Here is a 72,089-nt window from a genome sequence, read left to right as displayed (position 1 = left end):
AGCTAGCAACAGCTGCACACGATTAGAACACAGCCAGCAAATGGCATGCAGCAGGGCTATCAGGGGAGGTGTCTAGGGATTTTCACAGCTGCTGGTCATGTTACAATAGGTAGTGGGACAAGGAGCCCATCTCTGGGCCTTCTCCTTTGAGCTCCCAATAACTGAATATAGTGACCAACCAAGAACCAGGGTTCTTGGCCATGGGCCAGGTGAGGCAAAGTTGTCTGGAACTCATCCCTGTTCACTAGGACCTCATGCAGTCTCTAGTCAAGGGGAATAAGGAATACAGCACATGCACCGCATCATTCAGGACACATATCCTAACTTAAATAATAATTATAATAATAATAAGAGAACCATCTTCCTATTTGTGCGCTACTCTCCTTCCTCTACTGAAAAGGAAACCAGCCTTCCCAGACCCTTCCACTGAGAACCAGCAAGAATCCACCTGTCCCCTGTTCATGAGGTAGTATAAATGGAACAGGAGCAAATTCTTCATCTCCACAGTAACACAAAGTGCAGAGGACAGGCCATGAGCTAGCAGACAAGAGGAAGTGGGTCTGAAGACCTGAGTTTCCACAAAAGGGCAAACAATTCAGAACAACTCAGGAAACCCAGGCCCTGTGTAGCCTGAACTTCCCCATCTGCCCCCACCCCTATTAAATCAAAGCCAACAGCTACATGAACTGACAGAGAAGCCATCTCTGGGGAGGGAGCTGAGGGGCTCTGGGCTGTGGCAGTTACAGTAGCCCCCAGCCTCGCCCACCCAGAGGCTGTCACTACATGCTCTGTCACAGCCAACCCACCCAACAGTTTCCTGGCTGAGACCACTTCTCCCCACTCCTTCCTAAGATCTAGAAAACTCCAGTCCAAATCCCTCTGAACACTATGGAAGGGCACCTTCCAGGTGCCTGAAGACACAGCACAGGGTTCAGGCTTGCTGTCATCCTCCTGGGGCCACCAGCACAACACCATCCCACCACTCCCTACAAACACACAGTGATGTGACCTGTCTCCTTCTAGAAAGGAGCAACCCATCCACTCTGTCCTTTCCCCTACACGGTGTATTCCCCCAGGCATCTTGGTCCACCTCTAAGGAGCCGTCCTCCCTAAACACAGACTCAGGGTGCCATGGCCATCCCCAGGTGTGATGTCCTTGGGGACATCCAGTTGCTCCCTCCCTCCTCAACATCAGCCCTATCAACTGTCCCCAGGGGCAGTGTCAAATTTGAATTCCCAAGGAGTTGAGGCATGGCAGACTCGGATAATGCCCCATCCCTACGGGCTCACCTCCATTTGAAGCCATCCCCTCAGGCTGGGCACTGACAACCGCTGTCTGGCAGTTTCCGCAATGAGAAAAGTCAAGGGTAAGACCCAGAGAGTGACCTGGCTCAGCAGATGCTCCTGAGTCCAACTGGAGCAGGTAAAATTTGAAAGTAAACAGATTTGGAACATAGGACCCCAGACATTCTGCAGAGGGGGAGGGGCAGTGGGCAGCTGGTAGGGGTGGGGGACATTCTGTGAAGGGCTTCGGCCATTAGGCAAGAACCTGAGTTTCCTTTCCAACTGGAAGGCAGCAACAGAGATGGTGTGTGCCTCTTTAGGCAACTTTTAAATTGTCCTTCTGACTCACAGCAAAAGCTTCTACCTGATGTCCCCTTTACTTCCATTCTTTATCGACAGACCTACTTTTGTGCCAATCAACCCATGCTCCTTCCCATTTTGGCTCTTTCCCATTCTTGATGAATTTCAACAGGGGCTGCACTTCGTGAACAAAATTCAAAACATGTTTTCAGTCTGAGAAATACAGGGGTTCTTAGGAAGGCAAGGGGACTGGGTGTTTGAAATCAGGATGGTCTCAGCCGATCCAGGCTATTAGGTGGCTGTGTGCTCATCATTGTTTAGGAAGCAATCCTTGTGCCCCCAGGTCATGTGTGTTGCTGGAATCTCTGTCCACACCAGCAGGCCAGCCTTACTTCCCAGCCCCTTTGCTGGAAAGCCTCAGTCCAGGAAAGAGTGGCTACACGACCTACAGCACTGAGACCAGAAATCCTTTCATTTTGTTTCCCAGCATATTGTGATGGTGTTAAATGTTTATTTTTTATCTTTTGAATGATTTTAATTTAACCAAGCAATACTTTTCATGGCTCCAAATTCAAATGTGCACAGTGGAATAGGCAATGACCAGCCTTCCTCCCATCTCTTTTCCCTGGCCACCACATTTTCTTTCCTGGAGGAAACAGGTGTTATCTGATTGTTTCTCATCTTCACTGAAACACACCCTGGCTGGCCTCTCTCAGCTCACTGTTGGCCTCATCTTCACCATACATTCTTGCTGTTTGGAATCCAGTGTCATCGTATGTGGTTCTCTGCGTGGGAATTATTGTAGCCTGTCTTTAAAAAAAACTTCATTCTCATTTCCACACTGAGAATCACTGTCCGTTTATTAGTGTCAAAATGACAGGAAAGAGCACTCATGTTCTCTGTTGCGAACATGGGGAGTGTTAGGAAACTGGTCAAAGGAGATAAGGAGTGAGTACGCAGAGCACAGCAGCAAAATCTTCTGAGACACACACGTCACTCCCTGCTGGGCAGGGTAATTTTGCATGATGGGAGGGTGTCGGGGAAGGGAAGAGGCCTTCAGCCAGACCGGTGCACACTGCGAACATTCACTGAAGCACATCCTGTTGGCACTTACAAAGCATTTGCCCCTTTCGAAGACATTTGGACTCAAGAAGGCAGAGTTGCAGGAAAATGTAACAGGGGCCACACTGCAGGGGTAGGTGGCGGATTGCAAGTCTCAAGCCCAGGGTTCTCCCCTCCTTGCCCCAGTTGTGTGAGAAAGTCATTTCCTAACTCCCGTCCAATATCCTCATGAGTTCTCGGTTTTGTCCCAACTCTAAACCTGAATGGTCCAGCAAGCATTTCTATGAAATGTCTCCACAGTGGCCACTGGGAGGGGAGTGACCTCCACGCAGTGCCTGCCTGTCTGGGTGCTCTCAGGCCTTTTGTCCTCTGAGACAGAACTGCCTTCTTACATGCAGCCCTCTTCTGCTGTGCAACTCTACCTCAATCGTAGCTGAGAAGATCAACAGAGAGCAATTCAAGCAAAATCATGGTAAACTTACCAAAACAAAACAAAACCAAACAAACTGTAAACGCTTTGGAGATCTTTCTGAGGACTTGATCTTTTATCACGGGGCAAACTTAAATGATTTTCAATCACTAACTTCATCTAAGAGGGATGTTGAAGCAAAATGTCATACTCAGATACTGAAGAAGAGCAGAATTATTGGTTGCTTCCTCCCTTGTCAAGTCAGTCAACCGATGCTTTCTCAAGATTCTCACACATGGCTTTGATACAGGATTTGAATGAGTCTTTTTCTGAGCCAGTGATACAAAAAATATACTGTGGAACATTGTCTTGTCTTAATTCTGCAATCGCATCTGTGCATGTTTGAAGTCCTAGACCCCAGGAGGAGAGACAATCAAATTAGCCAAAGGTAATTTGTGAAGACTGGCCATGGGAGGTGGTGGCTAAAAGTCCTCCGGCCCCTGCTCTCTGAGCATCCCCACAGAAAGTCCTGGGCCGCACTGACTGCTGAGAAAGAACATCTCAGGGCTTGGATCCCCTGTTCAGAGGACACATGCTCTTCCACCCAGCAGAGGAATGGCGGCTCCATGCTGTGTCCTGCAGAGCTCTCAGTCTCTGCACTTGAGGCCCTGGGCCTGCACATACGTGAAGGCTCTTCAGTGTTATCACGTGGAGATAGATGATAGGAATCCTGCAAATGAGCAGAAAGGATGTGACAATTAAAGTTTTTTCTGAAGCTATTACAAACTCAAGTCAGTGAGTTGCTTCTCTACTAGTTTTTTATTGCCAACTGGAATTCTGCACTGTGTTGAAGAGTCAGGGGTGGGGGAGCCTGGAATTGTTCCCTTACTATCTGCTGCTTTATCAACTGAAATTGATGAAGGCTACAACAAAAACATTTCTAGAAATCATTTGAATGCGGTAGCAAAAACTCTGGGAATGGAGTCAGAAGAAAGTATATTTTGGAGTGTGTTTTCGGGTCTAAAATTCTTTGCCAGAAATATTCTTTAATGGACTCTCCAGACTGAGTAGGAAAACAGGGCATACTATTTTTTGAAAGGCATGAGCAGGAATGAAATAAATGCCGTCCAAAGGGAATGCAAGACATGCAATTCGAGGATACTTTGCTTTAGGATAAACCCTCCAAAGGTAAACCTTTCAGCAAGGGTGTTACCTAAGTGCATGGACTGCAGGTTTGTATTACCGAAAATTAGGAGAGGTCGTTGGGGACGCGCTGGTTTCTCAGAGGCACGGTCATGGAGTTTCCAATGAGGAGGCGTTGTCTGGCCCCAGGAAGCGCCCAGGTGCCGCCTCCCTCCATTTCCCCATCTCCACCTGGGCCCTCCCAGGGCGGGCTCCTGGCCTGCCCCGTGCGCCTGCGCGCGAGCCTTGAGGCGGGTGGGGTTCCAGCGCGAGGCCGGCGGCATTCAACCGCTCCCAGCACGGTTGCCGGCGGTTCATGGCAGGGAGACGCGCAGCGCGAGAGCAAAGGGCGGTTACCCAACGGCCTTCGCCTCATGGCGTCCTACTTCGTGTTACCTAAAGCCAAGGGCGATTAGAAGGTAATCGCCTCCTGGTCATGCTCCCACTGGTCACCAGTGTCCGCGGGGCGACCCCACATTGTGACCAGAGCAGGCCTGTGGCTGAGCTCAAGGCGGGAGCGTTCATAGCTTTCCTAGCGGGGGCCCTGCGGGACGCCCAGGCCGCGCTCCTTTCCCTTGCTCACCTGGCCCTGAAGTGAAGGGGGAGGTGTAACAATGCAGTGGGAACCCCAAAGTGTGTCTTGGCCGTGCCTTTCACATTCCAAACAATGCAAAAGCTTGAGGAAAACCTCAGCAGTTGAAACCGTGATGCAGTTCAGCAAAGAAGTAGCTCCTGTCCTCGTAAAATCAGTGAAGTTCTCACGGATGACCTCATTGAGTAAGTTGTGAAGCTTGTTGACTTGATCAGAATGATCAGCCAGCATGCATGTTTTAATACTCTCATTTGTCAATAATATGAGCAGCTGCAAAGTGGAAGAACAGGCCTTTAGTCATAGTTTGTTCACGGTAGCACAAGTTGGTTGTGGTTCCAAGAGTGTGGCCAAAGTCAAGAAAAGCTTCCATGAGAATCACTTACTTATGTGGAATTTACAAATTAAAAGTAGTGGTATATTATTTGTAAATTGTAGGCTACATATGTATCTAAAATTTACTGCACACACGTATGTATCTTGGGTGGTTGGGTTAGTGTGTACTTGAGAATGTCAGGAAGATTTATTTTGGATTTTGGAGGGTGTGAGATTTGTGGGGGTGGTTTTGTGTATGTGAAAATATGCTTATATGAATTCTTAGTTTGGAATTTGATATGTATTTAATTGGTGAGAATCTAATATGTATTCACATGTGTGGGTTGGTGGTGTCTGTGTGGAGATTGCAGATTAAAGAAGGTCGTAACTGGGCCAGGCACGGTGGCTCACACCTATAATCCCAGCACTTTGGGCGGCTGAGGTGGGCGGATCACCTGAGGTCAGGAGTTTGAGACCAGCCTGGCCAACATGGTGAAACCCTGTCTCTACTAAAAATACAAAAATTAGCTGGGTGTGGTGGTGCATGCCTGTAGTCCCAGCTACTCGGGAGGCTGAGGCAGAAGAATCACTTGAACCCAAGAGGCGGAGGTTGCAATGAGCCCAGATCGTGCCACTGAACTCCAGCTTGGGTGACAGAGTGAGACTCCGTTCCCCGCCTCCTAAAAAAGAAGGTCATAACTGTTTTTGTGAGAGTGTGTAGGAGTGAGAGTTTATATTTGGAGGATATGAGATGTAAGATATGTATACCAGAAGAATTGGGGTTATATATTTGTGATTTGGGTTGTGAAGATGTATTTTCCATGTGTTTTCTCAGATGAATGTTGGGGATTTGTATTTGTCTAATGTTTGGCAGATTTGGAAGAATTATCTTATGCACATGGGCAGTAACAGAGAAAGTGCTTGTGTCTATTTTTGTGGATGTACACTCTGTTTGGTTTACGTATTTGGGAAATGTAGGAAGACCATTTGTGTACTCAGGGCATGTTGCATGGTGATGCGTGTTTCTTTTCATGATTTTCAGGGGGTGTGTATGGCTATTTCAATGTGTGAGGGCAGATCCATGTCTATTGGGGGACTGGTAGGATGAATGTGTGCAGTTGTGAGGTGGAGTTTGTATGATTCTGTGTCTTGGAAGATGGAGGAGTTATTTCTCTGTGAGCATTTGGAAGTGTGATTACATATGTGCAGGTATTGTGGAATTGTATGTGTATTTGGGGATATGAGGTGGCATGTTTGCATATTTGTGGCATGTTAGTTAATCGCGGGTATATTTAGGGCATGTAGAGAACTACATGAGTATTGAGTTTGTGTGTGTGTTCAAGGGCATGGCGGTTTAGATGAATGTTTTGTGGAGCTATGTGCTTGTATTTTTCAGTAAGTGGTTATTAGGGTTATATATTCTGGGAATTTAGTATGTGTGTGTCTGATAGAGAGATGGGTTCTCTTTTTATACAGGAGAGTGAGAGAGTTGAATTTCTATGTATTAGAGGTATGTGATATGGTTATTGGTTAGTACTTGGCAATGTGGGAGCTGGTTCATGCTAGACTGGGATAATTTGGGATTGGGAAGTGTTTTCATGGGTATTTATAAATGATATGCTGGAGATATTTCCATGCATCTTGGATGTGTATACTGGTTTGTGTGTATATTTATCAGCAGATAGATGAATTATCTAAGTCTATTTATAGAATATGGGATTGTTAGTATTTAAAGTGTATTTCTTTGGAGAATGCTAGGATGTTCATACATGTGTTTGGGCATGTTTAGGGGATGAGGTGAGGAGGTTATATTCCAGAGATGTAGCATATTGATTGGATAGTGTTTCAGGGGATTTATACACTCAGAGATTGGGGATATTTGCGTGAGTGTGTATGTGCCCATAGGTATATGAAAGTTGTGTGCGTATATTAGAGTATTATTGGTGTTTTTGTGTTTTTTTTTTGTATTGTATGGGTTTTATCTGGGAGGGTGGGGTGTATATTCATGGGTAGTTTGTGAGTGTGTATATGAGGGGTTTTGGGTATATTAAGACTTAGTGGTCCTCTGTGTCTGTCGTGAAATGTAATACTCACAGAATTTGGTGTTGCCACTTGTATGTGTGTTCCCAGAGTTTGTGAGGTGGACTTATATGTATTTGATAAAAATAGTTTGTGGTTTTGTGTGTATTTGAGTTTATGTGGTTTCTGTATTTTGTATTCTGGGAGATGTGGGAGGTTCAGTGCATGTATTTGGAAACAGAGAGGCTGTGTAGGTTGTGTTTGCATTCAAGAATCATGGATTCCTGTAGTTTAGAGCTGTGGGATTGTATGTGATTCTTTTCTGGGTGATGTATGACACAAGTGTCGTATACCTTGTGATTTTTTTTTTTGAGCCTATGCCTATAGGATTCTCATTATGTACTGTTAACAAATCTACTGAAAAGGATTTTCTTAAAAAAACAACAAAAGAAAGAAATAGAAATTTGATTCCAGTGAGCTGTTTGCAAATCAAGGAGTCCCAGCCTTCAGTGCAAAACAAAGGTACACTCTGAAAGAACAAAGAGAGGTATTATCTTTTATAGAGAAAGTTCGTTCTCAGATTCCCAATCTGGTTCACTCTGCAAATGAGGGACACAAGCTTGTTTATTTCTGATTGGCTGATGAAAGTCACAGTCTATTTCTTAAGTCCATATGACAAAATGGTACCCCTTGATTCAGGTGACATAAACAGGAACAGACAGCTGTGAAAGTCCCAAAGTGACACAAGTACGTGGTTTTTGCAGGAAGCAGGGTACATGTGTGAGACTTGCAGTCAGCAAATGGCTGCTTGGCTCCATTTTGAGTTTAGGCCCAGTCAGCCACTCATGATCCGTCTGGAAGGATTAGCCCTTTCAAGGTTCACAGTATATATGGGTACTGTGTTCATTGTACATGTTTGTATTTGGGCACATATATATGTACATATATGGTTTTAGCAGTGATATGAGCATTTGGGGCGGGTAGACTTTTGTCTGCAAATTTAAGTAATAATTGGGCAGGCCATCTGTGTATTTAGGGTACAGGTAGCAGTTGTGTTGCTGGTGGGCTGGTTCAGGTTCTTGACTTTGCTGCACAAAAGAAGTCTTACTTTGAGAGTGAGTCCAACGTAAAAGTAAGCAAGAGAGGTTATTGCAAAGCGAATGTACACTCTGACAGCTGATCAGAGTGGGCTGCTCAAAGGTGAGACAGCATTGACTGATACTGGGGAAACCTCCTTTATGGAAGACTTATATGACTGTTCATGAAGGGGTGGGAAGGGGTGTCACTATTAAGCACTCTCTGGGCTGTTCTCTGGATGCGCATGCACTATTGCTGCACATGCTAGTGCCTATATCAGGTGAATCATTAATATCTTCAATCTCTACCCAAGGGTGTGTTTTTCACTGTTATAATGAGCACTGGTCAACCCAGGGACACTAATCATTCTTATTAAGCATCCAACCTCTCTTAGGTTTAGTGCGTCTTCTTTCGTTTCAAGATTGTTTTTATTGACAGGAAATACAAGTTCAAAATGCCAGAGATCTGTATTCTTTGTTGTTGACTGCCAGCAGCAAGTGTATCCTTTCTTTGATTTTCTTGTATCATATGACTTTTAAAAGTATCCCCACCCTGATTTTTGCTGCCCTTGACATGTGTACACAATATTTCATTTATTCAACAAACATTTATTAAATTCCTTTATAACAGGGACTTCATTAGGAGTTTAAGACATAAAAACACATTATCTTCTCTTATGGAGATCGCAATCTAGTGGAGGAGACACCCCAATGGATCTCTGTCAGTGGAAATAATAGCATCTCTATAGACTACAGAAGATGTCCCCAAATCCAAGTTGCGCCCTCCCAGGAAGATGAGTTCTGGGATGCTAATTTGAGGCTTTCTCCTTGCTAACATCATTCTTATCATACCATGTCAGTCTTCTGTATTTGCCCTGGGTTCTATGACTTTTTTCAGTCTTTGCTTCATGTCCTCTTGCAAAAATCCAAGTTTACCATTGCAGTCTTTGCGCAGTTACATTGCTTTCTTTGGGAAACTAATCCTTCTCTCACCCATCAGAATTATTTTCAATTGTACAATCAGAATCACATTTGTGATAACAGTCTCATCATTTAGAAGCCACATGACCCATTCTGATTCATAATTCTTGTGTTTGTTTTGTTGACCAAAAAAAAAAAAAAATCAGAAAACGCGTACTCTCTCTTCCTTCTAACTGCCCTATTCCTTTCTATAATGTGTTCCTGTGTAATAATAGTAAGCATCACCCTCAGATAAGTGGTACATTGGCATATAATGAGTGAACAGACGAGGAGAGTATGTTGGCAAGGAATTAGGAAGCAACTAACCACAAAATTGTTATCAAGAATGTACTATTTTTCCCAATGTGAAAAGAAAATATAAAGAGTGAAAAATAATTCATGATTTCTCATCAATGTCTTCAAGTATTGATCACCATTGGTCAAGGATCTAATAATCTAGTAATATGTTAAGATTTGCATTGACTTATTTTTATCCATTTAAACCTTGAGTAATATGACTTCGTCTTTTCTTCACATAACACATTTGCAGCTCAAGCTTCCAGACAAGTACATAGCCTTCTGTATCCTGTGGCTCTGGCTATGCCATCTGACATCTCTTTAATATGGAAGGGTCTATTATGCTATATTTGATGAAGAAAAAACCTCCACTAGAAGTCTTACCATCATCTTCTTTTATATGTCACAACAATTTAAGTTTCAGAGAAAAATGTAGCTTTTCATTCAGATAATAATAGCGTATAGCAATCTGGCTCCATCTACTTACTGTCTTCCAAATAACTAAAAGAGCTTTCATGAATATCATCTCATCTCAAAGATATGGAAGCATAGCTTTTAGGGTTACCATTTTTTTCTCTTGAAATGTTCCTTTAACATTCCTATTCTCATTGTTTCTAAACTAGGCAACTGTCTTATCTACCACAACCAGAAATGACATAATATTTTGCTTTTATCTTTTTCCTTTCCAAGCATGTTGTTATCCAATATCATCATCTTCCTTTTACAATAGTCCTCAGACTATATCATCGTCACCATTTTGTCAAAATCCTTTTACAGGAATAAATCTCCTTTAAAGAATCAGCTTTCAGCACTCTGCATTCTATATTTTTCCCATTAGCTATTTCAAGCTGTATAATCTTATAAAAGTCACTGAATGATATAAAACAATTTGCTTATTGTATGTTGACTACATAAGATAGTTTTCTATATTTTTTTAAAAAATTAAAAAACATAATCAGGTTTGTTTTTTCATACTGCAGAAAAAACACAAAATCAAATTTATTTTATTTGGTTCAATCCCTCATGACAGCATATCCTTACTCTTAAATGTGTTAAGCATACATGTGATACCTGGGAAAGGGTAAATTTCTATCCACCTTCCTACCTTAACGGAACCTAGCTAAGGTGTGCAGGCTTCCATTTCTAAGTAAATTGTGGGTCAGTTGTCAAGTAACCCAGAAAAAGAAGTTATCTTCTGAGTCTAAAAGCTTATAACTTTTCCAAATCTCAATAGAATGTATTCGGTTTGTGAGCCGGCAAAGAATGGGTGAATGATGACAAAATAAGCTCCAAAAAGGAAGACACTAAGCAAGCAATCTGCTGTCATTAATGTGAGAGCTGTCAGGAATGTAGCTTATAATAACAGGAACAGATAGCGCTTTTTTCAAAGCCTGAACTTAAAGCTTCAACCGTAAGCAGGGAAATGACATTTACCTTGAGATGTAAATTGCAGCCAATGACACTGTTCATTTATGTAAGATGGGTCTATTTTGGTTTTCAGAAATACAAATTGAAACCCTGTGTTTTCTCTTAGAAAGTCTGACTGCATAGAAAGTAAAACTTCAGCCTATTCCTGACATGTCAGGAAAATGTAAAGGCCATTTCACTGCCTAAATATGAATATTAATACAGTGCAAAGGTAAGCCTGTTTAACAGGATTATTTCTAAGTTCCCTGAAAAAGGGCATTGCTTTAGGGGCAATGGAAAGTCTATAGGACAGGAAAGCCTTCCACACAGAAATAGGCAGACACTCCCCTCTTATCCCTGAACATTAGATACACAGTTTCAGGATCACATACCCTAGGGGCAAGTGATGCATTTCATAAAACTAAAACACTGAAAGAGCATCTGGGATGTCATTTTATTTTATTTTATTTCTCTTGGAACAAATAGATTATGGTTTCATCTTTTTCATACAAGCTCCTAGAGTAGACGATTCTTCAATCCCTGTGGTATTACTTGAAAGTAGTCACTGTCATTATCATAAAGAAGTTTGAAAGACCAACCCCTTAAGCATAAATCCTTCTATCCATTTAGTACATTGACAAGAAACTTTCCTCAGTGGAAACTCAAAGCAGAGATCAATCACCACACACTCTACATTTGGATTTGCTCCTTTAATACGCTGTCTAATACTCTCTTAGCTCCAATGATATTGGACAAAAGTTATTCCTTGTCTCTCTCACCCACTGGATGGGGCACTCTTTGATGGCAGATGGGGTGTCCTCCCAGTGCCTATATCAATATCTGGAACACAACAGACATTCAATAAAGCTCAAATTGTTGTGTTAAATGTGTTATGTTATGTACACTATATTTAATATAAATACTTTCAAGTATTTCAGATATCAAGAGAAGTTATTTCAAACTCTTTCTGGAATTCAGCAGCATGCTTTGCCAACAGGACCCAAATAAATGTTTTGTGATTATACTAATAATGTGAAATACAGTTGGTGAGTTGCTGCGCCGTTCTTTTCAACACCCGTCAAGTTGTCATGTTATATTCTGCACATACAACAGTCTTTGTGACTGACTAAAATACAGGCTATGATTGGGATAATTTTAAGGGGAATTAAGTGTACATACTATACAATACAAACTATACAGTACAAACCACAGTATTTTTGTGAACCAATCCCCATCTCCAATTATAAGCCCCAGATATCTTAGGATAAAAGTGATCAAGGCAACTTTATTTAACATTAAGAGAATGCAAATTTAGTAACAGCAGTAGTTAAAGAAATCCTTCTTTAAAGTAGTAAGAAAGTCTTCTTTAAAAAGCTTTTACTAATGTTAAAGTTGTCTCCAGAAAGTGTCTTCTGGCTTTAAAGACTGCAGCAATTCTCCCTTTATAGCTGATCAGACCACCTCCATCACCTGTCCCACTTTGGCTCTCTGAGTGGCTTGGACACGTCTCACTCTTGCCTTAAGCATGAAACTCTCCCAGCTGTAGCTCTACCATGCTCAAAATGGTTAGTTCATCCATTCAACTAATATTTTTTGAGATTTTTTTCTTGTATCAGACGTATTTATAGACATTGAACAATGAATTAAAAAGACAGATTATTTTCTGTGGAGCTTACATATGGCAAAGACAGACAATAAATGCATCTGCAATAAATATACAGTATATCAGATGGTGACAAGTATTATGGAGGGAAAATACACAGGGTAATATAGGGTGACCATAAAAATTATTGTGTAAAATGGGAGACTTTTGAACATAAGAGAAAAAAGGAGTGTTTAACACCATACAATGAAGTTATAACATGGAGTAATAACACCTTGACAGTAAGCAAGAACCAGAACTGTCCCAGGTAAATATGAACATAATATAGTCACGGCAGATGAGGGAGATGAGAAAAGTACTGGAATGCAAGGAAATGCCTTAATTTCTGGGGTCTACAGACCTGAATATTAGGTAGCCAGCCAACAGATATTGCACAGCAGGGTCTATTTAGAGGATATTGTCCATAGTAACTCATTTAATACTTATCACAACATTTTGAAGTAGGTGCTGGAAACATATGCAGAGACTTGGAAGCAGGGTTTTTCTAGGAATCCTCTCTTGCTTCCCGTGGTTCTCTTGCCTCCTCTGGATCCATTTCTCTATTAGCCTGAAGTGCTCATGCCATCCTTCCCTCTCAAGGAGGCCTCTTCATGTGACTCAATAAGGAACCATGCTTGGTATGTTAAGTTAAAATAAGTATGTTGAATTCTGACCATAATTATTGTGCTTGTGTATTGTGGGAGAATACCATTTTAATGGATCTTCCTTTGTGATTAAAGTCTTTGGAAGAAACCTCTGGTGCTTTGGCCACAAAACTATGTTTATATTTTCCCAATATCCCTCTGTATTGAGATTCTGCATTATACTCAATATTGTATACATAATTTTTTTCATATTTACATATTTTTTAAAAAGAAATATAGTGAGTTGCCAGATAGGTTTATTTACATAATCAAGTCTGTACCTTTTTCTAGAGCTATTTGCAAGCAGCAATGTTCCCTAGACTATTTCTTCTAAATATAAATGATTTGGGAAAGTTATTTCCCTAAGTAGATAAGAATAAGAATATAATTTACTTATATGAGTCAGTGGATATTTGCTTATGTACTATAATTAAATCAATAAAAACACAATATGCCAATAATTAAATATTGAATTATTTATAATATGTTTAAGTAATAAATATTTTGATAATATCCAGTGTTGCAATACTATTTTCACATGGGTACAGGAATATTCTGTTAGTGTCAGTATAACTAGTTATATTTATTTTAGAAAGCAATTTGATGATACTTTTCAGAGATAGAAAAAAGTAAAGAGTTTATAATCCTAGTATAAGCAGCTAAACACAGAGAAATTATCTGGAGGAAAATAAACAAATGATAGCTAATTGTATTGGCATAAATAAGCAAAAGCTGCAACAAATTAAATGTTCCAAACAAAAAGATCAATTAATTCACTGAGTACACAAACTCTATGGTATATTATGGTATATTTTGTGAAAATAAAAAATGATATTTTAGAAGGCTATGTGCCATCAAAGAAAGGAAGCCTGACATGGAAATATTACATTTAAAAAGAAGAAAATACAAAGTTTTATTTGTTATATAAGTATCTTATGTAAACCATAAGAATTAGTGGAAATTGGAAGAAAACATGGCAAAATGAAAATGCAGTAGATTTATTAGAATCAGGGGCTTATGCATTATTTTAAATGAATTATTATTATTAGAAGATTGTGCAATGAATAGCTTTTTTAAAGAAGAAGTCATCGAGTACAAGACTTGTTCATGCGTTCTCAGGATCACCAGAAAGGTGATTTATGCTCCTTAATTTTCTAGGGGCCATGTAAATGAAACGATTCTCTTTATATTATACTTGGATTGGTATATGGTCTTGTTTTGTAGTTAACCACTTCAAACTTACACAGAATGAATTGGAGAAAGGGAACAAAATTGAGTAGAAAGATTCGTTATAGACCTTGGAAGAAATTTGTAACAAGTGTAGATGCTGATAAAGTGGTTTAATGAAAACATTTTTCAAGTAGAATTCTATGAATTGACATCCAGTCCATTTGTGTATTTTGAGGGATGTCTGAAAAATCTGTTGGTGCCCTGATGAGAGATAGATCCATGACATTGAAATAAATGCCTGTGATAGTTCTTTACTGATAAAATTTGAAGGTTATTTGTGCCCTACAGCTCTGTTCTAAGTTAATCATACTAAAGCTATGATACCCTTTACTATAATTCTTCAAGTTGAAACTATATAAATATGTGTGTGTATAAAATTGCCAATTCTTTGCAATGAAAAGATTTTTTTATAAAAAGCAAGATTAACTAGAGAATTTAAGTAAGGAAGTTAATAAATTTTAAATGTATTATCTTTTTATAAAGACTATATTTTGTCATTCAATATGTAGAAAAAATCAACACTTTGGCTTTGATGTTGGAAAAATTCACTGTATGCATATATTCTTTTAAGAAATGCTGCCTTATTAATATTGTGCAGGAAGCTGAAAAGATACTCTTTGCATTTATTCAAAGGTAATAGATAAATAGATAAAGATAGATGTTAACCTGTGAGTAGAAAGTTTACTTCAAGATGTAAGTATGTATGTATGTAGGTGTTTTGAGAAAAATATATTGGATATGTTTATATGTAGATATTTATTATTTCTTTCAAAATGTTTGTTAAATTTTAACAAATTTCATAGGCCTTGTGATATAGCCTTTAGAGTGTCTTATTTTCCAAAGGTTACCAAAGTGTCAACTTCAGCAAAGCCTCAGCAAGATTGGTAATGATTAAGCACTCATCTGCTCCAGTCTTTGAGACTTTATGAAGGTAGGAGACAGAGGGAATGAACCGTTTCTATGTTGTTAAAGTCTTGAGTGAAACAGACAAGTCTAACTCAATCGGTTCTTATTCATCTGGCCATGAACCTAAAGAGAAGTTATCTAAGGGGACTTCTTCATTAAGATAATCTCAGTTATCTTGAAGCAAATCTCAGTTAATTTGAAGCGAATTTGTAATTAACGACTCTCTCCTTCTATTAAGAAACCTAATCTAGTCAAGCTTTGGTTCTGAAAAGATTATTAATACCATGTGTGCATTTGTTGCTGATCCCTTAATCAATGTTTTATATGTCCAGACTTGGGGTTGGAAAATTGGCAAGGTTGGGGGAATTGGTTAAATGAGTTCCATTTTTATGTTTTCATTTTTTGCATGCAGCCTTTTTTCAATAGTTAGTAGTAGTAGTTCAATCAGGACAATGTTACAATGCTTAGCACCCGATCATCTCAAAAACAATAATCATATGTTTAGCATTCCTACTAGAGTGAAGATCATCATGACAATAATCATGAGAATTAACTCTGTAGAAACTGGTTAGAGTGCCATTATATGCCACTGGATGTATGTGTATCAGGAAATGACTTAATACATGTATCACTGTGTTATAAGACATTTTGCTATAAAATTAACAGCAATGTTTATGTACAATTTGAGAAAAATAAGTAGTAAGCAAGCACAATCAGAAGTTCAAAGTCAATCAATACTTTTGATGTAATAGGAATAACAGCTTTCCAATACGTTTAACATACGCATATAAGCTTTACTAACAAGAACATTTACTTAGTCTTTTCCATTAGGTTTTATTGCTACATTCATTGTAAAACAATAATAAAACCTTGTTGAGACTTTATGACCAAATAAAATGTACTGACAAATGAACACCTAACAATAACACATGATGGGTGATGGCAATCACATTTTAAGGATCTCAGCAAATATATCTGATCGATAAATAGACAGCTGTTTCCTAAACACTACGTTAGGTACAATGGCATCATAAAAGGTATAACTATATTAAACACAATCTAACATATCGAGGGCATACTATAAAAATACACGTAATATCTCAAAGATTATGTTGTAAGTGACATATGATATTATAGATAATAAATTACAAAGGAGTTCATAATACTTGAGTAGTAAAACATGTTTAATAAGAAAGAATGTTTTGGGTTAGGCATTAGTGAATGATGAAAATTTGGAGAGGTAAAAGGGGGAAAAAAGGGCATGTAGTGGGGTGCAGTGACTCACACCTGTAATCCCAGCACTTTGGGAGGCCAAAGAGGGCAGATCACCTGAGGTCAGGAGTTTGAGAACAGCCTGGCCAACATGGTGAAACACAGTCTCTACTAAAATTACAAAAATTAGCTGGGCGTGGTGGCGCATGCCTGTAATCCCAGTTACTCCAGAGGCTGAGCGGGGAGAATCACTTGAATTCGGGAGGTGGGGTTTGCAGTGAGCCTAGATGGCATCACTGCACTCCAGCCTGGGTGACAGTGCAAGACTGGGTCTCAAAAAAAAAGGGGGGGGAGGGGGGCATTAAGGTGTACTATGGGCAAAGTCCACAGACAGTTGACAGACTGGGAGGAGATTTTTGCAGTAGAAAACCCAAAAAAACCTGAGCATGTGTTCCTCATATTAGTTTTCTGAGTAAAGCCGGAAGGGGCACTTGAAATGCATAAGGTTAGGAATCATACAGAAAATCTTAGAGCTTAAGTTAGAATAGTGTTTCTAACACAGTACACATTTATATAACCAGACTCTTAGAAGGTTAAGACATTCAGTAAAGAGCCTGAAATTGGAATAAATGTTTAGATCAAAGTGAAAAGTAACAGGCTTAGAATTAATCATGCTTCTACTATATTTTCTCAAAAGTGAAATAAAGATGAATTCACTAGAGCTTGGGAGACTAATAATTCCTCTCTTCCTCCAAATTCCTTGCAAAAGACAATTATGATTCTCAGTACATATAAAGCCTAATAAATACAGATGACTTACTGGAATAACCATAATGTTTCTCTCTAGGAAGATCTTGTCAGCTTCTGGAGTTGTTGGCCCATTGGCACCTTCAGCAACGATCTGCAAGAGAGTCAGGAACATAGAGAAATGCCACCACCACCATCAAATCCCCTCCACTGAGGGCAAGAGATGTGCATATATGAACAGGGGGCTGTGGGGAGAAGCACAGTTTCAGTTAAAATTAAATTAACAGAGGTTATTTTGCTCTGCAAAGTGTATAAAACTACCTTTCACTTTTCTATTTATCTAGGTTTTTGTTTTGTTTTGTTTTTACAGGAGTGTCAGGCAGATGTGTTTGCTTTGGTAGTGGTTGCACAACTCTGTGCAGGTAGCTAAAAGCTGTTAAATTATTTACTTTAAATGGGGGAACTGTATGGTATGTGCAATATGTGCCAATAAAGCTGCTAAAAAGAAAGAGAAAACTCAATCAGACTCTTCTATGACCCCCCTAACGTCATTCACATTGATAATGTTGGTTCCGGTTTCTATAATGTTGTCACCTTGGCTTTGACTCTGGGTGCGTCGGATTTGGTCAACTGCTTCTCACTGGCAGCTGGGATCAGTATGTCACAGTCGGCCTCCAAGATGCTTCCTTCATAGGGCTTTGCCTTGGGAAGCCCAGAATGGACCCATGTTGCTGCCGTTGATTGAAAATCACAATTAATAGCTGCACCAGAGTTTAAATGTTTATATTTAGTGTCTATGCCATAAAAATGTATTAATACCAATTTGAAGTCTTCCAGTTCCTTTGGGTCAATACCATCTGGATTCCATATACTCCCATCAGACTCACCAACAGCAATACATTTAGCACCAAAACGATGTAAATATCTCATAGAGTGTAGGCCCACATTACCAAATCCCTGTGAAGAACAATTACCCATAACACAAAAATTAAAGTCCTGGTATAGACAGCAAGAGTCATATTCTGACCAATGTAAATCCACATTCTGTTCATTTAGAAACAATTCTCAAAGTTCTTTTACCAAAAGAAACAATGTGCTAAGTGGTTTCTCTTCAACAATAAAATTCTCTGTTTAAGAATGTGATGACCAGATATGGTGGCTCGCGCTTGTAATTCCAGCACTTTGGGAAGCTGAGGCAGGTGGATCACTTGAGGTCAGCAGTTCGAGACCAGCCATGGCCAACATGGTGAAACCCTGTCTCTACTGAAAATACAAAAATTAGTCAGGCATGGTGTCCCATGCCTGTAATCCCAGCTACTTGGGAGGATGAGGCAGGAGAATCGCTTGAACCTGGGAGGTGGAGGCTGCAGTAAGCCGAGATCACATCACTGCATGCCAGCCTGGGCAATAGAGTGAGACTCCATCTCAATCAATCAATCAATCAATAAACAGACAAATGGCAGTGGTGTTAAGTACACCACCAGGTCCTAAGTCCTTGATGATCAGATGTCCTATGTTGTAAAAAGGGATGTCACTAATTTGGAAAAATACAACTTTTTTTTTTTTTTTTTTTTTTTTTGGAGATTGAGTCTCACTCTGTTGCCGAGGCTGGAGTGCAATGGCACAATCTTGGCTCACTGCAGCCTCCGCCTCCCGGGTTCAAGTGATTCTCCTGCCTTAGCCTCCCGAGTAAGTTGGGATTACAGGTGCTGCCATCATGCCGGGCTAATTTTTCTACTTTTAGTAGAGATGGCGTTTCACCATGTTGGCCAGGCTGGTCTCGAACTCCTGGCCTCAAGTGATCCACCTGCCTTGACCTACCAAAATGCTGGGATTACAAACCTGAGACACCATGCCCAGCTACAACTTCTGTTTTAAAGTTATTTCAACTTAATTAAGATTCTCCTAAGTAAAATACATGTTAACACATCAAACAAATTTGGGTCAATGTGTAAACCTTTCTATATACTTACAAAACTTAGAAAATTATGTTAAGAGACTTGCCCTTCTAGCTACAATTTCAAGTTTTAATACTGACCAGTATTTTGGTTGAATTTGGTGATAGTTGGTAATAGTTTCACATGTACTTGAGAGATGCTTAAATCAGTTCTAGTGACATGAATCATACCAAGGTTCAAAAAAGAAAAGATCTATTACTCTGAAAACCACCACTCTAAAATTTAAGAGATTTAAGATAACTGAATTTCAAAATTACAATTCTAAAAACATTAAAAAATTTAATGTCTATCAGTTATTAAGGAAACTTTTTTTTTTTTTTTTACCTGACAACAAATGTTTTATCTCCAAACCCTGGTGTCATTCCTAAAATGCTCATGTAAGAAGCTTCATTGATGAAGTTTTCAATCCCATGGAAGACACCACAGCTAGTAGCAGAGATGCGTCCATGGATGCCCCCTTGGCCGATGGGTTTACCAGTAACACAGGCGTGTGCATTAATATCCTGTAAGAGGGGGTAATTGAAAGAATGAAATGTCAAGTCCAATTTCTCTGTTGAACAAATATAATGAATTAAAGTCAAAGCACATTCTCATTTAATGCTAATTAGGAGTGTGTGTGTATGAATGTATTTAAGGTACACTTTCACCAATAGAGACGAGACTCACTTTTTCAGCTTTCTGTTCCTAGAAAATACAATAAAGTGGACTATATTTTCTTTTTTTCTTTTTCGAGACGGAGTTTCGCTCTTGTTGCCCACGCTGGAGTGCAATGGCGCGATCTCGGCTCACCGCAACATCCGCCTCCCGGGTTCAAGCAATTCTCCTGCCTCAGCCTCCCGAGTAGCTGGGATTGCAGGCATGTGCCACCACGCCTGGCTAATTTTGTAGTTTTAGTATGGACAGGGTTTCTCCATGTTGCTCAGGCTGGTCTCGAACTTCCGACCTCAGGTGATCCACCCACCTCGGCCTCCCAAAGTGCTGGGATTACAGGCATGAGCTACCACGCCCAGCAAATTAGACTATATTTTCTGACGGAAAAAACAGAGTGTAGGGATTGAACATCAAGTAAGTACAAATAACATCACAAAAGTGGAGCTAGCTCAGCCTAAAGCTATCATTCCTTCAAGTATTTAAGCACTACTAAATCAAGGTACATACGCATCCCATTCACGAGTGTCTTAAAATCTACTATAAGACTTGAATATGTCACCAAAACAGAGCCTGAGACAGGAAGAGGCTTTACAGTTTTCTTGGATGGGAAGACTCAATGTTGTATTGTGCCACTTTTTAAAAAGGAAGTTTTTAATATAACTTGATACTTAATATAACATGATATTCAAGTTCATCTAAGAGTAGACTAACGAAAGTATTTAATGAAGTATTTTAAAAATGGTATATTTGGTTGAGAGTCCTGTGCTTCTCTGTGAGCAGAGTATCTTTGGTAGCAGTGGTTAGGTCTGCAAAGTGGAGATGGGGGTTAGCAGTCTTCACCACCCATCTTTCTGTCCTCTTTCAACTGAAGATGTGCATATATTCTTGTTCAGAAACAGGTGTAATTAGAAAAAAAGAAGAATGGGCCTCAGGAGGGCTTCCCTTCCAAGACATCAACTATACTATAAACACGGCCACGAGAACACTGCAGAATAAACTCACCGGTAGACCAGGAGTAACTAGAGACAGTCTTATTTTGTATAGACACCGCCGGAAACGGAAATTCACAGTGGCGCCGACTCGCCGGAGGGAAACAAAAAGGCAGAAAAAAAGAGACTGGCAAAATTTTCATTTCAATATAAAATGAAAATCTATATAAAATTTTAAGTCAGTGGCAAAAGTATGAAATATTCAATAAACTTGTTGAAGCAATTTGCTATCCATGTAAACAAAATAAAATGCCTTACTTTACACCAAACCCCTAACTCCCAACATATCCCTAACGTTCCAGCTGGCTGAATTAAAAAGTGATCTGTTCTTTATCTGTATTGTTTAAATATTTTTACAGACAGAACTTAGAATTATATTATTTGTATAAGTACCAAGAAAAAGGATGAAAGCAAGGAAGAAAACGGTCTAGTAAAGGTGATTTAAAGAATTAGTTTTCCCACAGTTTGCTTTCATGAATAATTAACACTTATGAATACAGAAATGCAAACCGAGTGCCAAAGGCTTTTAAACAGTGAGAATTCAAATGCTGGAGCTGAAGGAAATACTGTCTGGAGTCAGGCCTGGCGCCAACTGCCAGGCTCCCCAGCATACGTAATGGTCCTGAAAGCAGAGAGAAGAATACATTCTCCCACCAACACTGCACTTCTAGGTGGGGCTAGGACAAAGAGGGCGGCACGTTCCAGCTGACATCTAGAAATGAGTAACAAAAACAATTGCGTCCCACCCTAAGGCCTTGATTTGAGATTTGTTATCACTTAAAGGAAAATTGCGCACCAGTATAGTTCAAGGGGCTGTGCTTCACAAGACTTTCTCTTGCTGTTAGCACTGAGAATGAGCTACAAATAACAACATAATGCCCACTGGTTTGCACTATTCAATGTAGCGTCTTGCTTAAAAAGAACAAGAGACCAGCTGGGCAGGGTGACTCACGCCTGTAATCCCAGCGCTTTGGGAGGCCGAGGCGGGTGGATCACCTGAGACCAGCCTGGCCAACATGGTGAAACCCCATCTCTACTAAAAATACAAAAAAATTAGCCGGGATAATGGCAGGCGCCTGTATTCCCAGCTACTTGGGAGTCTGAGGCAGGAGAATCTCTTGAACTCGGGAGGCAGAGGTTGTGGTGAGCCGAAATTGCGCCACTGCACTCCAGCCTGGGTGACCGAGTGAGACTCCGTCTCAAAAAGAAAAAAGAGACCACACCCAGAGCTCATTGCCAAAAGAGTCTGGTTCTGGCTTTTTGCACCGCACCAAGTAACCCGCGCCAGGCCGCGCAGCTGCCCTAGCTTTCCGCGAGGACTCGGGCGAGCTTGGTGTACGGGGCTCGGGAGTCCCACCGCGAGAGTTGAGACAACGGATTCCGAGGGCGGGTGTGGCGCGGAATCGGGAGGGACGCCGACGCGGTGGAACGCACGGCGCACAGGCGCCGGCGCCCGCTCTGAGCTTTCCCCTGAAAGTTCTCCAGGCGGCGGTCTCTTTTTTCTGCCTTTTTGTTTCCCTCTGGCGAGTCGGCGCCACTGTGAATTTCCGTTTCCGGCGGTGTCCAAGCGGACCTGAGAACTCGCAGTTGTGAGCAGGTTCGGTGGTGCAGCGGGCTGGGGTAGGCGGCGGTGGGGTCCCTGGCTCTGGGGCACTGGGAAGATCGTGAGTCGTGCGCGTGGGAAGGTCCTCCCCCGGTCCTCTTGTTCATCTTTGCTCCCGAGGAGCAGCATATTTCGCATCTGCCTGAGGTGTGCCCCGGGGGTCGTTGGGAGAGTGACGGGATGAATCCCTGCAGAGAGCCCGGACGGGGAGGGAAGGTGTCGGGGAGACGTCGTTTCCTGGAGACGTGGTCCCGGCCGGCGACTTAGACCTGAGCCGAATCTGTTGACCCTTAATTCTGCCTTTCCCACCAAGAGCAAAAGGAAGAGAAACTTAGTACAAGTTCGGAACTAAAATATAGTAGAGAAGCAACATAATCTCTGAAATCACACAGCTACTCAGTTTCAAAGCGTTCCTAGTGCCCAGCTCTCCTAACTCCCGGCCGGTGTTCCTTGACATTATGGTGATATATAAAGACTTTCTGTTTCCGCTCCTGTGTGTGTCTGTGGGAAGCCTCTGACTCAACTCTGTGCTCCGGTAGCACCCTGTGCAGCCTTGCAATGTAGCCCTTATTGCATGGCACGAAAGATACTAGTTTGGATTCTCTGCAAGTGAGATCATAGGTATATCCATTTACTGGCACAGCGGCTAGCACATCATAGACAGACACAAACATTTATTAAACGGAATTAATACAGGACCTTAATTGAATGAAATGGCACCCTGCCCCGCTTTTTTTCAATCAAGCTGTCAGATTTTATGCAGCACGATATCCTAAAAAGACTCACTAATTCAGTGATTACCAGTTTATTGGCACAGATTCCCAGGTACCTCAGAAATCACTGGAAGGCTCTCTGTAAGTCCATGGGGTCTCCAGGCATCATTTAGAACCAGTCGTATCTCACACATACAAATATTGCTATTTTTCAAATGTATGTAGATGAGTTGTAATTTAGGAGTTTTACAGAGTCAACAGGTACTAAAAGTAATACTGCGATTCTATTGGAAGTTTATAAAAGCGTTTTAAATTTTTTATTACAATTTTTTAGTTTAAGTTAGGAAACCACTTCATTAGTCCCGTTGATATCTAGGTCTGAGCTGTCCAGTATGGTAGCCACATGTGACTATTTAGAGTTAGAAGGAAATTAATTAAAAATTCATTTTTTCAGTTTCTCTAAGTACATTTTAAGTAACCACATGTGGCTAAAGGCTAAATGGCCGAAAAGTACAGATATAGAATATTTCCATCCTTGCAGAAGTAGATACTGGTGATGTTGACACTTAAGATGAATAAAAAGTAACTTAACCATAAAATGTACCCTTTGCAGAGGTAACTCATCTAATTTATAGCATAACAGAGAGAAATGAAATTGGGAATGGTTAAGCAGTTTCTACCCTTGTTCAGTGAGCAAATATATCATCATCTCTTCATAAATAAATGAAATTTAATGTTTTTCCCTGGGTATTGCCTGGATTGTAAAATGCTTCTCCCATCTCCTTACCCCAACCTTCTTCCTTGTAGGTTAGAGTTACTCGTTATTGGTAAATAGCCAACTATGGAGACTAAGGACCAGAAGAAACACAGAAAGAAAAACAGTGGACCCAAAGATGAAAAGAAAAAGAGGTGGCATCTGCAGGATCTTCAGCTAGGAGATGAAGAAGATGCCCAGAAGAGAAATCCCAACGCTTTTGCAGTTCAGTCTGCTGTGTGGATGGCTCGATCCTTTCACAGGTATGTTTAACTACAGTCTGATGCTTCTTCCGTTGATTCTTTTTAAATAGTAGGAGCCTCTCACAGGTGACATTTGGATTCACAAGTCTAGTCCAGCTCCAAAGGACATGGAGATGCATGCTGTGTGGCTTTTACCAAAACGTGAGAAGCTTTACCATAGAGTCTGCCTTGCCTCCAGCATCTGCACACTGGTTGGTGTTTCTTGCCCAAGATACAAGAATTTATAGAATTTGTTTCTTCCTAAACTTTAAACTGTTTCTGTGGTGATAAGTGTGCTTCTTCCCTCTGGATACGTTTTATGAAGTTGTAATATAAAATACAAAAATTACAATATTTAATACTAACATAGCTTTATTTAGTGAGTCCTTATGATATTCTTAGCAGTGTACTTTAAACATTATTCAACTAAATGCTTCCAGCAGCCTTACCAGAGTAGGAATCATTCTTGCCCTCTTTTTATGGACAAGAAAACTGAGGTCAAGAAAACAGGTTCCCTCCAATCATATAACCAGTAAGTAGGAGAGCCAAATTTAACTCCAGAGCCTCTGCTCTTATCCATTATGATGCACTGCCTCGGTATTTACCTTTTGGTTTTTAAAAAACTATTAAAATCACCCATAAAACAGTCAGATTTAAGGAGTGTTTAATTTTCAACTCTCTATACTATTGAAGTCATCTTGTTACATCTTTATTGAACAGCAGTTATTTGGATGGGGGCCAGAAGTTAATAATTGACAAGTTAATTATATTTATATATTGTCTGTTGTACTCTCTATAAAATATACTAAAGTACTCACATCTGTAAGTATACTAAAAAAGTCTACTTATAAGGTTGATACCTTTTACTCTATTTGAAAGCGTGTTTCCTTTTTTTTTTTTTAATGAATAGAACTCAGGATTTGAAGACCAAAAAAGCATCATATTCCCGTGGTTGAACGAACTCCACTAGAGCCCCCACCAATAGTGGTAGTGGTGATGGGGCCTCCAAAGTTGGAAAGAGCACTTTGATATAATGCCTCATTCGGAACTTCACCTGGCAGAAGTTGACCGAGATCAGAGGCCCTGTGACAATCGTGTCAGGTAGGAGATGCTACTGCAGACACAGAGTTGGCGTGGCTGTTGTCATCTGAGGGACATGCATATGTTTGTTGTTTTCTTGAGTGGAACATGTTAAATATTGTCATATCATGTTACTTCTGTTATACTTTTACTAAGTTAGCTTTAACTTCAGAAAAGGGTAAGTTCCCAGAGATAAGGATGTGATACATATCTTATCCTGAGTGCTCTATGGCTTTGCCAAGCATGTTCCTTGGAAGGGCCTAGCAGGCCTGGTCACTGTGAACACATCATTTAACAGACAGCACGTACCTCCTATGTGCCAGGTGCACGTGCTTGCCCTTGTGAAGCCACATGCTGGTGGAAGTGCGCGTTTTCTCTTTTTCCTAGGAGAATTTGTCTACTTTGGGAGATGGCGACCTTTCCAAGTTTGAGGGAAGATGAAACAAACTTCCAGTGGTAGAATGGCAATGTACACTCTGAAATCTCTTGCTATTGCAATAATATAGTTGGATTGAGGTTTTTCTTTATATTTGGAGCATCCATATTTTCTTTTCCTTTTGTTGAGACAGAGTCTTACTCTGTGGCACAGGCTGGAAAGCAGGGGTGTGATTACTGCTCACTGCAGCCTCAACCTCTCAGGCTCAAGCAATCCTCCTACCTTAGCCTCCTGAGTAATGTATGCCACCATGGCTAATTTTTCTTTTTTTTTCTTTCTTTTTTGGTTTTGTAGAGATGGGATTTCCCCATGTGGCCCAGGCTGGTCTCAAAACTCCTGAGCTCAAGGGATCCACCTAACGGCCTCCCAGGGTGCTGGGACTACAGGTGTGAGCCACTGTGCCCAGCCCATATTTTCTTGACCGTTTTCTTACTACCTTAATTTAGACATAATTATCGTTATGAATATTCTGTTGCATTATGTTTGAGGATGTTTTTAGCGATAGTGGGAACATGGGAAGTTTTGATAGAGGCAAAGACATTGACCTGCAGCCGAACAGCAGGATCATGGTTATCATGGAGCCTGTCCAGTCAGAATTTTCCCTGTTTGAGCACTTGTATTCATCTGGGTAGACTTTTGATATTATTTAAATTTAGAACACAGCAAGAAAAGCAGGATGGAATTTATTTTATTTTACCAGTTTTTGCCTATAAAAATGAACTTCTGGTACACTCCGTAAATGTATATGGTGTTTTACTGGATGCAATTAAAAAATGAAAATTAGAGTTGATGCTTAGAGTTTTTTCAGGGTCTTTTTAAAGTAAAATTTTTATCTTTTCACTTATAGGTGAAAAGCGCAGACTCACCATTATTGAATGCGGATGTGACATTAACATGATGATCTATCTGGCTAAAGTAGCAGATCTGGTAAGTCAGCAGGGGCAGCCTGGGCTGCTGGTGGAGACTTACAGCATTGTGATAGGTTATTTACCCCGTGATGAAGGGAATAGAGTTTTATGATTATTAAAGAAATCATGGTCTTCATCAGAGATACAGTAGATGTGACTGAATTGATGATGACAATAATAATAGTAATAAATGTTGTTATATTAATAATACAAATGGAATGTGCACAATGAAATGTATTCCAAAATCTAAAAGCAAATCACAGGATGGAGAAAACCTTTAATGAACACAGCTAATAAGAGCTCATTAACATGCATACATATATACGTATAAATATATCATAGTAAGTACCATTTCTTCTTGGACCCTTTCTGGCACTGTGCTAACTGCTTTCTACAAATTTAGCTTACATAAACCCTTGATACACCCTTGAGGTGAGTAGGTATTATCTGTAGTTTACATAAGATGAAATAGAGCCTCCCAGCAGTTAAGTAACTTGTGTGAAGATGGGACCCTTGTTCCTGATGGTTCTAGAACCTTCATCCTTAATGATAATGCTAAAATAAGTACATGAATTGCCTGAAGAAGTGGTCAGAATTTATCAATAGAAAATGTAGCAGTACTCAGTGTATGGAAAATGTACACGCTCTTGCATTTATGGAAATGATAACGTTCACTATTTCTGATATTCTATTAACTATCTTTTAAATTAGCAAAAACAAAATACAAAAAAAAAAAAAAAAAAGCCAGACACAGTGGCTCATGCCTGTAATCTCAACACTTTGGGAGACTGAAGTGGGCGGATCACCTGGGGTCGGGAGTTCGAGACCAGCCCGACCAACATGCAGAAACCCCATCTCTACTAAAAATACAAAATTAGCCAGGTGAGGTGGTACATCCCTATAATCCTAGTTACTTAGGAGGCTGAGGCAGGAGAATCACTTCAACCTGGTAGGCAGAGGTTGTGGTGAGCCAAGATTGTGCCATTGCACTCCATCCTGGGCAACAAGAGCGAAATTCCATCTCAAAAAAAAAAGAAAAAATTAGCAAAAAAATAAGCCGTATTGATTAGGAAGTGTGGGGTGACAGATAACTTGGTTTTTTCATTTTTACTTAGTTTTTTCTAGAGCTACAAGTTTTATAGTTTGGCCCAGGAAGACTCCTAAAATATGAAAGAAAAAGTAATACAGATTTTAAAGTTGTGCCATTGTAATGTCATAAAACTAAATAACATTCAAATTTTGATCATGTAATGCTACTACTAGTAAAAATAAGTATAATCAATATAAAGTTGTGTAAAGATTACTGAATCTTTTATACTTAAAATAATTCAAATAGTTCATAGAAGTCATTTGTTTCTCTTTTATTTAAAATGTAGCAAGTTTCTAATTTTAAAGACATACATATTAAGAGATGCTTTTACATTTTTTTTTAGTTATTATGGATACATAATAGTTGTACATATTTATGGAGTGCATGTAGTATTTTGATAGAAGCATACAATGTGTAATGATCAAATCAGGGTAATTCAGATATCTGTCACTTCAAACATTTATATTTTATTTGTGTTAGGAACATTTTAATTTCATTCTTTTGGTTATTCTGAATTATATAATAAATTATAGTTACCCTATTGTGCTATTGGACACTAGAATTTATTCTATCTAACTGTATTTTTGTACCTGTTAACCTTTCCCTCTTTGTCCCTCCCTCCCTGCTCCCCTTCCCAGCCTCTTAACCATCATTGAGAGATGCCTGTGTAAATCTTTTTAAGAGTTTCAAAATTAGCACATTTGGTAAAGCACTCTAACTGTAATGCAGGGTACACACAACGCACATTTTCTCTTTCCTTGCTGTAACCGCTGGTCTCTCAGGTCTCTGCAGAGCAGTATCCTTCCAGATACATATAAACACACATGCCACCCTTTAAAAACACAAACAGTAGCTTATTTTATACACTGTTCTAGGCTTTGCTTTTCTCATGTAATATATCTTGGAGGTGTATAATCAGTACTGTAGCCCTGCCTCCTCCTTTTTAATATAATATTCCATTCTGTAGATGCACCATAATTTATTTAGCCTAGCTTATGTTGATTGCTCTGTTCTGGGTTGTCAAAGCCTCCTGAGTACGGCAGAGGCACACACAATACATGGATTTGGGTGTGTACATGCGTGTGTGGATTAGGGGAGTAACACTGGCTTAGATGACAAAGATTGGCAGCTGAGGGACTGTTTGCTCCCTGTTTTTCCTGACCCTACAACCAGCTGCTTGCCCCTTGGCACTCTGTGGCATCAGATGTGGTGTGAGGATATTCCACCTGTTCTTTGAGCTGGTCCAGTGTTGCTGGAAAGCTCTGCTTGCCGCCTTGGTCCGCAGTGGCAGCTGTGCTTTCCTACAAGCCCACCTTCATATATTCTGTGGTTTTGGGTTTTGAATGTTTCCTGGTTTAATCAAAGATGGGCATTTCTGTTTCCATTTTTTGTTAGTTTTAGTTATCCATGGAAAGATAAAAACAGGACTATCTTTAATATTGAAACTACAAGTTTCCAGGAATCAGTTCTGAAATTATTTTGCATCTTTGAAGTGTCTTAAATTTTAAAAATTGATCTTGGCCAGGTGCGGTGGCTCACGCCTGTAATCCCAGCACTTTCGGAGGCCGAGGCGGGCGGATCACAGGAGATCGAGACCATCCTGGTGAACACTGTGAAACCCCGTCTCTACTAAAAACATGGAAGAAAACTAGCCGGGCGTGGTGGTGGGCGCCAGTAGTCCCAGCTACTCTGGAGGCTGAGGCAGAAGAATGGCATGAATCCGGGGGGCAGAGCTTGCACTGAGCCGAGATTGTGCCACTGTACTCCAGCCTGGGCAACAGAGCGAGACTCCGTCTCAAAAAAAAAAAAAAAATTGGTCTTATCTGCTTATATTTTCTTATAGACTACCATTCATCATAATCTTACTGTTTTTTTTTTTTACTTAATTCTAAACGGGTAGCTATTTAAAAAAATTTCTGAGCAATTGAGTTATACAAATTTACATACAAGATAGAGGTTTCCATTGCATACTTCCCAGCAAAAAAACAGATTTTTTTTTTCTGTGAGGAGATTGAAAAAAGAGGTTGGTTTTCTGTAACTATTTAATATATTTCATTGATTATCACTTTGTTCCCATTCTTTGGACGTCAGAGACCTGTTATTTGGCTTAAAAATACGTTACAGAAAACTTCATTTCTTTAAATAAAGATTTCTTAGGTAAGGGCCAGGTTAGACCCAGCCTTTTCTGAGTTACTTCTCATGCATTAGAATTCTTAAAATGGAAGTTTATATCCGAGTGGGCATTGTCTTATGGTTGCCTTTTAGAGCAAGTCAGACAGTGGTGGTTTCTCTGTCTGGGTGATGCCTGTGTAGTCATTTGATTTAGTCTGCAGTGGTACTTTTCTGTCAAGGGCCAGGTGAATATTTTTGGCTTTGTGGATCATATCTTCTGCAGCTACTTAGCTCTGCAGTTGTAGTGCACAGGCAGCCATAGACGATACGTAAATGAATTAATGTGGCTATGTTCCAATAAAACTTTAGTCACAAACACAGGTGATGGGCTGGATTTGGCCTGTGGGCCAGTTGCCAACCCCTAGTGTAGGTGGTCTGTTTTGGTAGTTTCTTTGAGAAATAATGTGTTCTGCTTGTAGGTACTGATGCTTATAGATGTCAGCTTTGGGTTTGAAATGGAAACGTTTGAGTTTCTAAACATCTGTGAAGTACATGGCTTTCCTAAAATTATGGGAGTTCTCACCCACCTCGACTCCTTCAAGCATAATAAGCAACTGAAGAAGACAAAGAAGCGATTAAAACACAGGTTCTGCACAGAAGTTTACCAGGTAGGAAGAGAAATAATTGTTAGAAACTAACAGTATAATCCTTTTAAAGTAGACTGAAGAGGCTGGGCACAGTGGCTCATGCCTGTGATCCCAGCACTTTGGGAGGCAGAGTCAGGCAGATCGCTTGAGGCCAGGAGTTTCGCACTCAGGGCAATATGGCCAAACCCTGTCTCTACTAAAAAGGCAAAAATTAGTCGGGTGTGGTGGTGTGCACCTGTAATCCCAGCTACTAGGGAGGCTGAGACGTTGAGAATTGCTCAAAGCTGGGAGGCAGAGGGTGGAGTGAGCTGAGAGTGCACCACTGTACTCCAGCCTGGGTGACAGAGTGAGACAGTCTCAAACAAACAAACAAACAAAAAGACTGAAGAGATGTTACTAAACGTCTCTCTAGGAATTGCCTCCTGAATTCCCTTTGTGTATGTGTTCCCAGTCTCTGGAAGGTTTCCCTCAAGAGAGTGGTTATTCTGGGCCTCTTGGTGTATCTCATTTGTCTCCGTACCTGCTGCACCAGGCAGTGTCTGGGTGTTTTGGGGTCAGGACTTAATAGAGTATATCAGAAGTTTCTCCCAGGTACAGGACCAGGCACTGCCCCTTCCTTTCCATACTGCTCTGGTCCATCGGCCACAGAACCGTTTCTGTGCTGATATGTCTCACCTCCCTCTCCTCACCATACTTAGACGGATGCCCTGGCTCAGCTGCAGAGCAGTCTGCCTCTGTGAGGTTCTAATAAGTCCTGAAGGAATCCAGCAAGGCTCTGGAAGCCTCAGGACAGTAGCTTTGCTGGAAGTCTCCCTTCTTAGGATTGCTTCTTGTTTAGAACTTTTATTTTGTTGCAGTATTGACGAGAATTTAATTGAAATTTAATTTTTAATATTCCTTTAATGTTTAGGTTGCGAAGCTGTTCTACCTTTCTGGAATGGTGCATGGAGAATATCAAAACCAAGAAATCCACAATCTGGGCCATTTTATTACAGCTATGAAGTTTAGGCCTCTCACATGGCAAACTTCTCACCCTTATATCCTGGCAGACAGGTAAAAAGTGATTGTAAACTTTTTCTTCCTGGGCCATATATTTCAAAGCTAAAAAGGCTAGAAAAAGAACAGTGGTAGGATTTATTTTGTGCCTATTTGAATAGTGCAGGTAGAAGTGTAGTTGATGGAAAATGTCTACTTATATCATTGCTCAAAGATGCTGTGCCTTTGGGAGTAAATAAATTATGAGATGTTTAGGAAAATGGGAGGACTTGGAAGCGTTTAAGGCTACAGGATGTGGCCCCATCCTACGTTCAGCCTCAGTTTTCAGTGATGCTGCCTTCGTGCTTGGGTGCTTGAGTCCTTCGTGTGTGCCTTGAGTTTCCTTCCTTTGTGCCCTTCTTTGTGCTGTGGTTTTCTCAGCCTGGAATACCCTTTTTCCACCTACCAGAATCCAAGCCACAGTAAAAATCCCAGAGCACAGGCTCACCCTCTTCCAGAAACGGATTTTCTGAATATGTTCTTCACTCATCCCTGACCCCAGGTGGACGTCATCTCCCTGTCTGGTGTCTTACAGAATGAATGTCACTTTCAGCCTAGAGACACAGTTGTGTGCCTGCCCCTTTTCCTCTGCTGGATGGTGAACGGTGTTTCCTTACTTCTGCATTTTCTAGTTTCTAAATGATGTGCTTAGTGGACAAGAGTGTGATGAGTCATTGACACATGAAAGGAGGTATAGGAACTTTTGGCATTCATTTCTGCTGTATGATTGAGTTTATTTTTCTAGGATGGAAGATTTGACAAACCCGGAGGATATCTGAACATGCATCAAATGTGACCGGCAGGTGTCACTTTATGGTTAAGAGGAGCGCACTTGAAAAATAAAAGCCAAATTCACATGCCAGGTATTCTCTTGTTTTAGAACATACTAGAATTATACATAGGATTCTTGGGATGGCTTCATTTCTCAGGAAAGCTGAAAAATGACCAAACAAGGGAAGATGGCCTTGCTGGAGGTTTTAAAAGTAAGCCAGCTATGTGTAGGCCTGCAATGGTGTTAGCGAATCCCTCTTCTCTGACCTCTTGTCTTGTAGCTAGAGGGCCACTGTTCCAGTGTGGCACAATGCCCTTCTTTAGGGTCATGGGTTAAGCCCTTGGACTGTGGATCGTTTTTAACCCCCTAGTCAACAGTAGATAGTTACTGACTTCTTGTCAGTTGAAGCTGGCTTTTTGGGTCCTGTCTTCCAGGGGTAGAAGATTTTGCCATGAGTGACGTCAGTTTCCTCCCAGACCCTTGTGTTCTTCCTGAACAACAGAAGAAGTGCTGTTTAAATAAGGAGCAGCTGGTTTATGCGCCTCTTTCTGGAGTGGGGGTGTGCTGTATGACAAAGACGCTGTCTGTGTTGACCTTGGTGGCAGCCACGGTTTTCAGGCATCAGTGAGGCAGGAGTCAATGCCCTGAACTCTCATTATTCTTTTCGAATCTATTTTTTAATCCAAAAAAGTAATGTAGTCAGCTTTTATATATTGAAGATTTTTCTCTTGTACTTATAATAAAGGCCCAAATGCATATTGTCAATATGTAGAATAAAAAGAATACCTTTTTTTCATTGTACCAAGCAGAAGAGTCCTGTCCTCCATGCCTCCTTGATTCGTGGCCCCAGCATGGGCACTGCTGCCAGTGTGGCACCTGCACGGCTTATTTCTGTTTCTACAAAATCAGTGTGCTTTCCAGCGCTCGTTTGTCTTTTTCTTTTTCTCATTCACAGTGGTCTCCTCCTTATTTTAAAGTGGATTTCCAATATTTATTTCTTAGTTCTGTAGTTGAATTTGATTGGGTTAAAAGCAGGGTTATTTAAAAATGTTAGAAAAGCTAGCATTGTTGTAGCACTGGAACTGAGGTTTTTCTAGCTAGGTGTTTAGGTTATCAGGTTATATACTCACTGAGCTTTGGAAAAGTTTAATGAAGATGGGGATCCATTTCAAGCTTTGTTGTAAGGATTTTCTTCTCTGGTTTCTGTGACATTAAGAAAGGTTCTCAGGAAATGTGTCTAAGATAATTTTGAGAAACTGAGTGAAACCAGTGTCTCTCCAGGATCTTTGTGCTTTCCTCACGTGCCCTTTCTTGGTGGCCTTGACAGGACGAGGTGGGGCCCAGCCATGAGCTGGTCTAGAGTCTCATCTCCACCTACTCCACCATTGATGCCAAGATGGCTTCAAGTCGAGTGATGCTGTTTTCCGATTCCAAACCACTTGGGTCAGAGGCTGTAGATAATCAAGGGTAAGTCTGCTTTTTTTCTATTTTTAATAAAAAGATATATTACAGAAGATCATATCACTCATGATTCTGCCATCATAACACATTTTGGTGGGATTCATTCTATGTTGTTTTGTTTTTCTTTGTGTGTGCATGTGTCTCTGAGGGCTCTTCACTTACCTGACATTACGAGGGAGTCTTATCTTAAAAAAAAATACAGGATGCATTTTTCAACAGACCTCAAATATTCCTCAAATACCACGCCATCTTCCATAGGTTGCTTTTTTGGTTTTTAAGAGACCTGATGCCACTTGACTTTCTTTTGGTGGCCAAAACACTAGAGCAGAGTCAGGGAGTTTGTGGCTATCCAGAAGCCACATGCCTTGTCTCTGAAAGTTTTATTTAGATTATGTTGTATTATCTCCCATGGGTAGGTTTCCACTGATGTGTGGCTTAAGTGAATTATTTTTCAGCCTGGGTTGGGAATTTGTATACCTTTATGCTTAGTGGATGTTTGCAAAACATTGATTTTGTTGTATTGATTTATGACTCCCAGTAAAATTTATCTGAATATTTTGAGATAACGTAGTATGTAATTTGTTACAATGTGCATAAACTGCCTACCACAGTGCCTGACATAATGAGTGTTATTAGCTATTTTCATTTTTGCATATCCTTCTAGTCATCCTTGTCTACAAGAATACTCTCTTCTAATATAGTTACAGGTAAGATACATAATTTTATTTCTATATTCTGAGCATTTTTTTCTATACAGTCTTTATGTAGTCATGATTTTGTTGTTACCAATTTTTTTTGTTATTGTGGTTTCTTTGTTTTTGTTTTTGTTTTGAGATAAGGTCTCACTTTGTCTCCCAGGCTGGGGTGCAGTGGCGTGATCTTGGCTCACTGCAGCCTTGAACTCCCAGGCTCAAGTGATCCTCCCACTTCAGCCCCACAAATAGCTAGGACTACAGGAGTGCACTACCACTCCCAGCTATTTTTTTTTGTTTTGTTCTAGGGATGAGTTCTCACTATGTTGCCTAGGCTGGTCTTGAACTCCTGGGCTCAAGCAATCCTCCCGACTTGCCCTCCCAAAATCCTGGGATTACATATGTGAGCCACTATGCCTGGCCTGTTATTCCTGTATTCTAACTTATCCATCTCTTATGGTATGATTTTTAGTTTTTTCTAATTTATGTTTTGATACTTTTATCTATTGTGCTACGTTAAAAAGCTTCGTATAGTTTTCTTTCATCTAGTGATTTTAGCCCCCTGATGATCTTCTCTATCAGTTATGGCACTGGTGACTTAAAATGGATGTTATTCCTCTGTCATTCCTTCTACGTTTGTTACCTGGCATTTTTAACAAAGAGCTTTCTCTTCTCTCCTTTATTTTGGTATCACTGCTGACTAATGCACTTGCATTTTATTCCATGGGTTATTTTCCATCACTGTCATCTTTCTTTCTGATGCCTATGCTGTCCCAGATTCGGCTGCGGGAGCCTTCAGCCTGTCTCCTGTGCCCTTTCAACTGTCTCTGTTAGTCTTTGAGCATTTCTTACTTTCTGACAGAACAAAAGGATCCAGGCTCATTTTGTCCTCTTCCGGCCTTGGGCCTGGACTCAGCCATTTCTCTTAAGGATCATGTGTTTTTAGCTTAGAAATTAATCAGCTTTCCAGAAGATCTACAAAACACTAACTTCCCTTTTCAGCAATTTTTTTCTAAAATTCGATTTTTTTTAACGGTTATTCCTTTATTCTCTCTGTAAGTTCTTTTGAAATGTGGTGTTAGGGAACCATGCTTGAGTTTGCTTGTTAACTCTTCCAGTGTTTATCAGATAATTTTTTCCCTACACTACGTCATCTTAAACATCTTAAGCAATTCATTGACATTTTCTGTTTCTTTGTATTTTCATTGACTATATTGCCACTTCTAGATTAGCTGATTAATGTACAAATTGAATTATTTTGCATTTCCTTGGTAATATAGGCTGTTGATGCCAAAGGAGGAAAAACAAATGGACTTGAAAACTGGTCGAATGCGTCAGAAAGCCATTTTTGGAGATGATTCTGTGCGAATGTCTTCTCTCCTTTCTTGATCTCTTAATTTTTTTTTCTTACCCAAATTTATACCAGTTGATTTTGTCTTTCTAGAAGATCCAAGATCTTTGGTTTAGAGCTATATTCTCTTAATGTTAACTGGTATTAGAATACTCTTTTCTGTATTTTATTTCAATACATTTAAAAATAGAAATGATTGTATTTTCTTTAACTTGTGAAATAGAGCATGGCATACAAATGTTGTATTCTCAGTATTTCAAGAAATTTCCTTCTTAGTGTACAAGTTGTATTCAGCATATAAAGTCCATCCAGCTTTGTTGTAGATGCAGTGTGATTATTACATGTTGATAAGGTGTGAATTGAAGATGGGATCCAAAAGTACTGTACTTACTGTAATTTTTAAGCTAATTGTAGGTTTGGTGGTGAATATTTTACTACTGCAAAATGAAAACAGCATTTCATCAGAAGTCGTTTTATGGTCTTTCAGGCATTTTATTTTATATCTTTGGTGCTTTTTGCCTATGAAGTATCTCTTTTGTGTGTCTGTGTGTATGTGTATTGATCTGCTGTAAGTTTCACAGCGCTCATTGTCAGGGATCATCAGAATCAGGCCTAGACAGAGAGCTGAGCGGTACTCTCAGTACGTCTCTGTGTCCTGGTTGCCACATTATCTCTGTTGTTTATTTATAAATTGGAGAACTCTCTGACCTGTAACAAAGGTTGGATAGATCACAGACAATTGGAAGAGGAATCCTTTACTCTATTGTCACCTCTTCTTTTTCTATTCACACATGTCACATAGAGACATGCGTGTTGTAAATTATTTTGTCAGAATGAAAGCCTGGCAGATTAAATGCTTTCTTCTCTTCTTACTGTATTTGATATCGAACTCTTATTCATTTCTTGATAATATGTTTGGTAATTTTTGTTTTCATTGCTTTTAGTGTCAGAGATGGCTTTAGATTCCCCATTCTGTGTGCTTCTGTCTGGCTCCTGAACCCAGCTGGAGAGGTGTGTCAATCCCAACTGGTGAAGTACTGAGAGGAAGCTACACAAAAGGCAGCAAGGTATTAATAAGTGTACCTCTGACATTTTAACCATCTCTGACTTTTCCATGGAATGGACAAGTAGTAGTCTCTGTCAGAGCTACATTTTAAAGGAAAAAAAGAAACTTGAAGTCGTAAACTGTTTATTAATTTATGCTGTTACTTTGTGTTTACTCAACTCATTTATATTGACTTGTAAATTAGTAATTTATGAACTACTATTCATCAATTCATTGCCTACATGTCAGCAAACAAGTTTTCTTCTTAATAAAGAATCCAGTGGCTGGGCACAATGGTTCACACCTGTAATCTCAGCATGTTGGGAGGGCAAGGCAGGAGGATTCCTTGAGGCCAGGAGTTCAAGACCAGCCTGGGCAACATAGCAAGATTTCATCTCTACAAAAAAAATGAAAACATTGGCTGGGCATGGTGGCTCATTCCTGTAGTTCAGGCTACTCAGGAGCCTGAGGTAGGAGGATCACTTGAACCCAGGAGTTTGAGGCTGCAGTGAGCTATGATCCTAACACTGCTCTCCAGCCTGGGTGACACACCAAGACACCATGTCTTCAAAAAAGGAATCTAGGGGCATCAGTGTGTGCACACAGCATGACTTGTGAATGCGGAAGTGCCTGTGTGCATAGTTGTGCTCAAGAATGTGCTGATGATTATACCTAATTAGAATTAAATTTTTTTTTTTTTTTTTTTTTTTTTTTTTTGAGATGGGGTCTTGCTCTGTCACCAGACTGGAGTGCAGTGGTGCTATCTCAGCTCACTGCAACCTCTGCCTCCCGGGTTCAAGTGATTCTCCTGCCTCAGCCTCCCGAGTAGCTGGGACTACAGGCAGGCACCACCACTCCTGGCTAATTTTTTGTATTTTAGTAGAGACGCGGTTTCACCATGTGGGCCAGGATAGTCTTGATCCCCTGACCTCGTGATCCGCCCACCTGGGCCTCCCAAAATGCTGGGATTACAGGTGTGAGCCACTGTGCCTGGCCTGAAGGTCACTTTTATAAAGATCTCTCTACGTCTTAGATTTGATTCTTCCTTTAAATATTTTTCTCATTGACATTTGAAAGCACCTGACCATATATCAAATGAAGAATTTTCATAACTCCATAAAAGGAGAATTATGACATCATCTACTATTTCTTTCTCGTCTCTAAATCTAAACCATCAACCTCCTTATTTTTGTATACTGTCACATTGTGTATTCCCTGCATTGAATGCCTTTCTATTGCCATTGTCTATAAAAATTGTGGGAAGTTTTCTGCACCCTAAATTTTCTGTTATGGGGATTAAATATCCACTATCGAATTTTTTTCCAAGTCTTGGAGCAGAAAGGGTAAATACAGCCCCCACAGCAGCCTGTTGTTTGTCCTGCAATTGTGTTTCCATCACATTACACAAAGTCTGTTTGTCTTCGTGGTGGTACCCTACTAATAAGTTTTTTTTAATTATGTAATGTGTGTATATACAAATACCTATATGTATGTGTGTACACATACAGCTGATATCTACTGAGATTATGTATGCATGAACTATAGAATTAGCTTTTAATTTTAAGAAAATAAATTATTTTGTAAAGATAAATCTCATGTTTAAGAAGGGGAATTACGATTGAATCATTTAGGGATGCCTCAGCCTAAACATAATATGGAAAAAGCCATAACCAAAAGTCATTTTAGAGTACTGCTAGGTTACTCAACCTATCATCACATTTAATTAAAATGTCAGTTTGAACCATGGCCAGTCTATTTTCGTTAATATGTTATTTAAATCAACTTGTGAAGTCTTCATTTTAAATATAGAATTTGTGTTAATGAACTGGAAAATAACATTCTATTGCTTGGAAGATGTGTTAAAGCCTAAAGATTTATGACTTTGTAAAAGAAGAAAACCAGCTGGTGATCAGTTGGCATTAGTACATGAGGATGTACTCATATTTGGTAATAGCCATTTTTTTCTAACTAGAGTAAGGGAGTTGGGAATGGGAGGCAGAAACAAGGACACAGGTAAAAAATCATAGAACAAAACTGTATTGAGTTCTGAGTATGGGTCTGTGATCCATGGTTCAGTTTGAGAGGTTCCTGTGTCCCTTATGAGAAGGGACAGGAAAGCCAGGAGGACAGGAGTATGTTTGGGCCTGTGCCTGTGCTTCCACCACAGAAGTCAGCAGCTCTATCTTTCTCTTTTCTCCTCTTTATCTAATAATTGTCTTCTCTTCAAATTTGGGAAATGAGCTTAATCAAAGATTTGTTGTGTTTTTTGTTTGTTTGTTTTTGAAATGTGGCCTCAGTGTGTTTGCCCAGGCTGATCTTAAACTCCTGGGCTCAAGTGATCCTCCCTCTCAGCCTCCTGAGTAGCTGGGACTACAGGCATGTGCCACCACACCCAGCTAAGTTAGTGCTAATGTATAGTTTATCTGCTTCAATTTTGAAGGGCAGGATATATATATATAGTTATGTGTGTGTGTGTGGTGGGGGGGTAGTGTGTGTGTGTGTGTTTATATATATATTTATATATTACTAGTCCATTGCTGCTACAACAAACTACCACCATGTCAGAGCGTAAAACAAATTTATTACACTCCTGTATGTCAGAGTGTGATGTGGATCTCACTGGGCTAAAATCTAGGTGTTGGAAAGGCTACCTTCATCTCTAGAGGCTCTAGGGGATCTTTTTTCTCACCTTTTCCACATTCTGGAGTCTGCCTGCATTTTTTGGCTTTGGGCTTTTCTCCACTCTCACCATTAGCAGCCTTGCGTCTCATGGACCCTTCTTCTATGGCCACATGTCTCTGTGGCTCTTTCCTTCCCCCTTCTCTTCCACTGTTAAGGACTCATGTGCTTCCTTAGTCCTGAATGGAGGCACCGTCATCATCCACATGAGCCCACTGTCCTAATCCATACAGGCTGCTACAAGGAAATGCATTAGACTGGGTAGCTTATAAATAACAGAACTTTGTTTCTCACAGCTCTGGAGGCTGAGAAGTGCAAGATCCAGGTGGCAGCAGTTTTGGTGTCTGGTGAAGGCTTGCTTTCTCATAGAGGTTTCCTTCTTGCTGTGTCTTCACATGGTGAGAGGAACAAACAAGCTCCCTTGTGCCTTTAATAAGGATGCTAACCCCAGTCATGAGGGCAGAGTCTCCCGTAAGGCTTAACCTCCTAATACCATCACCTTGAGGGTTAGGATTTTAACACATGAACATTGACGGAACACAACGTTTATTCCACAGCACCAGGGTAGTCTCCTCATGTCAGGGTCTTTACCTGAATCACATGCATGATGTACCATTTTCATGTAAGGCTCTAGGAATCTGTGGACACCTTTGGGGGGCCATTATTTTGCTGATCACATATTACATATATTTTAATATTCTAGACTAGTATGGAAACAATGCTACTTCCATTGCTTTATATATATATATATATTTACACATTGTCTAATGCTATAATTAAAAAAAAAGTTGTAGACACAAATATACCCATTTTTAAAAAAAAAACATTTTGTGCTATTTTACTTCATACTGCCAACTCCTTTTTCCTGAAACTGCTTCAAGTCTGGAATTCTTTTTTGTTATTAGTTTTATTTTATTGAAATATTCATGAATGAGCATACACTTGTATATGGATTTAAAATTCACAGTAATGTTCTCATGAATTCATCTGTGAATAACATTTTATAGACAAAATGTCTCCACTAGGACAAGAGAAAGATGTATAATTCCCTTGTTCTAAGGTACCGCCATTCATTGTTATTATTTTAAAATAGGAGTGTTGACTGATGTTAAAACACAAAATGGGGCTGGGAGTGGTGGCTCCCGCCTGTAATCCCAACAATTTGGGAGACCGAGGTGGGCGGATCACCTGAGGTCAGGAGTTTGAGACTAGCCTGGCTAACATGGTGAAACCCTGTCTCTACTAAAAATACAAAAATTAGCTGGGCATGTGTTGCACGCCCATCATCTTAGCTACCTGGGAGACTGAGTCAGGAGAATCGCTGGAACCTGGGAGGCAGAGGCTGCAGTGAGCCGAGATCACACCAGTGCACTCCAGCCTGGGTGACAGAGCGAGACTCTGTTCTTCCCCCCACCCCCAAAAAAAACACAAAAAGGGATAATTGGCCGGGCACAGTGGCTCACGTCTGTAATCCCAGCACTTTGGGAGGCTGAGGTGGATGGATCACCTGAGACCGGGAGTTTGAGACCAGCCTGACCCACATGGAAAAACCCCGTCTCTACTAAAAATACAAAAATTAGCTGGGCATGGTGGCACATGCCTGTAATCCCAGCTACTCAGGAGGCTGAGGCAGGAGAATTGCTTAACTCTGGGAGGTGGAGGTTGATGTGAGCCAAGATCGCACCATTGCACTCCAGCCTGGGCAACAACAGCAAAACTCCATCTCAAAAAAAAAAAAAAAAAAAAAAAAGACAGATTTATAACTGGGCACTGGAATTGAAAATCATTTAAAAAAGTATCCAAAATACCTAAGGAACTTGTATAAATAAATAGGAAAAAAAAGAGAAAAACATCAAGAAGCCCAGAAAAAAGCAGATTTGTAAATGGGCAATGGATTTGAAGAGACATTTAGCCAAAGAAGACATCCAGTTGGTGAAAAGGCATATGGAAAGGTGCTCAACATCACTGATTATCAGGAAAATGAAAATCAAAACTGCCACGAGTGCTTTAGACCGTAGCGGCATGCATGAAAGTTTTCAGGCCTCTGGTTGTTGGGAGTGGCTGAGGAGATTGGGGAGCTTTTGTCTGAGTTGGAAGAGTGGAGTCTCAACAAGAACCAGTGTATTCTGGACATGTGTAGGCCCTGGAGTGTGCATGGCTGGATGCCTTGTCTACCTGTGCCTTACAGAGTGACACCATTGTGGTGTGGTCAATCAGAGGGGCAGGTGGCTTTCAGAGGGAGTGGGAAGTGGTGGGGCTTGGTATGTTTGCCCACGGATGACAGCAAAAGTGAGTTGGCTTCCCAAGAACTTTTACCAGTAGCCTGTTTTGCTACAGTTCTAGACCCAGACTGGGGTCCCAAGGCATCTTAGCCCACAGCTTCTTAGTAAGTGCATGTTCAGTTGGATCCCCCAGCTCAGCCTGGGTCATCCCCACCTTCTGCCTCTTGAGCCATGCATAGCTCAGCTCTGCACTGAGCCATCATCCCATGGTGAGCAAGACCCCATTCTTGGGCTTCAGTCTCTTTCCCTGCAGCATGCAATCAAGGTGGTGGCTGGAAGGGGCCAAGAGCCACATCTCACAGTGCCCTGCTGCCTGAACAAGGACCAGAGGCCTGTGGAACACATGGCTCTCAGATTTCTCCCATTTGATGACTCATCAGCTGCCCCCACATGGCTTTCTAGCTCACAGCAGATCTAGCCTTCTCTGAGCAGTGATGATGGGATGTTTTATGGTCATTTTCCCTGGTGTGCAGAGCCCAAGTGGAGTTCTTCAGCACACCCTAGACCATCCCCTCACTAACACCCCCACCTGTCCAGTCTTACCTGCCTTCATATCAAAAGCACTCAGGTAACCCAGAGGGCTTCAGCCCTGCCCTGCCTGACTTTCTTGGAAACCCCCCCTCCACCCACCCTAATCAGACACTGTCTGAAGGTTCCCCCTCATCATTGTAAAAGTGAGAGGTGACAGTGTGCTGGCAGTCCTCACAGCCCTCGCTTGCTCTCGGCGCCTCCTCTGCCTGGGCTCCCACTTTGGTGGCATTTGAGGAGCCCTTCAGCCCACCGCTGCACTGTGGGAGCCCCTTTCTGGGCTGGCCAAGGTGGGAGCCGGCTCCCTCAGCTTGCAGGGAGGTGCGGAGGGAGAGGCGCGAGCGGGAACCGGGGCTGCAAGTGGCGCTTGCGAGCCAGCTGGAGTTCCGGGTGGGCGTGGGCTTGGCGGGCCCCTCACTCGGAGCAGCCGGCCGGCCCTGCCAGCCCCAGGCAGTGAGGGGCTTAGCACCCAGGCCAGCAGCTGTGGAGGGTGTACTGGGTCCCCCAGCAGTGCCAGCCCACTGGCACTGCGCTCAATTTCTCACCAGGCCTTAGCTGCCTTCCCGCAGGGCAGGCCTCGGGACTGCAGCCCCCCATGGCTGAGCCTTCCCCCGCCTCTGTGGGCTCCTGTGCAGCCCCAGCCTCCCCGATGAGCACTGCCCCCTGCTCCACGGCGCCCAGTCCCATCGACCACCCAAGGGCTGGGGGTGCAGGCACACGGCGTGGGACTGGCAGGCAGCTCCACCTGCAGCCCCGGTGCAGGATCCACTGGGTGAAGCCAGTTGGGCTCCTGAGTCTGGTGGAGATGTGGAGAACCTTTATGTCTAGCTCAGGGATTGTAAATACACCAATCAGCACCCTGTGTCTAGCTTGGGGTCTGTGAATGCACCAGTCGACACTCTGTATCTAGCTACTCTGGTGGGGCCTTGGAAAACCTTTATGTCTAGCTCAAGGATTGTAAATACACCAATTGGCACTCTGTATCTAGCTCAAGGTTTGTAAACACACCAATCAGCACCCTGTGTCTAGCTCAGGGTTTGTGAGTGTACCAGTCGACACTCTATCTAGCTACTACTCTGGTGGGGCCTTGGAAAACCTTTATGTCTAGCTCAAGGATTGTAAATTCACCAATCAGCACTCTGTATCTAGCTCAAGGATTGTAAACACACCAGTCAGCGCCCTGTCAAAAGAGACCACTGGGCTCTACCAATCAGCAGGACATGGGTGGGGCCAGATAAAAGAATAAAAGCAGGCTGCCCGAGCCAGCAGTGGCAACCTGCTCGGGTCCCCTTCCACACTGTGGAAGCTTTGTTCTTTCACTCTTTGTAATAAATCTTGCTAGTGCTCACTCTTTGGGTCCACACTGCATTTATGAGCTGTAACACTCACTGCGAAGGTCTGCAGCTTCACTCCTGAAGCCAGCGAGACCACGAGCCCACTGGGAGGAACGAACAACTCCAGACGTGCTGCTTTAAGAGCTGTAACACTCACCACGAAGGTCTGCAGCTTCACTCCTGAGCCAGCCGGACCATGAACCCACCAGAAGGAAGAAACTCCAAACACATCCGAACATCAGAAGGAACGAACAACTCCAGACGCACCACCCTAAGAGCTGTAACACTCACCGCGAGGGTCCGTGGCTTCATTCTTGAAGTCAGTGAGACCAAGAACCCACCAATTCCGGACATAAAAGGAAGAGAAATTTTTCTGACACAGAGGTTCTGGTGAAGTGGCCAGCTCCCACAACACAGGGTGATGGCGATTTGGGCTGGACCAGGATCAGGCAGTGCTGTCCTGGGGCTGGCTGGCTGATAAGGGGCTCCAAAAAGGGCAGTGGTGGACCCCTGGGAGGCTTTCTGCTCTCCTGATGGCAGGTTTTTGGTGAGAGGACCTATTGGCCACTAGAGTGTCTGCAGGTGTGTGTGTGTGTGTGTATATGTGTGCGTGTGTGCGTGTGATGTGTGTTTACTTGGATTGACTTCTTTCAGTGTGAAGCCCACTGTTTTGCTGAATGTATCTCACTGTTTCCTGAAACTCAGTACATTGAGCTGGCTTAAGGGTCCTGGGACCTCGCTGTGTCATATTTGCACAAGCCTACTGTCTGTGCAGACTGTACACTGGAGTTCAGTTGTAAGACCCTTTTGATCCCTAATTCTGTTCCTGTAATAGAAAAGCCGTTTCACTCAATGGAATAGAAACCCAGATCTAATGGAGAGATGTTCTAATCTGCCATACACTGGGGCAGTGGCCAGTGATTTGGACTTTGTGGCACAGATGGAAATTCCCAGGTTCTCTAGGTGGTAGGCAGAGGCCTCACTTTTTAAGAAACTCCCCCACTCCACCCCTGCCAATGAGGACGTTGCTTAGAGATATTTCTATCAGTGTTGAGTAGAAGAGATCATTTCTTGATGTTGAATTTCAGGTAAGGATGCCAGCTTCTGTATATCAGTGTGGTGATGCTTGGGCTGAGACAGGTCTAGACGGCACTGTCTGAAAGGGGGCTCAAGGAAGTAGCTGTGAAAGGCTCCTGGGATGTTTTCTGCTCCCCTCTCTGCAAATTCCCTGGAGGGAGATCCTGTTAGTCACTATGGGGTGTGTGTGTGTGTGTGTGTGTGTGTGTGTGTGTGTGTTCATCACTTGTTGCTTCGGGGTGGGAAGAGACAACAAAAGCCTACAGAATCTACAGTTCTCAGTTCATCTCCCATCCTAGTCCAATCATGGCCTAACATCCTTAGCTACTGATCGCAGAGGAGACTCTGCGCATTTGTCTTCATGTGGCCTGGGATGTTGGCAGATTCAGATTGGTGCCCCAGGCATCTGTGCCTGTAACTGCAGTTTCAGCAGGCTCAGGACCAGGCTAAAGGGCCTCCAAGCTTCCTTCAGTTTCCTGGTGCATGCATGTGCAATATACTCCCCTGGCCTGGGTCTTTCCTGCCTCTTCTTGCCAGTTGGGTCAGAACTAGCTTATTAACCAGTTTTTTCTGAGCTTTAATCGAACTGGCTCCAACCAGTTGGAGACTTGAAAAGGGCTACATGATAGTTATAGATTTTTAAAGATATATTATTATTTTAGAGTAGTTTTGAGTGTACAGTAAAATGGAATGCAGAGTCCAGAGATCTCATATGCCCTCAATTCCTGTACACTCTCGAGTCACTCCACCAACAACCTCCTATACCAGAGCCATTTTGAAACATTAGAAAATATATTTGAGCATCAGAAATGTATAAACTAGGCAGCTCCAGACTGCAAGCAGCTCAGGGGTCCAACAGAGAGGCTTAGGGAGGGTGGGGGAAGAAATTTATATGGTGAACGTGGAAGAAAAATAAAATACTTGATTGGGTAAAGTGGAGCAGTGGCCTCATTTGGAACATTACAGTGGGAAGTCTCTAGTTAGATGTTAGTTGGTGGTTTCTGATTGGTTAAGCTTAAGTTTCCTTTTATTATTTACACTGAGTCAAATTTTGGTTTATTTAAGGAGGAATTGAGTGTACTGCCGCCACCTCAGCCTCATGGCCACCTGTTTATTTGATTATTTTTAACAGAGAAGATCCTTTTAAAAGTATCTGTTGCCCTGGCTGGAGTGCAGTGACGTGATCATGGCTCACTGCAGCCACAACCTTCCAGCTCAGGTGATCCTCCCACCTCAGTGCTCCCCACCCTGAGTAGCTGGGACTACAGGCATGTGCCACTACACCACCATGCTAGGCTAATGGTTTGTATTTGTTTGAGTGATGCAGTTTCCCTAAGTTGCTTAGGCTTCTTTCGAACTCTTAGACTCAAATAATCTGCCTGCATTGGTCTCCCCAAGTGCTGGAATTACAGGCCATCTAAATCTTTTATCTCAGATTTGTATTGTGACAAAAGGAGGGGTACTTTTTCTGACACGATGAGGCTGAGAAAGGTGAGGTGGGCGCATCCTGTGCATATTATTTTCTCAGGTGATGAGAATATGGTTGGCTCTTGCCTAATGGGATATATATTCTCTTTGAATGATTTGGCAACATATCAGATGAGAGAAGTTGAATAAATGTTAGAAGAACATAGAAAAAATAGGTTATACATGTTGGGTTTCTGAAGAAATGATGTCATTGGAGAAACACAACTTTTATTGATTTCTGGAAACATTTAGGGCCAATTTTTGTATAAGTAATTTGAATTTATGATGATATCTCTGACCACTTTTTGATATTTTTTCTGGTTCAGCTGAGTGGTGTCATTGAGCAAACACAAAGTGGGGCTCATCCAGGGATGAGATTTTGCCAGAAAGAGGACGAGCGGCAAGTCAGGGAGCTTAAGGTAATTATGAGAAAGTGACTATCTAAAATTGCTTAGGTAGAAGGAGACAGATTAGATTTTTGTGTGTTTGGTATTTGGGGTAAGAGGGATGTGGGTGTGTACGTGAGATCTGTTGTTTATTCTCTCTCTCTCTGTTTTTTTTTTTTTTTTTGAGAGGAAGTCTTGCTCTGTCACCCAGGCTGGAGTGCTGTGGCACAGTTTTGGCTCACTGCAACCTCCGTCTCCTGGGTTCAAGGGATTCTCCTGCCTCAGCCTCCCAAGTAGCTGGGATTACAGGCACCTGCCACCACGCCCGGCTAGTTTTTGTGATTTTTTTTAGTAGAGATGAGGTTTCACTATGTAGGTGAAGCTGGTCTGGAACTCCTGACCTCAGATGATCCGCCCACCTCGGCCTCTCAAAGTGCTGGGATTACAGGCATGAGCCACCGCGCCTGGCCTGTTTATTCTCTTAAGAGAGAAAATGAGGGGATTAATGGACTGTAGTTCTGGACAAGGTGGAAAACAAAGTGGAAGTATTGGGGCAAGGGCTCTAACAGGCTAGGATGGTGCAGTCAGTCCCTTCACCCACAAATCAGTAGAATGTTAGCAGTTCAGACTCAAACCTTGTGAAAAACAGGTGGTGGAAAGGAAATCCCTGCAGCAACTGGCACCATAATCAAGACGGAATGTTTGCAGAATAAATGGAGTTACTTGCTTTCAGCCCCAGGGAGTAGCTATTGTCTGCCCTGATGATATGTGATAATAATTTGTGATCCTGTTGTCTTAAAATGGGGTCACTCATCTCCAGTAGAATTAAGTCCACAGTGAAGTTGTCCCCCGATCCCCAAAAAGATAAACATATATGAATGAACTCACGTGATAACAACTACTGCTGCCTGGGATCATGAGAGGCCTGAACTGAACTGATAGGAAGTGAAAGGTGGCTGAGATAATGAGAATAGACCCATCTGCAGAGGATCATAAAACCAGCAAAGACAAGGTCTTGTCTAAGATGCCTTCACAAGCTTTGTCCATGAGAACTCTAAGGATTTCTCCAGACCTCTTGGCTGCTGCTGTGATCTCTGCCCAAGAGGAGCCTCTGACCAGCATCCAAAGGGCTTCTGGACCCACGGGACTCTTCTGGAGGTACATTGGTCTCCCGAGCCATGGCTGTGGTTTTTTACTCCCTTTGTCACTGCCTGTGTGTAGAATGATAACTGCATAATTGATAGTGTGAAGACCTCTTGATAAATGGCAAATCTGAGCATATGTATTTGTCTGACATGTCATTGTAAAACCTCACAGCTTCAGTCAGTGTCAACGCAGCTAGGGAGCATGTATCTAATGCACATGTCACTGGGCATAGTCTATAGGCACCTAATAACTCAGGTACCTTAACAGTCACTAATGAGTGTATCTCCAAGGACTAAACAATGGAAGACTGTAGAAGATGCCATTCATTAAGATATCTCAAGAATATGGAAGATTATTATTCGCTTCTATTGGGACAGGACTTTATATGGCACCTGAAAAAATTCCCATGAAAAATCACTTTTACAAAATGTCAGGTTATGATATCCAAGATGAAACCAATAAGCCACAACATTCGCATAATACACTGTACAACCCTGATCTCTTGACTGTCATCAAATGTTTCTTACCTCTAAACCAAAGTTTCATTTTATAATTTATTTTTTCTTGTTTTTTCTGTTCTCTTAGCTTAAGAAAAGATGATTACAAACTTTTTGTATGTTTTTCCTATACGCTTGCAAAGGGTTGTAAGACTTTATTGTGATTATTCTTGCTTTAAGCTGAAACTTCCCTAATCTTTCTTTAGAGATTGTGGCATAGCATGTTAGTTTCTTTTCCATATCCAGTTGTTTTCTGTAATGAATACAGAAATACAGGCACTATTTTGTAACTTTAAATAGACATCATCTCAAGTCTACAAGAATTATCCAAAATGGTATTTAATGACATTTCTAGGTCTTCAGACACTATTAATGCAGATTGTAGCCTCTAGGTCCTGAAGATTTTACTAGATACTGGTTACTGAAACTGAGCTTTCTGGAATTCTTTTACCTTCCACTGTGGTTTCCCGCATTTCAACATATCACTATTTTTGTCCTCAAATGTTACTTAAATTTTTTCGACAGAATTAAATAAAATATGAATCATCCCTCCTCTGATTTTCGAAATGACCCTTTGCTTCCTATGATGATGATTCTTCTGGTCCGTTTTGTTGTTATATGTTAGAGTTTGTAAATATTCACACATTTTGCAACTGCAAATAATTTTCTTATTATTTTTTCCTCTTCCTCTAAAGTTGCTGTTATTTCTTTTAACTTCTTGTGGGAAAAATAAAACCTATCTTTGACTTTGTTGATATACTTATTTATAATTGAACTCCTTGATTTTTGCTCGAATTGCTTTTCAAGTTACCCACTTTTAGGGAAGACATTATTTGGGTTTTGTTTGGTGTATCAGGCTTTTTTTTAGTTAGTTGTATCAAGAAGTGTAGACTTTTCTATACATAATATCCTTTTTCCCACAGTAGTGTTTTTTTTTGTTTTTTTTTTTTAAAGTCTGTAGCCAGGCGCAGTGGCTCACGCCTGTAATCCCAGCACTTTGGGAGGCCAAGGCAGGCGGATCACGAGGTCAAGAGATCGAGACCATCCAGGCTAACACGGTGAAACCCCCATCTCTACTAAAAATACAAAAGATTAGCTGGACATGGTAATGGGTGCCTGTAGTCCCAACTACTCAGGAGGCTGAGGCAGGAGAATGGCGTGAACCCAGGAGGCAGAGGTTGCAGTGAGCCGAGATTGTGCCACTGCACTCCAGCCTGGGTGACAGAGCAAGACTCCATCTCAAAAAAAAAAAAAAAAGTCTGTTAAAATAAAGGTCATCAAAAGATCTTTTCCTAAACCTTTCCTTTACCAGAAATATCTCTAGAGTCACATGGTCCTTTCTCCCTTCTTGCTTTTGTAGGAGCCAAAGCTAATCTGTCCCTGATCTGGATTGCATGCACCTGTGCCTTTTGGGGCCCTTCTGCATTCATTCTTCCTTCTCTTCTAACCTCAAAAATGTGTTTTCTCTTTTGGCTCTTTCCCTTTAACATAGAAGTATACTCACACTTTTGTTGAATCTTGGAATAAAAGGCTTCCTTTACCACATATCTCCCTTTAATACTACATCTCTCTTCTCAGCCAAATACTTGGGAAAAGAAGCCCTGAGTTTGTGTCATTGTTTTCTCACCTCCAGTTCACTACTTTACCCACTGCCTGACATCCAGCTCGCTCACACACACACACAAGCCCAATCACTAAGTTGCCATAGCTGATTTGTAGCTTTCCTGCCCTCCTGGCAAAATTTGACTCTGCATTGGGATAATACATGTTGAGTACCTATTGAACAGGCACTGTGCTAGGTGCTGCTGTTATAGAAATGAGAAGAAGGCATCACCTCCTTTCTAACAACTCACAGGAGCAGCCATTCCTGATTGATACACATGTCTCTTGACTCCCAGGGCTCACTTTTGCAAGCTTCACTTAATGCCGTGTAAATCACCCTATTCTCTAGGTCTTCTTTCTTCCCAGTTCTCCTTACTGTACACAACTTCTCAAGGCAGTCACCTCCACACCCATAGCTTCAGTTGCTTTCTCCATTCTCTGAGAACAATAGAATTTTAAATGCTTTTTTTTTTTTTTTTTAATTATACTTTAGGTGTTAGGGTATATGTGCACAATGTGCAGGTTTGTTAAATATGTATCCATGTGCCATGTTGATTTCCTGCACCCATTAACTCGTCATTTAGCATCAGGTATATCTCCTAATGCTGTCCCTCCCCCTCCCCCCACCCCACAACAGTCCCTAGAATGTGATGTTCCCCTTCCTGTGTCCATGAGTTCTCATTGTTCAATTCCCACCTATGAGTGAGAACATGCGGCGTTTGGTCTTTTGTCCCTGCGATAGTTTACTGAGAATGATGTTTTCCAGTTTCATCCATGTCCCTACAAAGGACACGAACTCATCATTTTTTATGGCTGCATAGTATTCCATGGTGTATATGTGCCACATTTTCTTAATCCAGTCTATCGTTGTTGGACATTTGGGTTGGTTCCAACTCTTTGCTATTGTGAATAGTGCCGCAATAAACATACGTGTGCATGTCTCTTTATAGCAGCATGATTTATAGTCCTTTGGGTATATACCCAGTAATGGGATGGCTGGGTCAAATGGTATTTCTAGTTCTAGATCCCTGAGGAATGCCACACTGACTTCCACAATGGTTGAACTAGTTTACAGTCCCACCAACAGTGTAAAAGTGTTCCTATTTCTCCACATCCTCTCCAGCACCTGTTGTTTCCTGTTTTTTTAATGATGGCCATTCTAACTGGTGTGAGATGGTATCTCACTGTGGTTTTGATTTGCATTTCTCTGATGGCCAGTGATGATGAGCATTTCTTCATGTGTTTTTTGGCTGCATAAATGTCTTCTTTTGAGAAGTGTCTGTTCATGTCCTTTGCCCACCTTTTGATGGGGTTGTTTGTTTTTTTCTTGTAAATTTGTTTGAGTTCATTGTAGATTCTGGATATTAGCCCTTTGTCAGATGAGTAGGTTGCAAAAATTTTCTCCCATTCTGTAGTTGCCTGTTCACTCTGATGGTAGTTTCTTTTGCTGTGCAGAAGCTCTTTAGTTTAATTAGATCCCATTTGTCAATTTTGGCTTTTGTTGCCATTGCTTTTGGTGTTTTAGACGTGAAGTCCTTGCCCACGCCTATGTCCTGAATGGTATTGCCTAGGTTTTCTTGTAGGATTTTAATGGTTTTAGGTCTAACATGTAAGTCTTTAATCCATCTTGAATTAATTTTTGTATAAGGTGTAAGGAAGGGATCCAGTTTCAGCTTTCTACATACGGCTAGCCAGTTTTCCCAGCACCATTTATTAAATAGGGAATCCTTTCCCCATTTCTTGTTTTTGTCAGGTTTGTCAAAGATCAGATAGTTGTAGATATGCAGCATCATTTCTGAGGGCTCTGTTCTGTTCCATTGATCTATATCTCTGTTGTGGTACCAGTACCATGCTGTTTTGGTTACTGTAGCCTTGTAGTATAGTTTGAAGTCAGGTAGCGTGATGCCTCCAGCTTTGTTCTTTTGGCTTAGGATTGACTTGGCGATGCGGGCTCTTTTTTGGTTCCATATGAACTTTATCAATGCCATCCCCATCAAGCTACCAATGACTTTCTTCACAGAATTGGAAAAAACTACTTTAAATGCCTTTTTTCATGTATTAGCTTTATTTTATACAAGATGCCTCACTTGCTGTAACCATAGATTCAAAGTTGCTCCTTGAAAGTAATAAATGAAAAATGGTGACATTTTTAGCATGTAAATTTTAGGAAATTTCCTCAGTTACTCTTAATGGCTTGATTTAGTATGTGTGTTATTTTTGAAAACATATGTTGGGATGTCACAAATGGACTTAGCCTACAGAGGTTTATATTCAACTTTTGACCAGAGAGTTCCATTTTAATGTGACACTGAGAGTAAAAAACTATCTTTTCCTCCTTACCCATTTCTCTTCCTACATTCAATCTTCCCCAGCAGAGCCTGAGCAGCTCTGTTTTCCCTCTACTTCCTGTCTTCTTTCACATCTCATGACCAAGCACTTCCTATTCTGTCTCCCAAATGATCACAGACTTTTTCCTCCACTTTTGTCACTGCCACTGCCCTTAGCATTACTCTGCCTTTAGAGAAAGTCTCTTAATTGGTTTGATTACTTCCTTCAGTCCTTCCTTGTTGTACAGACCACTACACACACATCTGACAGAGACTTTTCACCTTTTTATGGTTCAATGACTCAAATTCCCAGAATAAAATTAAAACCACCCCAGGATGAAATTTGAGGTCAAATAGAGGTGGGTTTGTATCCCAGGTTCATATACTGTCCAGCAGTATGGTCTCAGAAAACTGACTTCCTTAAGCTCTTGTTTGTGTATCTGCCTACACTCATTGAGAGTTGGGACTATTTCACACATACAGTGTGTGGCATGTAGAAGGGACTTAATCAATGTTGAAAGAAGGGGAGGCATTTTAAAATCCACATCAAAAAAAAGTTGTTCTGTTCGGGAGTGGTGGCTCACACCTGTAATCCCAGCACTTTGGGAGGCCAAGGCAGGTGGATCACCTGAGGTCAGGAGTTCGAGATCAGCCTGAACAACATGGTGAAACCCCATCTCTACTAAAGATACAAACATTAGCTGAGCATGGTGGTGGGCTCCTGTAATCCCAGCTACTTAGGAGGCTTAGGCACTTGAATGAGAATCACTTGAACCCAGGAGGTGGCGGTTGCAGTGAGCAACGATTGTGCCACTGCCTGGGCAACAGAGTGAGACTCTGTCTCAAAAAAATAAAAAATAAAAAAATATGAAAAATTCTTTTAAAAATATACTAATCTGGCTGGGCATGGTGGCTCATGCCTGTAGTCCTAGCACTTTGGGAGGCTGAAGCGGGTGCATCACCAGCCTGACCAACATGGAGAAAGCCCATCTGTACTAAAAATACAAAATTAGCCAGGCATGGTGGTGCATGCCTGTAATCCCAGCTACTTGGGAGGCTGAGGCAGGAGAATCACTTGAGCCCGGGAGGCAGAGGTTGCAGTGAGACAAGATTGCGCCATTGCACTCCCGCCTGGGCAACAAGAGTGAAACTCCATCTCAAAAAAAAAAAAAAAAAAATAGTGTTCAGCAAGGCTGAAGCATAAAAGGTTAATAGAATCATTTATCACTTGTATTTCTATACATCTACAAGACACCATCTGAAAATGAAATCAGAGAAACAATTTCATTGGGTAACAAGAGCAAAACTTCGTCTCAAAATAATAATAATAATCTACAATGTCATCTCCTTCCAAGCTTGACTTCCACCTTTACTTTCTGATATGGTTTTGCCGTGTCCCCACCCAAATCTCATCATGAATTATAATCCCCAGAATCCTGATGTGTCGATGGAGGGGCCTAGGGGGAGGTGATTGGATCATGGGGGCAGTTTTCTTCATGCTGTTCTTGTGATATTCAGTAAGTCCTCATGAGATCTTAATGGGTTTTGTTTTGTTTGGTTTTGTTTTGTTTTTTGGGATGGAGTCTTGCTCTGTTGCCCAGGCAGGAGTGCCATGGCACGATCTTGGCTCACTGCAGCCTCTGCCTCCTGGGTCCAGTGATTCTCCTGCCTCAGCCTCCTGAGTAGCTGGGATTACAGGCATGCACCAGCACACCCAGCTAATTTTTGTATTTTTAGTAGAGACAGGATTTCACTGCATTAGCTAGGCTGGTCCCAAACTCCTGACCTCAGTTGATCCACCTGCCTTGGCCTCCCAAAGTACTAGGGTTACAAGTGTGAGCCACCATGCCCAGCTGAGATCTGATGGTTTTATACATGTTTGACAGTTGCTCCTTCACATGTTCCCACTGTCTGTGCGGCCACCATGTAAGTTGGACTTGCCCTTCTGCCATGATTGTAAGTTTCCTGAGGACTTACTGCCCTTCTGCCATGATTGTAAGTTTCCTGAGGACTTACTGCCCTTCTGCCATGATTGTAAGTTTCCTGAAGGACTTCCCCTTCTGCCATGATTGTAAGTTTCCTGAGGCCTCCCCAGCCATGTGAAACTTTAAGTCAATTAAACCTCTTTCCTTTAAAATTACCCAACCTCTGCTATTTCTTTATATCAGTGTGAAAACAGACTACTATACTTTCTGATAATCATGCTTAAGGAATTAGGGAATTCAGACTACCTGAGATCAAACTGTGGCCCCACCCTTAGCAGTCATGTGACCTTGGGGAGGTTACTTACCTTCTCCATCTCAACAACTTCTGTAAAATCTGTAAAATGAGATTGTTTCTCAGGGTTAAATGAGCATAGCACAGTGGGGACACTGTCAGGCACACACTACTTGCCAGATGTCGAGTATTCATCTTTATTGAAATAGGACTGTGGTAACCCACTTTATGGTTCTCGATTTTGTATGACAAAATCATGCTTAGTGCCTTGTTAGTAAAAGAAAGAAAATCTGAAAGTCCCTGCCATGGAAGGAAGAAATAGCGGGGAGAAAAGGGAGTTGGTAAGTTTCAGCATTTCAGAGCTTGGAGGGACAAGTTAGGTTTCTATTTTATGGAGAAGGAGGTGGAGGTAGGATAGGTCATTCAAGACACACAGCCATAACTCTTTATTGAGAGTAAGTTAGGGCCCCAGGGATTGCTGTGGTTAAATTGCAGACAAAAACAACCACTCATTGGAAGACAGGAGAGGAGTGTTTACTAACAAAAGCCGTCAGCAATTCAAGGTTATTTATTCAGTCAGCAAATAAAAGTTGTTCAACTTGGTTGCTAATGGGACCCACTCTACTGAGGCTTTGTATAGAACTCATAGAGGAAGATGGCTTCAAGTAGTGAACTACCCTGTGCTTTTCTTAGAACTAAAATCTCAGGAAGCTGGTGATGAATGAAAACCTTAGTCCCACTGGCACTGCACGAGGGGCCAGGAGAGCAGCAGCATCATAAGGCACAGGGTGGGGCAGCCCAGGCAGGGGCATTCTGAGCTGTTGGGGGAGGGGTGGCTGTTAGGGTGGGGCATCGTGAGCTGTCAGGGAGGGCATTGTGAAGTGTGGGGTGGGGCATTGTGTGCCACATGCCTGGGCTCCCGCCTGGGCCAGTGGGCTTCAGTCTGTAGGTGACTACAGAAGGAGGAGGAGCTCCGTCTGTTCTCTCTTCAGGCAGTTGTGTCTCTCAGTGCTTGTTAGGTTCACAACCTATTAAATAAGCCGGCTGGTCTTCACCCTCCCAGACAAGTCAACTCAGGGGAGGCGGCAGGGTGCGGGCCTTGGCCCGCAGCCCTAGCCAGGGCCGGGGCCAGGGCCGGTGCCCGGGGCCGGGCTGTGAGGTGGGCAGGCAACAGCGGGCAAGACCATCTCTGCAAGTGCAGCATAGCCTCGGCCTAGGACAGCCGGAGTGCGTGGCCAAACCTGTGAGCAGAGGCACAGGTGGTGGCAGACAGTAGAGGCACCCCATGGGGAACATACTGACCTGTTGTGTGCGCCCCAGGGTCGACCTCGAGTTTGACCAGCAACAGGGGTTGCTGTGTCCCTCTGAATCTGAGATCTATGAGGCAGGAGTTGGGGACAGGTTGGCAGGAGCGCCCATGGCTGCTGCTGTACAGCCTGCTGAGGTGACTGTTGAAGTTGGTGAGGACCTCCATATGCACCACATCTATGACCGGGAGATGCCTGAAGGTAAGGAGGTGACGGGTGCCATCTGCCCTCGGCTTGCCTCTGGCTGCTGCTGCCCCCAAGGTTCCCTTTGAGGCATCCCCCACTTCGAGCTCCTTTCTGCCTGTAGCCAGCTTTCCTGGGGGCTGGCCAGGAACAAAAAGCTGGCTCCACCTTGCATTCCCACCCCTTAGTCTTTCCCCACTGAGTCCAGTCAGTTTCTTTTCGCCTCCCCTCCCAATCGCCCAGTTCTTGCTCTCTCATCTCATTCTCCCAGGCTGGTATGGGACCATTTATTTATGGCTCTTGTCGAATAAGCAGCAGTGGAATAAACGAGTTGATAAATTTTTATAAATGATTACATCTTTTTTCTTTTCTCCCTGTATACATATAGCTTTGGAGTTTAACCCTTCTGCCAATCCAGAGGCAAGCACAATATTCCAGAGGAACTCCCAAACAGATGGTGAGACAACATTGTCTGTAGCTCTATTTATTATCCTGTGGGACTTTGTTTAGGCTTCTTTGGACTATTCCTTTTCTCAATGAAAACTCAAATATCCCAACTTTTCAGTACCCATCTTATTTTTTCTTTGTACCTGTCCAGATGGTACCTAAGTGAAGGAACCAGGTAAATGCCTAATTGTTTCCTTTGTTAAAGTAGCTAAATCTCAGGACAGTTCATATTCAAATGTTTGGGGATTTCTTATTTAAAATCAGAATAGAGGTTGCCATGGGAGAGGCTATATGGTATTCTTAATGGGCTGCTTTAAGTCACCTTAATAGAAGCTGCTTAGTTTCTTCTAACTGTAATTTGAACACAGAAGGAAAAAGAAAAAAGGAGAGTGCTTAAAATAATTGTGAAAGGTGTGAAATGTCACAGCCAGGGCTGCAGAAAAATGGTTGTGTGTGTGTGTTTGGGGTTTCTCAAAGGAGTTTACCTATGAGGCTCTTTAGTAACTCTGGTTACTTTAAAACTCTTACTTTAACAGAAAATGTGTCTCCAGATTTATTCTGGTGACTTAACAGACTTTATTTACCTCCTTGTTCTAAAAGAGAGGTGGGGATTGGTTCATGATCAAAACTTTCAAAAGACATGAAACATCAGTGTAGACTTTTAATGTGTAATATGAAGATTGCAGGTTAAAATGTCAGACCTTCCCTGTAAGAGTGTTTGTTGCCATGGCTCCCCCTTTGTCCTTTCCTCTCCTGACAATAGCATCTCGTTCAAAGATAAGAAAGTTAGAGTTTTGGCCGGGCTTGGTGCTCACGCCTGTAATCCCAGCACTTTGGGAGGCTGAGGTGGGCGGATCACCTGAGGTCAGGAGTTCAAGACCAGCCTGCCTAGCATGGTGAAAAGCTGTCTCTACTAAAAAAAAAATACAAAAATTACCTGGGTGTGGTGGGGCATGCCTGTAGTTCCAGCTACTCACAAGGCTGAGGCAGGAGAATTGCTTGAACCTGGGAGGTGGAGGTTGCTGTGAGCAGAGATCGCGCCAATGCACTCCAGCCTGGGTGACAGGGCGAGACTCCGTCTCACAGAAAAAAAAAGGAAAGAAAGTTGGAGTTTTTTAGTCTCTACACTGCTGGGAGAGGTGGGGGATGGGAGGCGGTAGAAAAGAGAAAACAATTAGTTGGTTTGCCTCTAAAATTTTGCAAAGAGATGAATCTAAGTAAAAGTAATTCTGGGTAATAATATGGTTCTTGAATAAAAACTAAAATTTTCAAAATATAAAACGTTTATCATAAACATATTAAATCCAGTTGGCTTATTGGTTTCATTTAAATGCCAGAGATTTCATTACTGTAGAGGAAATGTCTTATAGCTCTTCTGTTTAAACTTTGGGCTCTTACTTTTTAAAGAGGTAGGATAATTAAGACTCATTATGAGTGTGATTTTGTAACTTGGAAGTACTATCCTCACTTTTCAAGATATTTAAGGATTGCTTTAGAATAAACAAATATATTATGTGAATTAATTGATTATACCTTTATACACAAAGTGTGTAAGTACTTGTGTAAACTTATACTCTGCTTGGTGATGTGAGGAAAGCCTCTGAGTGATGTTACACACCAGTTAGTAGATGGGTAGTGTTGGATGAGAGCCCAAAAATGACTCTTTATTGTCATTCTTTAGGATTACAACACAGTTTATGTATGTCTCACTTGGCCCTTTCCAATACAAATAAGGCCTGTGTATGTTCTCCCTGTGTATTGCTAATGAAGAAGTGAAGACTTAGAGATATCACATGACTATGGAAGACAGCTACTTAACAGAACTAAGGTTCTGTGTCCTCAGAATGACATGGAAGTGACAGATATGCTGAATTTACTTTTTAAAAATTTTAAAAACTCTAGAATACATCTTATACTTTGCCTATAAAATAGACCTGTCTTTTAAAACTTACTGCTGTCTTGATTTATTTTATGCAAAGTTGATTTTATACAACTCAAAGCCAACATTTACCTCTACATTTTTTTTTTTTTTTAAATAATGGAGGGTGTCATTATGTTACTCACGCTGGCCTCAAATTCCTGACCTGGGTTCAAGTGATTTTTCCATCTCAGCCTCCTGAGTAACTGGGACTACAAGCATGTGCCATCTTGCCTGGCTCTGTCTTATGTCTATACATTCATTTCAATGGATAAGAATAAAAGTAGAGTAGTGAAATAGCCTAAATGCAGCAGTCGAATAAACGAGTTGATAAATTTTTATCAATGATTACGTCTTTTTTTCTTTTCTTCCTCTATGCATATAGCTTTGGAGTTTAACCCTTCTGCCAATCCAGAGGCAAGCACAATATTCCAGAGGAACTCTCAAACAGATGGTGAGACAACATTGTTTTTTCCGTCAAGAGAAAGAATAAAAGCTCTTGTTTGATCAGGTTATAGAAAGTATTTAGAAAACTCATATTAGTTTAAATTTGTCACCTTTTCACATGTTCACTTGTCTTATTTTAATGCGTGATATGCTTTCCTTTAGTTGTTATGATAGTGAAAATGTGTAACCTTTTTGTTTATACATTTTGCCATCTTTTTATCGACACAATTAATTTGTCATGTGATGGAGGAGTCATGGATTTCTCTTTATAATTCTTGGATTTATCTTTATTTATAATTAATGGATTTATCTTTATTTATAATCCCCTTTCCCTTGCTCCAAAGAGTACATTTTAAAGATGAATGATAGAACTTAGGCTTCAGCTTGGTTTTCATTTAAACAAATTAAAAACATAGTTGTTTATCATCAGGGATTGAATCTGTGATTTGGGCCTCCTCTTACACAGTCCTCTGACCACATTCATTTACCACATCCAAGTTTATGCTACTCAAAACTTTTGGGTTATTAACCTTTTCATTTGATGTAATGTAAATTTAAACATGCCCTACTCCTGCTTATTTCCCTTAATGTTATGCTAAATCCTCATTTATTTGCCAAGAAGCCATACACAGCCAAGTTTTCCAGTTGACTTAAACAGCAAGAATACAAGTGAGGGTTCTATAATAATATGCGAAGTAATGCAGCACAGTAAAACATGGGAGTTTCTAACCTTTGTTTTTATAGTTTGAGTAGACTTTGCCCATCTTGAGTCAGTTATTTCTGGTTCGAATTTGTCTTCATTTTTTACATTACTATAAAGAGATACCTAAGGCTGGGTAATTTATAACAAAAAGAGGTTTAATTGGCTCAAAGATTTTCAGGCTGTACAAACATGGCTTCAACATCTGCTTCTGGTGAGGGCCTCAGCAAGCTTACAATCATGATAAAAGGCAAAGGGGAAGCAGGTGGTTCCACACAGTGAAAGAGGGAGGAGAGAGGGGAAGGGGGAAGGTACCACACTCCACACTCTTTTTTTTTTGAAATGGAGTCTCACTCTGTTGCCCAGGCTGGAGTGCAATGGCGCGATCTCAGCTCACTACAACCTCCGCCTCCCAAGTTCAAGCAATTCTCCTGCCTCAGCTCCCGAGTAGTTGGGACTATAGGCAGGCACCATAACACCTGGCTAATTTTTGTATTTTTGGTAGAGACGGGGTTTCACCATGTTGGGCTGAACTCTGACTCAAGTGATCTGCCTGCTTCAGCCTCCCAAAGTGCTGGGATTACAAGCTTCAGCCACCACACCCGGCCAGTACCACAGTCTTTTAAATATACCATAATGAGAATTTGCTTATTACGGTGGGGATGGGACCAAGCCATTCATAAGGAATCCACCACCATTACCCAAACACCTCCCACTAAGCCCTATCTCCAACATTAAGGGTCACATGTTCACATGAGACTTGGAGGGGAAACATATCAAAACATATCAGAATTGTATTTCCCAGTTCCTTCCAGAGCCATGGGCTTCTCACACCTAGAGAGGTGGAAGCAGTAAAAGAGAAGCTACTCCATGTCCCTCAGTCTTCAGTGGTAGGAACTTTTGCCTACAAGGCCCTTCCAGCATCAAAGGCAGAGGCAGTGTAGGAAACAAAGCATGGCCCAAGTCCCTCTTGGGGCTTTTATTATTCTGGCCTTTTTTTAGGGAAAAAAAAATGATTTTTGTGCTGCAGACACCATGTCCAATTAGGTTTGTATACTCATTTTAACATTAAAATTTAGGCCAGGCTCTGTGGCTTACGCCTGTAATCCCAGCTCTTTGGGAGGCTGAGGTGGGTGGATCACGAGGTTAGGAGATCAAGACCATCCTGGCTAACACAGTGTAACCCCTCTCTACTAAAAATACAAAAAAAAATTGCTAGGCATGGTGGCACATGCCTGTAGTCCCAGCTAGTCAGGAGGCTAAGGCTGGAGAATCGCTTGAACCTGGGAGGCAGAGGTTGCAGTGAGCTGAGATCCTGCCACTGCACTCGAGCCTAGGTGACAGAGTGAGACTCCGTCTCAAAAAATAAAAAAAGAAAAAAGAATTTAAGATAGGTTACTTTCCAGTTGTGTAAAGACCCTTTTTAAATTTTGTTTTGTTTTTAGTGACAATTAGTAGATAACCACTAAGTGTGGTGCAAGATGCTTACAGGGATTCTGTTGCATCTAGAGATAGGTGCCTGGTCAGGAAGTAGTTCTTAGAGCTGTTAGCTCTTAGAGTCTGATAATTAAAGTAAGCTATGTGTAATGCAGAATGAGAGAATACTAATGGATCATGGCTCATATATGCAAGAGTTAAACGTTTTATTAGCTAAATTTTTCATCTGGCCTAATTTTTTTGCCCTTTTCTTTTGTACATGAGGATTCTTTCATTTGTATGTAATAGAAACAAAAAGTAAACTAAATGAAAACCTAAGTTTTTAGATTTGACTTTATGAAATTAATCATGCCAGATAATTTAAACTATAAATTATTGAAAATTATTTTTAATGGAATTTTGTCTCATTTTATATAGCAGTAATCAGTAAAATGTTAACAACTACTTTTATTTTATGGTATTTGTATCAGAAGTGACCAGTTTTTTTTTTTATTCTTAGTTGTAGAAATAAGAAGAAGCAACTATACAAACCATGTAAGTAAACACTCAAATAGTTAAGAAATTGATAGTTTGACATAAAAGGATGTCTCTCTTGATTTCTTTAAATTACAATGTGGACCTGGTGGTGGTAGCATGGACCTCTTTTTGTGGATTTTCTAAATCTCTTCTACTTTCCTAAGTATTAAATTTATCCAGAAAAGTCTTTAGCTTAGTGTGTCCACCTTTTAAAGATTTCTGACTTTTATGGTTTCAGGTCATAGATTTATGTCCTTGATCCATCTTGAGTTGCTTTTTGTGTAAGGTGAGAGTTGAGGATCCAGTTTCATTCTCCCGCATGTGACTTGCCAATTACCTCAGCACCATTTGTTGAATAGGGTTTACTTTCTTCACTTTATGTTTTAGTTGGCTTTGTTGAAAATCAGTTGGCTATAGGTATTTATTTCTGGGTTCTCTATTCTGTTCCATTGGTGTATGTGCCTATTTTTATACCAGTACCATGCTATTTTGGTGACTATGGCCTTTGAAATCAGGTAATGTCATGCCTCCAGATTTGTTGTTTTTGCTTAGTTTTGTTTTGGCTGTGCGGGTTCTTGTTTGGTCCATATAAATTTTCGGATTGTTTTTTCTAGTTCTGTGAAGAAGGATGGTGGCATTTTGATGGGAATTGCATTGAATTTGTAGATTGCTTTTGGCAATATGGTCATTTTCACAATATTCATTCTACCCATTCATGAGCATGGGATGTCTTTCCATTTGTTTGTGTCCATGACTTCATTCAGCAATGCTTTGTAGTTCCCAACGACATATCAGAAAGATAATCCACCCAGGCACGGTGGCTCACACCTGTAATCCCAGCACTTTGGGAGGCTGAGGTGGGCGGTTCATGAGGTCAGGAGTTCGAGACCAGCCTGGCCAACATGGGGAAACCCCATCTCTACTAAAAATACAAAAGTTAGCCGGGCATGGTGGCACTCACCTGTAATCCCATCTACTCAGGTGGCTGAGGCAGGAGAATTGCTTGAACCTGGGAGGCGGAGGTTGCAGTGAGCCAAGATCACCCCACTGCGTACTCCAGCCTGGGCAACAGAATGAGACTCCATCTCAAAAAAAAAAAAATAAATAAATAATCCACCATGATCAAATGGGTTTCATTACCAGGGATGCAGGGATGGATTAACATACACAAGTCAATAAATGTGATACACCACATAAACAGAATTAAAAACAAAAAAATCACATGATCATCTTAATAGATGCAGAAAAAGCATTTGACAAAATGCAGCATCCTTTTATGATTAAAACCCTCAGCAAAATTGGAATACAAGGGTCATAGCTCAATGTAATAAAAGCCATCTATGACAAACCCACAGCCAACATAATACTGAAAGGGAGAAAAGTTGAAAGCATTCCCCCCGAGAACTGGAATAAGACAAGGATGCCCACTCTCACCACTTGTATTCAACATACTACTGGAAGGCCTAACCAGCGCAATCACACAAGAGAAAGCAATAAAAGGCATCCAGATCAGTAAAGAGGAAGTCAAACTGTTGCTGTTTGATGATGATACGATCATAGACCTAGGAAACCCTAAAGACTCCTCCAAAAAGCTCCTAGAACTGATAAATGAATTCAGCAAAGTTTCAGGAGACAAAATTAATGTACACAAATCAGTAGATCTGTTGTACCCTAGAAGCGACCAAGCTTAGAATCAAACCAAGAAATCAATCCCTTTTCTGATAGCTGCAAAAATAAACTAAACTAAAATAAAATACTTAGGAATAGACCTAACCAAGGAGGTGAAAGATGTCTACAAGGAAAGCAACTTTAGTATTTTTAATGGGTTAAAATGAGAGGCAGCAGGTACAGCAGGAGAAGTCAGTGGGTGGGCATCGGCATCCAACGGGCACTGCACCTTTGATGGTAAGGCTTTGGTTTTGACTTACTAAATTAGTAGGTACGATTATTTTCTAGTTTTTGTCATTAAACCTTAAAACTACTAAGTAACCCCTTCCATTTCTTGTTAAATATCGTAAAATTTCATACTCTGATTTATGCTGACTGACGTTAGATTATTTGTTTCTATTTGGTGACTACCTTAAATAATACCTATAAACAGTAAACTGTTAGTAGTGTTTTTGCTGTAATTAAATGTAGTAAGACTTATCTTCCAAATGATAACTGAATTGTCAAACACTTGTCAAAGTTTTGGATTTACTCAAAATTCTATGCTCAGCAGCTGAGGTAGGAAGAGTAAGGGCCCTCCCTTACTCCTATGTAGAGGCATACTTTCTCATGAGGGGAATCCTCTGCAGGAATTAGTATCTTGTAAGCAGTGGTGAGTTCAACTAATTAGTGTACAAAAATACATTTTTTGGTGTGGCTGCCGACAAAGAGATCCAAGAGGGTAGCTGGAGTCAAGCTTGCTGAAGCAAGGAAAGAGAAAAGCAGTATTCCAGGCAGAGCGCAGGGGTAGAGCAGGAAAATGGCTAGGTGCAGGTCAGATGATCTATAGAATGAAATTGATCAAGTTTTGAAATGAATGCAAAGTATACTCTGTGAGTCTCATTTGAGTCATGTCATGGCAGTCTTATTTAAACATGAAGTGAAAGTTAGATTTTTTAAGTTGTCATTTGTTTTCAGGGTGTGAGAGAATATTTAAGTGATACTCTTTTTATCCTCCACATAAGAAAATAGGACTAGAGAAACCTGTGGCTTCCTCACTTGTTGGTGGCCTAGCAGCCCTGGCACACAGAGCCTCTGAATCTGAAACACTTCTTTTGTAACAATATCACCTGAAATAATGCATTTAGGATTAGTAATTTAGTAAATGCATTAGTCTTGTATTCACTGCAGTAAAATGCTCTTGTAGCAGGATTATTTAATACATTACATTTTATCATAGTAAATAAATAATAGAAGGGCCGGGCGCAGTGGCTCACGCCTGTAATCCCAGTACTTTGGGAGGCTGAGGCAGGCGGATCGCGAGGTGAGGAGGTCGAGACCATCCTGGCTAACACGGTGAAACCCCATCTCTACTAAAAATACAAAAAATTAGCCGGGCGTGGTGGCGGGCACCTGTAGTCCCAGCTGCTCAGGAGGCTGAGTCAGGAGAATGGCGTGAACCCGGGAGGCGGAGCTTGCAGTAAGCCGAGATCGCGCCACTGCACTCCAGCCTGGGTAACAGAGCGAGACTCCGTCTCAAAAATAAATAAATAAATAAATTAATTAATTAAATAATAGAAATTCTCGGCTGCTTTATATAGCTGTAGAAAAAAACAATGAAATCTTATTTTAAGCTTTTCTTTATTTTTTTTTTGAGACAATGCGAAGCCGACTTTTCCCATTATTTTTAACGGTAATTCATAAAATCCTTGTTAGGTTTGATGACAGGTACCACATTAAGGGCAGCATTTTATAACCCATATCTTAAACATCATCTCTGGAAGTTGAGAGCCTCCAATGGGTTTTCTATAGAGTGCACATGATACCACTCAGGCAGTTCATAGAGTGTGAGAAATATCTTAGTGCTTTGTCATTTGACATTTTAACTGAGAAAAAAATACACTTTGGTAAGTTTGACTTATACTTCCCTTCCCCTTCAGGTATCTACTGAGCGTTTCAGTCAAAAATGCAGCTTGTGTTTGACAATATTCCTTGATGACAGCACAGCCAGCCAGCATTATCTTACAACGACAATAATATCGTGAGTACAACTATACTGCCAAGGGACAGATTCCTTTATTCTAAAATTATTTCAGGCATTTGGTTGTCCTCTTCAGCAATCAGTTTAAGAAATTGGAATCAACCATATATTGATATCCAGATTCTAAATAGTAAGTATCAGTTTCTCTTTTAATCTTAGACGTGGTGGAAGGAAAAATCAGTTAGCAAAGAAGCAATCCCAGAAACAGTGTATCTTTTTGATGCCTTTATGCCTTTAGACAATGTTGAACACAGTGAGAAGGGTAGGTTCCCTTTATTGAATGTTTTTTGTGAAAACTTAGTTTTTCAATGCATTATAGGCCTAAATCAGTGTGCACTACTTTGGACATTAGCCTTGGAAGAAGGAACAGCTTTTTCTTCTTCTGGCACCACAGTGTATCTGCATTTGAATTTCTCCCATTGTGCATGAGCACCTCGTGGGCCACAAAGATGCGCTTTGAGAGCACCCTGAGATGAAGTTGATTTTAAAAGGAACAACAACCAACACCACCACCAGCTCCATAGGGGCTGTCCAGTGTACATTATTCTCATCTCCTTGGGTTATTAGTCTTGATTTTTAGAACACAGTTTGGAAAGTGCTAATTTAGAATATTATTGTCTTTATCTTTAATTTTACTTTTCATTCTGTAAACATAACTAGCTTATAAACAATTTTGTTTCAAATGCACTAGCCTTTTTAGCTAATTCAATTGTCAATAACTTTTACTTCAATTAAAAGTGGCAAGTTTACACTCATAATAATGTCACTTTCCTCCCTCCCTTTTAACAATGGTTGAGAGGAAATTGTGTTTTGAACAAAAACTGAACTCAAACTCTGTCTCAAGTCCTGAGCTTTGGGACCTATTGAGTAATCACTAAATGTGTGTAGTCAGCCAAGTCTCTTAAATCTTTGAGCACACATACACAAAAATTACTTTGACTAGAGTCCCTGGCTTCTTTTGAGTTCCAAAGATTTTGATATGTTAGCATACAATTCAAAAGCAGCTTTGAAGATTAATTTTGCTCAAACAAATTTCGTGCTTTTTTCCTGATTATTCTACTTTTTAGAAGTCTACTTTTGAAAGTATAGTAAGTTTTAATTTGCCATCAGCAAGTTTGAGAAATAATCATTTGGTGTATTCACTATTGGTGAAATAAAGGTTTATTGAGCAAATTAATAGGGCAAATTGGCTTCAAGAAAATGTTTTGAAAAATGTTTTATCATGAATCAGTAGTGCACTGTTGTCAGTGGGATAGGTAGAACTCACTGAGATCACTTATGCAAGGTTTTTTTCAAAATACAGGTCTGCAAACACACGTATCTTCCCATCTCCACTTTCCCTCTATTCTAGGCACTGAGAAGACTTTCAGGAAAATAGGGATGGATGTGAGGCATCTTTCTGTGAAGAAAAGCATCCCAGAAGATTCTGATTTTCACCCCAGCTCAATCATTCCAAACTTTGCTGCACATTGAAATCACCTGGGAAACTTTTACCAACAACCTTGATGCCCAAAGCCATACCCAATACTAATTAAATTAAAATGTCTCATGTTGAAGATGAGGCACATATTAAAGCTTCTCAGGTGGTTTTAATGTGCAGCAAAGTTTGAGAGCCACTGCTTAATTTGAGTTTAGGACGAGAAACTGCTCCTATTTGGTGGGACCTTGGGCAAGTCAGTTTTAAGGTTTGTTTCCCTGATCTGTAAAATGAGTGTTGAATTAAATGTCACATAAGGTCATTGTTCCTTTCCAGCATGTAACTTTAAATTCTGTGATTTCAAACTTATTTCAGAGATGAAAACTACTTGAAGCACTCCAGACATACCCATCTTACATGCTAATGTTACGGGCTTTTTAAAAAGTGCTAATATTGTGTAGACCTATTACTAAAATTGAGATTTGCCTTCCCTCGGTTGTTTTGAGCCTCACTCTACAAAATTAGCTGAGTGTGGTGGCACATGCCTGTAATCCCAGCCACTTGGGAGGCTGAGGCAGGAGAATCTCTTGAACCCGGGAGGCAGAGGTTGTGGTGAGCTGAGATTACACCATTGCACTCCAGCCTGGGCAACAAGAGCAAAACTCCATCCACCCACCCCCCCGCAAAAAAAAAAAAAAACCAGTTACCTGGACATAGTGGCGCAAACTTGTAGTCCCAGCTTCTTGGGAGGCTGAGGCATGAGAATCGCTTGAACCTGGGTGGTGGAGGTTGTGAGGAGTCAAGATCGCACCACTGCAGCCGAGTCTGAGCAACAGAGACAGACACTGGGTCAAAACATAAATAGATAAAATAAATCGCATGGGACGAAAGGCTTCGTGGGTAGAAAAGCATACAATGGAAATCTGTTATTATTTATATATTATAATCACCAACAGAAACGCGTCTTCTAATGGCATATTTCCTCGCATTTTGGTTCTCATATTTTGTGACAAACGAAGAAATGAAAACAAAGTGCCCTTATGGTACTGTTCTGATCTAGAAAACTTGAATTTCAGGGCCACTAGGAGAGTTTCCTCTGCCCCCCTTTTAAAAAATGTCTTCAGGCCTAAAAATGATAACATCTATTGTTATGAATTTTTTTTCCTTCCACAGTGTGACCTTGAAGATACCTCATCATATCATGCAAAGGTGAGCTTTTTAGAAACCTGTCTAGTTATTCTAGCTAATTACTTTGCAAGATATCAAGCTCAGAGTTAGGTCACAGCTCTAGACATCATAAGCTGTATTGTGCCTACTAAAATATCAAAGCAAATTATTTGTATTTTCTTTGTTCCTTAAGACTCTTAATTGTTAAATGATTGAGAATCTCAAAGAGTATGTGTTTATATTGATTATATTGATATTTACTGTGGTAGAAACATACAATTCAAATTTTTTTCAAAATCTATTTTTCGTTTAGATTTCACAGCCTTACCACTGTTGATATTATGGGCTAGATAATGCTTTGTTGTGAGGACTGGCTTGTGCATTGCAGAGAGTTTAGCAGCATTCATGGCCTCTACCAACTAGATGTCAGTAGTAACCCATGACCCAGGTTGTAAATATTCCTTGAGAACGGTACTGTTAACAGAAATTTTTCTTTGAAAAATAACTTTTCTACAAAAAAAGTTGAGTAAAAAGTGTGTCTTCTATTTATATTATTTAAAGTCTCTCATGTTGAGCTTAATAGGAGACAAATGGATTCTCTAGAGCTTTCTTTGCAATTTACTTTAAAGAAGCAATAAGAGGCTGGGTGCAGTGGCTCATGCCTGTAATCCGAGCACTTTGGGAGGCCGAGGTGGGCGGACCACAAGGCCAGGAGATCGAGACCATCCCGGCTAACACGGCGAAACCCCGTCTCTACTAAAAATACAAAAACTTAGCTGGGCATGGTGGCACCACCTGTAGTCCCACCTATTCTGGAGGCTGAGGCAGGAGAACTGCTTGAACTTGGGAGGCGGAGGTTGCAAAGAGCTGAGATCATGCCATTGCATCCAGCCTGGGTGACAGAGGGAGACTCTGTCCAAACAAACAAACAAACAAAAGCAATAAGCTGGTGGGCGCTGTGGTTCACACCTGAATCCCAGCATTTTGGGAGGCCGAGTGGGCGGATCACTTGAGGTCAGGAGTTTGAGACCAGCCCGACCAACATGGGAAACCGCCTCTACTGAAAGTACAAAAATGGCTGGGCGTGGTGGTGCATGCCTGTAGTCCCAGTTACTTGGGAGGCTGAGGCAGGAGAATCACTTGAACCTGGGAGGCGGAGGTTGCAGTGAGCCGAGATCTCGCCATTGCACCCCAGCCTGGGTGACAGAGGGAGACTCTGTCTCAAAAAAAGAAAAAAAGAAGAATAAGATGACCTCACCTCATGCAAATATGTTGTTGGTAGAAGGTGTATTTTTAAAGTTTTCAGACAGTTGTGGGAATTTGTTAACACTAAATCAAAACTTCACAAGTGGTGGTTTCTTAAATTAGTTACAGTGGCATTTTACATATTAATAAGTTTATTCCATCAGTACTCATTGATCTTTCTTGCACAGTAAATGGATCTTTTGCTCCATACTTGCATTTATAATATCATGCATTAATTACTTGGAATATATTGGTTTATGTTTTATTGTGTCAAAACTCACTTTTAGTTTAACCACCAATCTTACTTTAACACACCTTTAAGTATTGAAAAGCTGTCAAGCCTACAGTAGAAGGAACAAGTTTTTCAAAGTCCTCAGGAAAGCTTAAATTTTATCACTGGGAACAAATACATATTTCCCTTGAAGTGACAACCTCTCACTTCATTTATTTTTGAGAATGATAATAGAACTTGTTTTTTAGACCGAGTTTCACTCTGTCACTTGGCTGGAGTGCATTGGCATGATCTCAGCTCAAGCAATCCTCTCACCTCAGGTTCCTGTGTAGCTGGGACCACAGATGCGTGGCACCACGCCAGGCTAATTTTCTTGTATGTTTGATAGAGACAGGGTTTCGTTATGTTGCCTAGGCTGGTCTCGAACTCCTGAAGGAGCTCAAGCCATCTGCCTGCTTTGGCCTCTCAAAGTGCTGGGATTCTACAGGCGTGAGCCACTGCGCTGGCCCAGTTGTACTTTTAAATAAAAATGATGTTCTGTGAAAAAAGTGATTTTTCAGTTCACAATTAAATCACGAATTCTTTAAAAACAACAAAAAGAGCGCTTCTCATTAACTTTGCACTTATTCAGAATATTAAAGAGACATGTCAAGATTTAAAACATTAATTTTTACTGCTTCATCAAAGACATTCTTAAGAAATTCAGGCTATGTTTTTTAACTGTAGGGGACAGTGAAGAATAGAATGACTACTAATATAATTGGTACCACTGCCTTGATTTATGCTGAGAAACCAGCCATTGTACCCACTTTTGCTTTTATACAATCATGGCAAGTGTCAGTGAAAAAGCAGGCAATGACTTTGTATTACTTTTACAAATTTTTAAAATTTTTCATCAGCTTTCTCAGGTTTAATTACTATTATTCAGAACAGTGTTGGCCAGGCACAGTAGCTCAGGCCTGTAATCCCAGTAGTTTGGGAGGCCGAGGCAAGCAGATCACCTGAGGTCAGGAGTGGTGGCAGGTGCCTGTAATCCCTGCTACTCGGGAGGCTGGGATAGGAGAATCACTTGAATCCGGGAGGCAAAGGTTGCCGTGAGCCGAGATCGCACCATTGCACTCCAGCCTGGGCAACAAGAGTAAAACTTGGGTCTCAAAAAAAAAAAAGAACAATTCTGACCTCAGGCCTTCTGGAAGGGGTCTTGGGGATCCCGAGAGGTCCACAGAGCACATTTGGAGAACCACTGGTTTATACACAGGCACAATGCATTAGTTTTACAAAGTTTAAAGTTCATCAAAGACGGCCTCTTAAAAAGGCAGATGAGTTTGTCATTCAAACAACAGAAAATACATAAATACATCATGAGTGTATACTACAGAGAACTAAAGAGAAAGGAAGCTAGGAAATCTGAATCACATTTACATTTATTGAAGTTTACTACTACTGCTTTGTAGAATATTCTTGTGTTTCAATGTGTGGTTAGAAAAGTGAAAATATATTTGGTTTATTGCCATTGCCTGTTAGGGAGAGTCAATACTTATGGGCATTTCTGACTGGTTATCGTATAAAAGACTTCACGGTACAGGCCATGATGTGCTGAGAAAGAATAAGGCAGGAAACCCTCTGCAAGTCAGGATCCAGGAGGAGAATTCGTAAAAGCTGCTTTGGTAGAGTAAACACCAAAGCGCACAGGAGGCAGTATTTTACTAAACAAATATGCTAAGATATTAACAGTTTTTGAAGTAATGCACATTCTTATTTTACAGAGATGCAGATAGATCTTTGAGCATATGTGATGACGGTTATGCTCATTTACGGTAAGTGGCACTTTTATTGAGGTTGTATTTTCATCGTACACTTGTATGTATCTGTTTCATGCTGAAGTCAAAGGCATCTTTTTTTAAATCTTCCCCATTTCATGTTGCATTTAGTCATCTTAAGTGTTGTAAAAAGAATGAGCTGGAATAAGAACTGATCTGCAGCTCTGTTAGTGAGCTAGTATGAGTAAATATACTATCCAAAAACAGAAAATGTATCATTTTTTTTTTTTTTGATGGACTCTCTTTCTGTAGCCCAGGCTGGAGTGCAATCGTGGGATCTTGGCTCACTGCAGGCTCTGCCTCCCAGGTCCCTGTTCAAGCAATTCTCCTGCCTCAGCCTCCCAAGTAGCTGGAATTACAGGCATGTGCCACCATGCCCAGCTAATTTTGTTTTTGTTTTTTTTTTTTTTGGTAAAGACGGGGTTTCACCATGTTGGCCAGGATGGTCTTGAACTCCTGATCTCGTGATCCACCCTCCTTGGCCTCCCAAAGTGCTGGGATTGCAGGTGTGAGCCACCGTGCCTGGCCCAGAAAATGTATCTTTTTAAAAGGTAATTGTGAGCTGTCTATAGGACCCTGCAAGTCACTACCCAATTTTCAAAGCCATTCCTCCTTCTGTTCCACACAGGTTTCCACCGTGCGCATTACCCAGACAAGAAATGGAGGTGGGAGTTTAAATAACTATTCCTCCTCCATTCCATCGACTCCCAGCACCAGCCAGGAGGACCTTCAGATCAGTGTTCCTCCCACTGCCAACACACCCACGTCCGTTTGCAAGCAGTCCGTGCGCTGGTCCAACCTGTTTACATCTGAGAAAGGGAGTGACCCAGACAAAGAGAAGAAAGCCCCGGAGAGTCATGCTCACACCGTCGGGAGCAGCAGAGCCATCCCCATTAAACAGGGCATGCTCTTAAAGCGAAGTGGGAAATGGCTGAAGACATGGAAAAAGAAACATGTCACCCTGGGTTCCAATGGCATGCTCACCTATTATTCAAGCTTAGGTGATTATATGAAGAATATTCATAAAAAAGAGATTGACCTTCGGACATCTACCATCAAAGTCCCAGGAAAGTGGCCACCCCTAGCCACATCGGCCTGCGTGCCCATCTCCAGCTCTAAAAGCAGTGGCCTATCCAAGAACATGAACGGTCTACATATCTCAGCCAATTCAGACACTGGGCTGGGTGACTCCATATGCATCAG

General features: G+C 41.2%; 1 protein-coding gene and 2 pseudogenes across 2 annotated transcripts in view; 2 read left to right on the top strand and 1 right to left on the bottom strand.

The window, feature by feature from the left end:
* Nucleotides 1-5,106, bottom strand: part of LOC100600724 — a 6,535-nt pseudogene extending 1,429 nt beyond the window's left edge. The window contains exons 1-4 of the transcript XR_004029257.1: nt 4,821-5,106; nt 4,299-4,633; nt 1,291-3,785; nt 420-568 (exon numbers count right to left, since the gene is read on the bottom strand). The product of XR_004029257.1 is annotated as an uncharacterized LOC100600724 (transcript). The remainder of the gene's footprint in view (nt 1-419; nt 569-1,290; nt 3,786-4,298; nt 4,634-4,820) is intronic.
* Nucleotides 5,107-24,036: 18,930 nt separating this feature from the next.
* LOC115830449 lies at nt 24,037-32,899 on the top strand (annotated as a pseudogene).
* Nucleotides 32,900-47,320: 14,421 nt separating this feature from the next.
* LOC100586848 (arf-GAP with GTPase, ANK repeat and PH domain-containing protein 5) lies at nt 47,321-72,082 on the top strand (the record flags this gene model as incomplete). Its single annotated transcript, XM_030809075.1, is given in 9 exon segments — nt 47,321-47,731; nt 55,683-55,870; nt 56,241-56,309; nt 58,603-58,671; nt 61,301-61,335; nt 64,905-65,005; nt 67,596-67,631; nt 70,833-70,887; nt 71,515-72,082. Coding segments are annotated over 9 exon segments (1,315 nt in total), but the record flags the coding sequence as incomplete, so codon positions are not given.
* Nucleotides 72,083-72,089: the final 7 nt, after the last annotated feature.

Source organism: Nomascus leucogenys, unplaced genomic scaffold (genome assembly GCF_006542625.1).
Source record: "Nomascus leucogenys isolate Asia unplaced genomic scaffold, Asia_NLE_v1 000886F_75118_qpd_obj, whole genome shotgun sequence".
NCBI classification, from domain to species: Eukaryota; Metazoa; Chordata; class Mammalia; order Primates; family Hylobatidae; genus Nomascus; species Nomascus leucogenys.
This window is presented reverse-complemented; position numbering and strand designations above follow the sequence as displayed.